The sequence below is a fragment of the Stomoxys calcitrans genome, chromosome 4 (genome assembly GCF_963082655.1).
Source record: "Stomoxys calcitrans chromosome 4, idStoCalc2.1, whole genome shotgun sequence".
NCBI lineage: Eukaryota > Metazoa > Arthropoda > Insecta > Diptera > Muscidae > Stomoxys > Stomoxys calcitrans.
Window position 1 is genome coordinate 16400555 of NC_081555.1, and position 72089 is coordinate 16472643.

Here is a 72089-nt window from a genome sequence, read left to right on the forward strand (position 1 = left end):
CCGTCTGTCTGTCCGTCTGTCTATATGTCCATCTGTCTATATGTCCGTCTGTCTATATGTCCGTCTGTCTATATGTCCACCTGTCCATATCTCCATCTGTCTATATGTCCATCTTTCGAGTTGTCTGTCCGTCTTTCGATACGTTTGTCCGCATGTCTATATGTCCGTCTTTCGATATGTCTGTCCATCTGTCTATATGTCCGTCTGTCCATTTGTTAGTTTGTCTATATGTCCGTCTGTCTATGTATCCGCCTGTCTATATGTCCGTCTGTCCGTATGTCCGCCTGTCCATATGTCCGTCTGTCTATATGTCCGTCTTTCGAGTTGTCTGTCCGTCTTTAGATATGTCTGTCCGCATGTCTATATGTCCGTCTTTCGATATGTCTGTCCATCTGTCTATATGTCCGTCTGTCCATTTGTTAGTCTGTCTATATGTCCGTCTTTCTATATGTCCGTTTGTCCATATCTCAGTCTATCTATATGTCCGTCTTTCGATATGTCTGTCCGCATGTCTATATGTCCGTCTTTCGATATGTCCGTCCATCTGTCTATATGTCCGTCTGTCCATTTGTTAGTCTGTCTATATGTCCGTCTGTCTATGTGTCCGCCTGTCTATATGTCCGTCTGTCTATATGTCCGTCTTTCTATATGTCCGTCTGTCTATATGACCGTCTGCGTATATGTCCACCTTTCGATATGTCTGTCTATATATCCACCTCTCGATATGTCTGTCTATATGTCCGTCTGTCTATATGTCCGTCTTTCGATATGTCTGTCCATTTGTCTATACGTCCGTCTGTCAATGTGTCCGTCTGTCTATATGTCCGTTTGTCCATATCTCAGTCTATCTATATGTCCGTCTTTCGATATGTCTGTCCCCCTATCTATATGTACGCCTTTCGATATGTCTGCCATCTGTCTATATGTCCGTCTGTCCGTCTGTCCATATGTCAGTCTGTCTATATGTCCGTCTTTCGATATGTCTGTCCGTCTTTCGATATATCTGTCCGCCTGTCTATATGTCGGTCTGTCTATATGTCCGTCTTGTTATATGTCCTTCTGTCCATAGGTCCGTCTGTCCATATGCCCTTCAGTCCATGTGTCCGTCTTTCAACATGTCCGACTGCCTTTATATCCGTCTTTCGGTATGCCTGTCCATCTGTCTATTTGTCCGTCTATCTATATGTCCGTCTGCCAATATGTCGGTCTATCTAAATGTCCATCTGCCAATATGTCCGTCTTTTAATATATCTGTCCGTCTGTCTATATGTCCGTCTGTCTACAAGTCCGTATTTCTATATGTCCATCTGTCTATATGTCCGTCTGTTTATATGTCCGTCAGTCTATATGACGGTATGTCTATGTGTCCGTCTGTCTATACGTCCGTCTGTCTATATGTCCGTCTGTCAATATGTCAGTCTAATGTTCGTCTTTCGATATGTTTGTCCGTCTGTCTCTATGTCAGTCTGTCTATATGTCCGTCTGTCTATATGTCCGTCCTTAGATATATCTGTCCGTCTGTCTTTATGTATGTATATCCGTCTATCTATATGTCCGTCTGTCCATATTTCCATCTGTCCATATTTCCGTCTGTCGATATGTCTGTCCATCTGTCTATACGTCCGTCTGTCTATATGTCCGCCTTTCGATATGTCTGTCCATCTGTCTATATGTCCGTCTTGTTATATGTCCTTCTGTCCATAGGTCCGTCTGTCCATATGCCCTTCAGTCTATGTGTCCGTCTGTCTATATGTCAGTCTGTCTATATATCCATCTGTCTATATGTCCGTCTGTTTATATGTCCGTCAGTCTATATGACGGTATGTCTATGTGTCCGTCTGTCTATACGTCCGTCTGTCTATATGTCCGTCTGTCAATATGTCCGTCTGTCAATATGTCAGTCTAATGTCCGCCTTTCGATATCTTTGTCCGTCTGTCTATATGTCAGTCTGTCTATATGTCCGTCTGTCTATATGTCCGTCTGTCTATATGTCCGTCTGTCTATATGTCCGTCTGTCTATATGTCCTTCCTTTGATATATCTGTCCGTCTGTCTTTATGTATGTATATCTGTCTTTCTATATGTCCGTCTGTCCATATGTCCGTCTTTCGATATGTCTGTCCATCTGTCTATACGTCCGTCTGTCTATATGTCCGTCTTTCGATATGTCAGTCCATCTGTCTATATGTCCGTCTTGTTATATGTCCTTCTGTCCATAGGTCCGTCTGTCCATATGCCCTTCAGTCCATGTGTCCGTCTGTGTATATGTCAGTCTGTCTATATGTCCGTCTGTATATATGTCCGTCTGTCCATATTTCCGTCTATCTATATGTCCGTCTGTCCATATGTCCGTCTTTCGATATGTCTGTCCGTCTGCCTAAATGTCCGTCTTTATATATGTCCGTCTGTCTGTTTGTCCGTCTTTCTATATGTCCGTCTGTCTGTTTGTCCGTCTGTCCATATGCCCGTCTGTCCATATGCCTGTCTGTCCATATGCCCGTCTGTCTATATGTCCGTCTCTCTATATGTCCGTCTTCCGATATGTCAGTCCCTCTGTCTATATCTCCGTCTGTCCCTATGTCCGTCTGCCTATATGTCTGTCCTTCTGTTTTTTGTATGTCTGTCCATATGTCCGTCTTTCGATATGTCTGTCCATCTGTCATATGTCCATTTGTCGTATGTCCGTCCGTCTACATGTCCGTCTGTCTGTATGTCCGTCTGTCTATATATCCGCCTGTCTATATGCCCATGTGTCTACGGGTCCTTCTGTCTTTATGTGCATCTGTTCCTTGTCTGACCATCTCTCTGTCGCTCTCTCTCTCTCTCTCACTCTCTATCTGTCTATCACTCTGTCTCCTAATCCTTTATTAAAGTTCTACCAATAGTCTGTCTCTTCATTTGTTTTTTCCTTTGTGTACCCGTCTGTTTGTGTAGAGGTATTTTCTTCTGGCAGTTATCCATTCCATCCATATTTTGTCCGTCTTTCCAACCCATCCTTTGAGCTATGTACTCAGTTATTTGTTCATCCATTTAATACTTCTGCAACCCCTAGAATACTCAACTAGTCCACAATTGGGCACTTAAAGTTCACTTAAGTCCTCTTTAACCCACACCAACTACATTCCAAGTAGCTACACATATGCATAGATATACCTAATAATTATTTATTGTCCATTTTGAGAGTGACACAATTAGTTGGAAATGTGATATTCCAAATATGTGCCACATTGTTTTCTATTAGCCTACATTGAGTGGCACCCTCCATTAGCGCATAACCATAGATTTACGAATACACAAATTCGGAACTCAATGTGTTCACATTATCATGATGATCACAGCATTGTTTTTCGTGAAAATGAGATATTTACGGTTGACTTTTCTTTTCTTTTGTTCGTCGTCACTGAGACCACAATAAACAAAGTGAAAAATGAGAACAGAGCAACCAGATGGTTCGGTTTTTGGGGAACTATCAAAGGGTGATTTCAAAATAATGGGGAAGTAAAGCAATGTTGAAATTTTGAAAAAAAAAAAAATAATTAAAAATTAATAAAAAAAAACTAAAAAAAAATCTATTCCATATTTTGCAAAAAAATTCTACGGAAAATTTTTCAAAATTTTATTTTCACAAAAATAATTGACAATTTTTTTTCTCATAAAATTAAATAAAAAGGAGTAAAAGCGTTCTAAGTTCGGCCCGCACGAATCTTGGAAACCCACAACCATGGGTTTAGCTAAAAAGATTAAAGATTAAAGCTTTTAGGAACCCAACAAGGATGATCGGGAGACCGGTTTACATGGGAGCTGCAAATGCAAATTTTGCCCATGAACATTCCACTAAGGAACGGGGGCAAACTTCTCACATATCAATGAGTGCAGTCCGATTCAAGTTTTTAAGCTCAATGATAAGGGGCCTCCTTTTTATAGCCGAGTCCGAACGGCGTGCCGCAGTGCGACACCTCTTTCGAGAGAAGTTTTACATGGCATAGTACCTCACAAATGTTGCCAGCATTAGGAGGGGAAAACCACCGTTGAAAATTTTTTCTGATGGTCTCGCCAGGATTCGAACCCAAGGCATTCAGCGTCATAGGCGGACATGTTAACCTCTGCGCTACGGTGGCCTACATGGGAGCTATATTAATTAATATACTGATTTGGACCGTACATTTCACAGTTGTTGAAAGTCATAAAAAAACACCGCATACAAAATTTAGGCAAAATGGAACAAAAATTGCGGCTTATAAGAGGAAGGAAGTCAAATCGGGAGATCGGTTTATATGGGAGCTAAATCAGGTCATAGACCTATTCGGAACGTACTTGGCACAGTTGTTAAAAGTCATCGCAGAACAATTTCAGCCAAATCGGACAAAAATTGCGGCTTCCAGGGGTTCAAGAAGTCAAATCGGGAGATAGGTTTATATGGGAGCTACATTAGGTTATAGACCGATTTGTACCGTACCAAGCACAGTTATTGGAAGTCATAATAGAACACATCGTGCAAAATTTCAGCCAAATCGGACAAAAACTGCGGCTTGTAAGGCCTCAAGAAGTCGAATCAGGAGATTGACTTATATGGGGGCAGGTTATTGACCGATTTGCACCGTACTACGCAGAGTCATTGGAAGTCATTGCAGAACACTACATGCAAAATTTCTGCCAAATCGAACAAAAATTGCGGGTTCCAGGGGCTCAAGAAGTCAAATCGGGAGATCGGTTTATATGGGAGCTATATCAGGTTACATACCGATTTGAACCGTAATTAACACAGGACAATATCTTGATATAGCCCCCATTTAGACCAATCCGCCGATTTAAGGTCATAAAAGCCACATTTATTATCCAATTTTGATGATATTTGGGACAGGGAGTTGTGTTAGGCCCTTCGACATCTATTTGCCATTTGGACCCGATCGGTTGAGATTGGGATATACCTGCCATATAGACCGATCCGCCGATTTAGGGTCTTAAGCCCATAAAATCGATTTTTATTATCCGATTTTGCTGAAATTTGGTACAGTGAGTTGCGTTAGGCCAGCCGACATCCTCCTTCAATTTGGCTCAGATCGGTTCAGAATTGAATATAGCTGCCATATAGACCGATCCTCTGATTTAAGGTTTTGGGCCCATAAAAGGCGAATTTTTTTGTCCCATGTCGCCAAAATATAGGACAGTTAAGTTAGGCCCCTCGACATATTTCTACAATTTGGCTCAGATCGGTCCAGGTTTGGATATAGCTGCCATATAGACCGATCCGTCGATTTAAGGTTTTGGGCCCATAAAAGGCGGATTTTTTGTCCCATGTCGCCAAAATATAGGACAGTGAGTTAAGTTAGACCCCTCGACATATTTCTACAATTTGGCTCAGATCGGTACAGATTTGGATATAACTGCCATGTAGACCGATCCGTCAATTTAAAGTTTTGGACCCATAAAAGGCGGATTTTTTTGTCCCATGTCGCCAAAATATGGGACAGTGAGTTAAGTTAGACCCCTCGACATCTTTCTGCAATTTGGCTCAAATCGGTTCAGATTTGGATATAGCTGCCATATAGACCGATCCGTCGATTTAAGGTTTTGGGCCCATAAAAGCCACATTTATTATCCGATTTCGTAGAAATTTGGGATACTGAGTTTTGTTAAGCTCATCGACAACTTTCTGCAATTTGGCCCAGATCGGTTTATATTTGGATATAGCTGCCACATAGACCGATCTCTCTATTTAAGGTTTTGGGCTCATAAAAGGCACATTTATACATTTATTTTCGTTTTTTAGTTGTACTTATTAGACCACTCTATATCCTTGTCAAATTTGGTCCAAATCGGAACATCTTTCGATATAGCTGCTATGCTAGGGCATACATTATGCATTTTTTAACGGATTATGACGACAGGTGGTTTATATATATACCCGAGGTGGTGGGTATCCAAAGTTTGGCCCGGCTGAACTTAATGCCTAAAAATATTTTTAATTGAATGTTTTCTATAGTTTTTTTTTTATTTTTAACTTAAGCAGTGCATGTTCCTCAAATTCGCTCTGGCCTTATGTTTCATAGTTCAACAGTTGGCTGACCTCTAATCAATAATATGTTGTTTTAAGTTTCAACACATATGTTGCACTATTACAAAATCAAGATATCGCAGATGTTAAGCATTTAAATTTTTTTTAGTTTTTTTTTACTACAACCAAACGTCTATTTATACGAGGTGTTTTTTTTTGATATGCAGTCCAATTTGAGATTATCCCTCAAATTCTTCTCCCCACCAATACGAAAAATGTAAACAAATATTTGTCCCACTTTTATTACAGAGCTGAATGAAGATCATCGATTCTTTATGCATGTGGCAACTCATTCGATTGCCCCGAAAAATTCAAATGAAAATGTTTCTTCAGTTTTCACTTAGCCATCAAGACAACGAGACCAAACGGCCATCGTAAGGCCTCAAACGCTACTATAAATAATTTTTTTTATAAACGACGATAACTAAAAAAAAAGAAACCAAATTTAAAAATTTTCTGTGAACATTAACAAGTGAAGTGTAAAAACGTTTTAAATTATGCCGAATAAGAAAAATGTAAATTAAACGTAAAAATATGAATGAAATGCAAAAGTGCCTTAGAAAATTTCTCATAAATTTCAATAACACTCAGTTTGTGGTTTGACCATATGACAAATTGAAAATGAATGGCCAGAGGAAATATTTTCAAAAAAAAAAAAAAAAAAAAAAAACTGTTAACAAAAATGGAACATTTTTTTATCTGTCTTGACCAAGATCGAGATCAACATGTCTAAGAATTACATTTTGAATGTTCATCATCTTTGTCGTTTTGAATTTTATGCGTGAATGCATTTTTGGTGTTCAAAATGCGTTTCTCGGTTTTTTGGGATGCGGGCAGGAAGTAGAGCGGTGTGATGTCTAGCCTCTCTGTTTATTATACATGGCTGTTTATTTATAAGTTTTATGCATTAAATAGCCAATGCTAGAGAACGAGTCTCTAGTGCTTTTCTTTGGGGGTCTTATTTAAAAACTTTCCCCTTTCCCTCTAAAGAAATAAGGAAAAATTTAAATACTTGTCCCTTGCCTTACAAAAAACAAAAATGAAAAATTATGGTTGCTCATATTGGCTTTTAAATGTCTATAAATGAGACTCATTCGATGCAATTGCATTCTTGAAATTTTATTTTAATGTTCTTTTTTTTGATTTTTCTATTCGTTGCCTTGTGAACACTGTGCCAACATTGTCTGGGACTTTCAGCTACAGCTGCCACATGTTGAATACGATTATTTGTTAGAAATTTCTTTTTGACAGTTTTCTTCAAATTTGACAGTTTTGAAGGTAGGAAATACTCAAAGACAATTTTTGTCATTTCAAATTAAAGAAGCCAATGAGTAAAGCAATTAGTGGTTTAATGGGGGGACGCCACTTGTATAAGCTAAAGTGGTAATGAAAAATTGAAAAAAAAAAAATAATTCATATAAGGAAATTAAAAAATAAATAAATTCAACATATAGCTGTTGTTTCCAAATCTTTTTCTAATGAACAAAAATTGTGTCAATTTCCGCCGTGTGCAAAAATTTCCATCAAAATGTGAACATATTTTCTCTATTATATGTCTGCTGTCCAAAACCGTGGGAGACAAACTATGATAGAGAGCTATCATGAGCAGAATATGTTGCAGGCTATGAAATCAAAAACTGGCGGCAGACTGCTACAAACTGCTGCACCCAACAAGAAAAAGCAGAAGAAGGGCGGAGCCGACTAAACAATACCCTACATTACCCAGTCTACGTACTACTTTCAATAAAGAACCCATGTTTATCAAGTAAACAGGCCTAACATAACTCATTGTCCCGAAATTTGGAAAAATCGGACAATAAATGCGTCTTTTATGGGCAGCTATAACCAAATCTGGACCGATCTGGACCAAATAAAAGAAGGATGTCGAAGGGCCTAACACAACACACTCTCCCAAATTTCGGCGACATCGGATAATAAATGCGCCTTTTATGGGCCCAAGACCTTAAATCGCGAGATCGGTCTATATGGCAGCTATAACCAAATCTGAACCGATCTGAACCAAATTGAAGAAGGATGTTGAATGGCCTAACACAACTCATCGTCCCAAATTTCGGCGAAATTGGACAATAAATGCGCCTTTTATGGGCCCAAAACCTTGTACCGAGAGATCGGTCTATATGGCAGCTATATTCAAATCTGAACCGATCTGGGCCAAATTAAAGAGGGCTGTCCAAGGGCCTAAGACAACTCAGTGTCCCGAATTTTGGAAAAATCGGAGGATAAATGCGTCTTTTATGGGCCCAAGATCTTAAATCGAGAGATCGGTCTCAATGGCAGCTATATTCAAATCTGGACCTATCTCTGCCAAATTGCAGAAATATGTCAAAGGGCCTAACTCAACACACTCTCCCAAATTTCGTCGAAATTGGACAATAAATGCGCCTTTTATGGGCCCAAAACCTTGTATCGAGAGATCGGTCTATATGACAGCTATATGCAAATCTCGACCGATCTAAACCAAATTGCAGAAAGATGTCCAGGGGCCTAACACAACACACTCTCCCAAATTTCGACGAAATTGGACAATAAATGCGCCTTTTATGGGCCCAAAACCTTGTAACGAGAGGTCGGTCTATATGGCAGCTATATTCAAATCTGGACCGATTTGAGCCATATTGCAGAAAGATGTCGAGGGGCCTAACACAACACACTCTCCCAAATTTCGACGAAATTGGACAATAAATGCGCCTTTTATGGGCCCAAAACCTTGTAACGAGAGATTGGTCTATATGGCAGCTATATCCAAATCTGAACCGATCTGAGCCATATTGCAGAAATATGTCGAGGGGTCTAACTTAACTCACTGTCCCAAATTTTGGCGACATTGGACAATAAATGCGCCTTTTATGGGCCCAAGGCTTTAAATCGAGAGATCGGTCTATATGGCAGCTATATCCAAATCTGGACCGATCTGGGCCAATTAGCAGACAACTGTCGAGGGGCCTAACATAACTCACTGTCCCAAATTTCAGTGACATCGGACAATAAATGCGCTTTTTTATCGACTCAAGACCTTAAATCTAGAAATCGGTCTATATGGCAGCTACATCCAAATCTGAACCGATCTGGACCTTATTACAGAGAGATGTCGAGGGGTCTAACTTAACTCACAGTCCCAAATTTCAGTGACATCGGACAATAAATGTGCCTTTTATGGGCCCAAGACCTTAAATAGAGAGATCGGTCTATATGGAAGCTATATCCAAATCTGGACCGATCTGGCCCAAATTGAACAAAAATGTTGAAAGGTCTGACACAACTCACTGTCCCAAATTTCTGCAAAATCGGATAATAAATGTTGCTTTTATGGGCCTAAGACCTTAAATCGGCGGATCGGTCTATATGGGAGCTATATTAAGATATGGTCCTATATAGCCCATTTTCGATCTAAACCTCCCTATGGACAAAAAAAGAATCTGTGCAAAGTTTGAGCCCAATATCTCTATTTTTAAAGACTGTAGCGTAGTGGTGGGAAACTATCGATAAACGAAACATTCGATATTTTCTATAGTTTTAACAATAAATATCGATAGTATCCATACTATCGTTAATTTGCGATCACCTTTATTTCAATCGAAAATGAGAAGTAAAAATCAGGAGATCGATCTCCTATCGATCTGATAGAGAAGCATTGTCAATATACAGACCAAATAAAACCAAGGTTAATAAAGTCAGTTGGAAGTCATGAGAGAAATCATTGCACAAGATGTCAGTATAATTGAATGAAAATTGCGCCCTCTATAGGCGCAATATATCTTAAAGGATACATTCAGTGTTGGATTGCTTATTTCTGTTTAGTTTGCGATAGCATCCATTGGAAAAATAACAATCGATATTCAGTCAAAAAATTAAATATCGATAGTATCGATAGTGTCATCAATATTTTGCCACCTCTACTGTAGCATGATTTCAACAGACAGACGGACGGACAGACCGACTTGCAGACGAACGGATGGACTGACGTACAGACGGAAGGACATAGCTAGATGGTCTTAGATTTTTACGACGATCAAGATTATATTTAATTTATAGGGTCGTAAATGGATATTTCGATGCGTTGCAAGTAAAGTAATTGCGGATTTTTCATATAGTCGGCGTTGACAAATTTTTTCACAGCTTGTGACTCTGTAATTGCATTCTTTCTTCTGTCAGTTATCAGCTGTGACTTTTAGTTTCTTTAGAAAAAAAGTGTAAAAAAAGTATATTTGATTAAAGTTCATTCTAAGTTTTGTTAAAAATGCATTTACTCTTTTTTAAAAAAATCCGCAATTACTTTTTGGGGAATAAGTCTAAATCTTAACCGATTTTGATGAAATTTTGCACACGTTTTGGGACCAGTGTTGCCACTCAAGAAAATTATTTACTTAAAGGCGGTATATGTTTTTATACCCACCACCATAGGATAGGTGTATACTAATCTAGTCATTCCGTTTGTAACACCTAGAAATATTGATCTAGGACCCCATAAATTACATATATTCCTGATCGTCTCGAAATTCTGATTCGAACTAGCCATGTCCGTCCACCTGTCGAAATCACGATAGCGGTCGAACTCGTTTGAAAGCCCATATTTCCATAGTCGGCAAACATGTTCGGTTTGGAGGCTGTTTTGGGGGATGGGGCGGCCAATGGGTGACTTGGTCCTGAAAATATTGGGTTGCCCAAAAAGTAATTGCGGATTTTTCATATAGTCGGCGTTGACAATTTTTTTCACAGCTTGTGACTCTGTAATTGCATTCTTTCTTCTGTCAGTTATCAGCTGCTACTTTTAGCTTGCTTTAGAAAAAAAAGTGTAAAAAAAGTATACTTGATGAAAGTTCATTCTAAGTTTTAAAAAATCCGCAATTACTTTTTGGGCAACCAAATATATATCAGTTTCGTGTTCTACTCTAAAATACCATTTATTTGAGCCCCATATTGTAATGGTCAGTAAATACGTCCTATTTGGTTAGTGTTATGGAGGTAGGGTGTTCCCATAGACACTTTTTCCCGAATATTGATATCAGATTCGTGCTTTACTCCCAAAGACCTTTCATATGAGACTCATATTGCTATGGTCGTAAATTTGTCCTCTTGGGGTAGTGTTTTTGGGGAGGGTCAGCCCGCCAAACACTTGGTCCCACATTTGGATATCAGATTCATATATTTGGTAGGGAGTGGGGCGGCCCTCCCATGTACAAGTACAAAATTTTGCTAAAATCGCACCACCCATCTCCGAGATTTGGCATTTCTGAAAATCAGGGTAGGGGGAGGGTCCGCTCCCCCTTCAGATATCAAAACATGAGGTAGCCTATTTTCACCACGGTCCCATAAAGCACCATTTGTGAAAATTTCAAGAAAATCAGTTCAGAACTAGCTGAGCCCGGCCCTCTCTGCTGCACCCGATTATGCTATGTTGGAGCGGAGTACTCTAAATTTTTCCAATTTTCCTATGGATTTTTCTACACTCAATAACCCCTTATTTAAACCCCACATTGCAATGGTCAGTAAAATACCTTTTTGAGGTGCAGTGGATCTTGGACTTGATCCCAAAAGTGAAGCCAATTTCGTGCTCTTTTCCGAAAGACATTTCATTTAAGATCCATATAGCCATGGTCGGTAAATATGTCCGTTTTGAGAGGTTTTATGGGGGTGGGGTGACCCACGAAACACTTAGTTCCGCAATTGGATATCAGATTCGCTCTCTACTCTCAAATATTTTTAATTTGCTTCTCATATTGTAGTGATTGGTCTTTAAATCCGTTTGCCGGGCTATGAGGATGGGCGGCCCTCCTAGGCATCCCACCCCAGAATTTGATACCAAATTTTTTGTTTTTAGGTCGCTGTAAATAAGTGTGCAAACAAAATTTTGCTTAAATCATCCTATCCATCTCCGAGTCAGTCATTAGGGTAAGGGGAAGGATAAGGATTAAATTTTGCCCCTTTCTGTCCTCTCTCTGTTCATGTTGGCTTCTCCAAATAAGCGCCATCTACTGACTGTTTTTAATATGATCAACTAAATCCAATTGGATCAAATAAACTCAATTGAAGACTGCCAGATGGCGCTAATTTAAATGTTAGTGCTACTCACTTAGGGTGGATCATCATGTGGTGGTTGTCTATGAATAGCCATTCCTAGACAACAACCACACCATATGACTACCTATTAAATAGACATCATTTAGTTTTTTTTTTTTTAATCAAATCAAATTGGAAAATTTTGTTAAAATTTTATTTTTATAGAAAATGTTTTCATTAATATTTTTAACAGAAAATTTTCTCACAATTCCTCAGGTTCATAAAAATATTTTTCTTAACTTTCTCTCATAGCCCACATGATTGCCTTGTGCCATAAGCGTTGACTAACTTCTCCACTTGTCAGACTCCTTTAAATGATAAAATAAATCTTAAATCAAAAACTTCTCTTTGCTGTTGTTTTGTTTCATGCCCTATTGCCATTGCATGCTGGCACCCTGCCACTCATTTTCACGCATTGCAATTAACCCGCTAATAAATCCATTTTGATTCGTGATGATAGCACCTAAGACTTTGGCAATTTTAGCAACATTGCCAATTTACATGCCTATAAATTTTCTTGTTGGCTTTCATCTTCCCTAAAGCCTCATGTTTACCCGACTCCAATGAAATCAATTTTCTGAGACATCAGCATAGACACGCACACACACACACACACACACGCAGGTTATTCACTGCAATCAAAACAACCTCAAAGAGTGCCAACAAACCAGCGAACGGGCGTTTCAAACGACAAAGGCAAGAAAACTATCCGAGATGCGCGTGCCAAACATTTATAAATATCCGCATTAGCTTCGACATTCGCTGGCATCGGTGCGTGCTCAGCAACCGCAATTTGTGAAAATAATTAGCGAGGCAAAGGAGCAACAGCCAGCCAGCCTGCCAGCCGGCAAGCCAAGTTAGACTCTTCCACAGCAGCAGTAGCAACATCAGCATTACCATCAACACCAAAAGGGCAAATTGGTTGTTGAACACGGCAGCATGACAAGATTTATCTATTGACGCGTCTTGTTTTGCTGCTGCCAGTCAGCAGCCAATAACATGTGTCTACCATTGTCAAGAGTCTGGCGATGCTGTTGCTGCTGCTGTTGTTTTTTGTTTTTATTTTTTTTTAAGAGTGGTAATAAGCCTTCATACAATACATGCCGAATTGGGACAATCCCCTTAGATTTCAACCACAACGCCGTGCCTTCATAGAACCATCACCACCGTATATGCTAAAAGACAGGAAGACACCTGTTGTTGAACTGATTCATGAAGGCATTGCCTTACTTGGGCAGGGTTGCCATTGTAGAGAAAAAAGTTGATAAACATTTTTTGAGTTATAAGATATTGAAAAAATTTTCAATGGAAAAAGTTTTAAAAAAATACAGATTTCACAAAAATAATATGAAGGTGAATTTGCTAAAGAAATAAAAATGACAAAATTTCTATAGAAATAAAATTTTGACAAAATTTTCTATAGAAATAAAATTTTGACAAAATTTTCTATAGAAATAAAATTTTGACAAAATTTTCTATAGAAATAAAATTTAGACAAAATTTTCTTAGAAATAAAATTTAGACAACATTTCTATAAAAATAAAATTTTGACAAAATTTTCTATAGAAATAAAATTTTGACAAAATTTTCTATAGAAATAAAATTTTGACAAAATTTTCTATAGAAATAAAATTTTGACAAAATTTTCTATAGAAATAAAATTTTGACAAAATTTTCTATAGAAATAAAATTTTGACAAAATTTTCTATAGAAATAAAATTTTGACAAAATTTTCTATAGAAATAAAAATTTTAAAAAATTTTCTATAGAAATAAAATTTTGACATAATTTTCTGTAGAAATAAAATTTTGACACAATTTTCTGTAGAAATAAAATTTTGACAAAATTTTCTATGGAAATAAAATTTTGACAAAATTTTCTATAGAAATAAAATTTTGACAAAATTTTCTATAGAAATAAAATTTTGACAAAATTTTCTATAGAAATAAAATTTTGACAAAATTTTCTATAGAAATAAAATTTTGACAAAATTTTCTGTAGAATTGAAGTTTTGACAAAAATTTTTATGAAAATAAAATTTTGACAAAATTTTCTATAAAAATAAAATTTTGACAAAATTTTCTTTAAAAACAAAATTTTTAAAAAAAATTCTGCAGAAATAAAATTTTGACAAGATTTTCTATTAAAACAAAATTTTTAAAAAAAATTCTACAGAAATAAAATTTTGACAAAATTTTCTATAGAAATAAAATTTTGACAAAATTTTCTATAGAAATAAAATTTTGACAACATTTTTATAGAAATAAAATTTTGACAAAATTTTCTATAGAAATAAAATTTTGACAAAATTTTCTATAGAAATAAAATTTTTAAAAAAATTTTCTAGGAAATAGATTTTTGAAGAAATTTTCTATAGAAGTAAAATTTTGACAAAATTTTCTGTAGAAATAAAATTTTGACACAATTTTCTGTAGAAATAAAATTTTGACAAAATTTTCTATAGAAATAAAATTTTGACAAAATTTTCTGTGGAATTGAAGTTTTGACAAAATTTTTTATGAAAATAAAATTTTGACAAAATTTTCTAAGAAATAAAATTTAGACAAAATTTTCTGTAGAATAAAAGATTTGACAAAATTTTCTATGGAAATAAAATTTTGACAAAATTTTCTATAGAAATAAAATTTTGACAAAATTTTCTATAGAAATAAAATTTTGACAAAATTTTCTATAGAAATAACATTTTGACAAAATTTTCTATAGAAATAAAATTTTGACAAAATTTTCTATAGAAATAAAATTTTGACAAAATTTTCTATAGAAATAAAATTTTGACAAAATTTTCTATAGAAATAAAATTTTGACAAAATTTTCAATAGAAATAAAATTTTGACAAAATTTTCTATTTTTTTTTTTTTTTTTTTTTTTTTTTTTTTTAGATTTTTTTTTTTTATTTTTATCATTTTCTTATTTTCTTACATTTTGGTTTTAAAAAATTAAGTTCCCACGAAACCATTCGGTTTGTCTGCAGGATGAGATCTTAGCCAAGCTGTAATATTTATAACAAAATAATAATAAATTTCAAGATTTTACTAATTACATTTTTCTCAAAAATTGTACTAATAACAATACTTTTTAACATTTTAATTCATTAATTTTTAATTTTTAGTATGATAGTAGGTATTTCTTGACCATATTCATTCTTATTGCATTATTGTTCGTATTTAATATGTCTAATGGTAATTTATTTAGCAGAGTTGGTAGAGTTGTGATGAGTGAGAGTTTGCCGTAGTCGTTGTTGTGTCTTGGTATATGATATTTTCCATTGAGCCTACTTCGGGTGTTTCTTGTGTGTTGTATGTGTTTTAAAAAATCAGAGTTGTAGAATTCACGACATATAGTCGCGTTGTATATGCCTTCAATGTTAAGGATGCCAAGTAATTTAAAGAGATTATGATCCATTGGCGCGTTTTGGTTGGTTTGTATGGTTTTGTTGTTTTTATACAGGAATTTTACAAGTCGGTTTTGGTACTTTTGAAGCAGCCTACATTGCTTTGACTTGCCCCAAGCCGTAATTCCATGTCGTAATTGTGATTCGACTAGAGAGAAATAGGCTTGCTTTAAGACATAGTATGGTGAGCAGTTGCTTAGATGGTATAGAGCAAACATGGACCTTCGTAGTTTTTTGGTAAGTTGTTCGATTTGTACTTTCCATTTGAAATTATGGTCTAGGTGCACTCCCAAATATTTATATGTAGGAACTAGTTCAATCTTTGTTGTACAATAATCGTCACTGCCGCTCAGTTGTGTTTGATGTAGACAGTTAAAATCGTGAAAGATTATCTCAATATCTGCATGCGGAATGTGTCGAGGTCTAATGTGCATTATTTTTGTTTTGCTGGAGTTTATTATAAGGCCATTGTCGTGGCACCATTTACATACTGCATTAAACTCAGATTGCATAACTTTTTCTGCCTCTTTTACGTCTTTGTGTGCAACGACTATTGCAGTGTCGTCCGCATATGAGAACATTTCGCTATTATTCAGTAATTTCACCATTTCGTTTGTATAGATAATATAGAGTATTGGACCCAATTTCGAACCCTGCGGTACTCCGTAGCTTGTTGTTATGTGACTGCTCATCGTATTATCTATTTTTACCCGATACTTTCTGCAGTTCAGATAACTTTTGAACCAGTTTAGGCAATTGCCTCTTACTCCAGATTTTTCTAATGTGTTCAGTAGCTGGGTATGTGACAGGGTGTCGAATGCTTTGCTAAAATCTATAAATAAAACAAGGCAATGGTTTTTATTATCAAGATTTCTATTAATGCAGTTAGAGAAATATCCGAGAAGCTGATTTATATTCTTTTCCTTTTGGAATCCATACTGGTTATCGCTTAATACTTTATATCTCTTCAGGAAGCTAGTTAGTCGTCTCACCATGATTTCTTCTAATACCTTTTCTATAACAGATAGAATAGAAATAGGTCTATAGTTGTTAAAGTCAGCTTTACTACCGTTCTTGTATATTGGCCGTACTATTGAAGTTTTTAAGAGATCGGGAACAATTGAGTTATTAAGGCTTCTGTTTATGAATTCGGTAATAATTGGTGTGAGATATCCCGCACCTGCTTTTAAATCCACAGCCCTCACGCTATCAATCCCTGCACTTTTCCTTTCGTTTAGTGTTTTCAATATATTATACACCTCTTCTTCGCTGGCTTCTTCAACGAATATGGTATTACTTAAGCTGGTACTTAGACTTGGGCTGGTTTTTATAGGGCAAATGTGAATTATTTTATTCACATTTTTTTCAAGTGTAGTGGCAAATTCTTCTGTTAGTTCTTTAGTATTTTCGGTTGAAAAATTTTTCTTAATAGTTTCATCTATATTTTGAATTTTTTTACCTGTTATTTTATTTATAATTTGCCATGTTCCGCGTATGTTGTTTTTATTTTGCAAAAATTGATTGTAATTGTATTGATTTTTTGAATAGATTATCATTTTATTTAGTTTATTATTGAAGGTTTTATATATATTTTCATTACTTTTGTTGTTTTTGTTCTTCAACCATTTTTTGTGTAATTTATCCCGTATTTCGCAACATTTAAGTATTTCGTTGTTTAACCACGGATGCGGATTTCGTTTTTTAATTTGGTTTTTTACAGTGTATTCGCACTTTTTATATATTTCTTCGAATTTCGTATAAATTTTGTTAAATAAGTCATTGGCGTTGTTTGTTTGGTCTATTATCATTTTCCAGTCTGTATCTTTAACCAATTGGTTAACTTTTCTATTATTTAGTTTAACTTTTGTATTACCCTGTGCATTGTCTCCTTTGCTTATTTTAATTTTTTCGTTTATATGATCCAAGCATCCCATTATTGCATAGTGATCGGCTATTGCTGTGTTTATTATGGCTGCATATGCCCTTTCTCTTTTTCTATTACATCTTATAAAGAGATGATCTATACATGTATTGGTTCTTTTATTTGTGTCTTCTCTTGTTGTCTCTTTGATCATACATTGCAGACCGTGCGAAGAGAGCAATCCAAGGTAGTTAATTGTCGTAGTGTTGTTTTTTTTAATATCGATGTTAATATCTCCCAAAACTATCAGCTCGTGTTTTTTGTTTACATTGTTAATGTGTTCATCCAATTCTTTTAGGAACTGTTTGATGCTAAGCTTTGGTGGTCGATAGATTGGTATGATGGTAATGTTTTTGTTTTGTGCAACAGTGATGTCTATTCTCAAAGACTCTGCTGTGTTCATATGAATTTGTACTTGTTGGTATTCTGTGTTCTCATTAATATAAACAGCAATCCCTCCTCCTCCTCTTCCCTCTCTATTTAAAAATATAGAGTCGAAGCCTTCGATTTCATAAAAAGTGTTTTCATCTCTTGTTATATTTATTTCTGTTAATATTATTAGTCGTGTTTTACTAAGAATATTTTTCGTTTGGGCCAATAAAGTGTTAAAGTTTTTTCGCAATGATCTTATATTTATATGAAGTATTGAAAAAGGATAATTCATAATTTCATTTTTAATTTCGCTGAAATTGCTTATAATTTCGCGTGTGTAATTCATTTTAATTTAAAAAAATAAGTTTTTCGACGCCAAAAGCAATGTTTTGTGTACTTTATTTTTTATGTATGTATGTTTAAAAAAAACGTTTAGAGCTCTAGCTCGCCAAGGGGAAAACAAAAACTGTTTTTTTTTTTATTATTATTTTTTTTTTTTTTAATTTCGATTTGTGTGTTTAATTGAATTTTTAAAATTTTGACAAAATTTTCTATACAAATAAAATTTTGACAAAATTTTTTATAGAAATAAAATTTTGACAAAATTTTCTATAGAAATAAAATTTTGACAAAATTTTCTATAGAAATAAAATTTTGACAAAATTTTCTATAGATATAAAATTTTGACAAAATTTTCTATAGAAATAAAATTTTGACAAAATTTTCTATAGAAATAAAATTTTGACAAAATTTTCTATAGAAGTAAAATTTTGAAAAAATTTTCTAATAAAATTTTGAAAAAATTTTCTAATAAAATTTTGAAAAAATTTTCTAAAAAAAATTTAGTAGAAATTTTTTTCTTTTTCTACAAAAAAAAATAATTTTTTAAATTTTTCTATTGAAATAGAATTTTGAGAATACTTTCTATGAAAATTAAATTTTTAGCAAAAATTTTCTAAAAAATTTTGAAAAAAATACTTAAAAAATTTTTGTAGAAAAAAAAAAATTTTGTACAGAAATAAAATGTTGACAAAATTTTCTAAGAAATAAATTTTTGAAAAAATTTTCTATAGAAGTAAAATTTTGAAAAAATTTTCTAAAAAAAAAATTAGAAAAAATTTTTTCTGTTTCTACAAAAAAAAAAAATCTATTGAAAAAGAATTTTGAGAAAACTTTCTATAAAAATGAAATTGTAGCAAAATTTTCTAAAAAATTTTTGTATAAAAAAAATTTAAAAAAATTTTCTTAAAAAATAACAATTTTTCAAAATTTTTCTATAGTACTTAAATTTTAACAAAATTGTTTAATAGATAAAGTTTTAACAAAAATTTTCAGAGATTGAATTTTTAAAATTTTTCTTTGAAAATCAAATTTTGGCAAAATTTCCTATAGAAATGGAATTTTGACTAAAAATTGAAAAATATTTCTTATGAAATAACAATTTAAAAAATATTTCTCATGAAAAAACAAATTTTAGAAACATTTTCTTGTTTGAAATTTTAGCAAGTTTTTTTTTATTTTTCTGATGGCAACCCTGTTCCTCATGTTTCTTTCGCCCCCACACATTTTTATCTGCCCGTGCACACTTTAAATGAGATTTTAATAGCATCGCATCTTTGGAAAGTGTACAGGCATAATAATTAAGCAAACTCTGTGAGAATCAGTGGAAAACTTTGGTGTCACCCAAAAAAAAAGTAGCGAACACAATTCAATTAAAGCGCAAGTTTTTATGAGTAAAAGGGAATGCGTGATGATGTCTTTATGCTACACCCGCAACATTGTATGCATACCATGCTGCCCTCCTAATGGCTAAGAACATCGAAGCCTGGACCCTCCCACATAAGAATATGGCAGTGATGAAATTTGGTCAAAATTTTCAAACGACAAAAAAGTCAAACCAACCGGACTATGAGAATTTCTTTGGTTTAACACAGATATTTGGAACTATGCCAAACATTCTACGGAAAAAGTTCACTAAAGGTTAGGAACAAAATTATGCCAAACACTTTCCTAAAAGAAAGTGGAAGTGATTTGTGACACAGCAGACCATCGAAGAATGCACTAAAAATTAGTTGGGGAAATTATAAGGAAAGCCATAAAGCCTTAAAAAAGTTTTTGCTATTATCCAAAAATTTTAAATTTAAGAAAATTGGTAGGGAGCGCATTTAGATCTACACCGCAGGAGGGTCTGAAGGCGATACCGAATATACAACCTGTTGAGGTATGTGCCGTCACCGTAGCGCAGAGGTAAGCATGTCCGCCTATAACGCTGTCGCATTGCGGCATGCTGTTGGGACTCGGCTATAAAAAGGAGGCAAGTTACTTCACTTCCAAAGGTAAAGAGACTGGCCTGCGTAGGGATCAGGGGGATGTGAAGATCCACACCGCAGATAGGTCTGAAGCGATGCCGAATTTACAACCCTTGAGGTATATATTTAAGGCTGAGCCGCCACCATAGCGCAGAGGTTAGCAAGTTCGACTATGAAGCTGAACGCCTGGGTACTCCCCAATGAGATGTCGCATTGCGGAACGCTGTTGGGACTCGGCTATAAAAAGGAGGCACGTTATCATTGAGAATGCAACTGATTGAAGTGTCTCAGACTATCTGTCGCCGAGATCGATATGGGAAAGTTGGTTCCGGATTTGCTTTCCCACAAAGGAGTATGGCGGCCCTCAAGGACGATGAGGTCGAAATGCGTGGGGGAGTATTTGAGGAGCCTGAACAGGTTCCTGGCTCATGACTATGTGTTGGCCTGGTTTCCCACGCATACCTGTGTTCTCGGAAATGGCAATGCAGACAAGTATGCTAGGAGCGGATCCTGCACGGCAGGCAGACCTGTGGCCAGTTGCTGTGTTCGAGTTAAATGAGATCTCGGACTTCACTGACGGCTTCAGGACGGAGTCAGGGACAGAACTGGGGATTTACTCGGAGGCACACGACTTCGGTAGGTCAGTTAGACTGGCGGACGAGTGCATAATCTTTCAGGCAGAGGTCTGTGCCATTGCGATGGCTGCAAAGGAGACTCGGATAGAAGAAGAATAGAAATGTCTCCAAGTGCGTAGGGGAGTATTTGAGGAGCCTGAACAGGTTCCTGGCTTAAACCGGTGTTCTGGGAAATTTCAATGCGGAGAAGTATGCTAGGACCTGTGGCCAGTTGCTGTGTTTGAGTTGAATGAGGCCTCGGACTTCACTGCATTGGCAACAAATGAGATTCGGAGGATGGACAGATTGCCAGGACACTCTGGCCAGGTATTTACCAGAAGAGAACGAGGGAGTTGTTGACCCTCGATAAAGGGTCATTGAGTACAATTAGAAGTCCAGGAGTCATAACTGGACACTGTGTGAAAGGTCTTATATGCGAAAGGCCATATGGCCTCATATCGGACTATAATTTCATATAGCCCCCATATAGACCGATCCGCCGATTTGGGGTCTTAGGCCTATAAAAGCCACATTTATTATCCGATTGTGCTGAATTGAGGGGACAGTGAGTTGTGTTAAGCCACGCGATAACCCTCTTCAATTTGGATCAGATCGGTTCAGATTTGGATATAGCTGCCACATAGACCGATCTGCCGATTTGGGGTCTTAGGCTTATAAAAGCCACATTTATTATCCGATTGTGCTGAAATTTGGGACAATAAATTGTGTTAAGCCACTCGACATCCTTCTTCAATTTGGATCAGATCGGTTCAGATTTGGATATAGCTACCATATAGACCGTTCCGCCGATTTGGGGTCTTAGGCCCATAAAAGGTCCATTTATTGCCCAATTTTGCCAAAATTTGGGACAGTGAGTTGTGTTAGGCCCTGTGACATCTTTCTTAAATTTGGCTCAGATCGGTCCAGATTTGAGTATAGCTGCCATATAGACCGATCTCTCGATTTAAGGTTTTGGGCCCATAAAAGGCGCATTTATTGTACGATTTCGCCGAAATTTGGGACAGTGAGTTGTGTTATCCTTCTTCAATTTGGATCAGATCGGTCCAGTTTTGGATACAGCTGACATATAGACCGATTCGCCGATTTAGGGTCTTAGGCCCATAAAAGGCCTATTTATTGTCCGATTTTGCCAAAATTTGGGACAGTGAGTTGTGTTAGGCCCTGTGATATCGTTCTTCAATTTGGCTCAGATCGGTCCAGATTTGAACATAGCTGCCATATAGACCGATCTCTCGGTTTAAGATTTTGGGCCCATAAAAGGCGCATTTATTGTACGATTTCGCCGAAATTTGGGACTCTTCGCAAATTTTCTGCAATTTGGCCCAAATCGCTCCAGATTTGGATATTGCTGCCATGTAGACCGATATCTCGATTTAAAGTCTTGGCCCCATAAAAGGCGCATTTATAATCCGATTTCGCTGAAATTTAACACAGTGACTTATGTTAGGCTTTTCGACATCCGTGTCGTATATGGTCAATATTTTTTTTTAATTCAACACCATCTTCTCGTACTTTTGAATTTTGGTCCATTGCACAGCTGTTTCCTTTTTTTCGAGTTTTTTCCCAAATTTTCCAACTTATCCTGTTATTATCCTTTATTTTCTTTAGAAAAACAAAAAGAAACATAACCACCATCATCATAATAACCAACACCAGCAGAAACCTCAACATTCCCAAAATGGAAGTCATGAAGACGAAGTGGAGGAACAGTTAAAAAATCTAAAACTGGATGATAAGAAGCCAGAACAAGCCTATCGAGTGGCTATGTCAGAGATCTATGGCAGATATTTGGTAGCCAACAGAGATATCAAACCAGGGGAGGTGTTAATAAGAGAGCCTGCATTGGCCATAGGACCTTGTGTCTCAGCAGATCCGGTGTGTTTGGGATGTTATATGCCGGTGTCATTAAAAATCACACAATATAGGTGAGTTACAGGACAACACCTCCCCTAAAACCATTTCTGAAACCCCCCTTGGTTTTCATTTCCAGATGTCCCTCCTGCCATTGGCCCATGTGTGGCCCCAATTGCCGCGGCAATAACCACCCAAAAGGTCATACCTCTGCCGAATGTGATTTATTCAAAAAAGAAAATGCCGCTGCCCCCCTTACCCCCACAGCCTCTCCGGAGCAAGTGAAAAATCTCTATGAATTAGTTTTAGTGGTACGCATACTTTTGCTAAAGAAACTGCATCCGGAGTTGTACGAACGCATCATGATCATGGAATCCCATTTGGAAATGCGCAAAAAGAACTCCGAACTATGGAGCCATTATGAAAGTAATGTTGTGACATATTTACGCGAAAAATGGCATTTGGCCGAACAGTTCTCAACGGAAGAAATCCATACTGTCTGTGGCATTTTGGATGTCAATTGTTTTGAAATTGGTCAAAATTTTGCCAAAGCTCGTACTTTATATCCCAGTGCTTTCCTATTGGCTCACGATTGTTGTCCCAATACAGCGCACACAGATGATCCCGAGACTTATGACATTATTTTAAGAACTTCCCGGAATGTGCGCAAGGATGAGACCATTACACTGAGCTATGCGTACACATTGCAGGTTTGATTTGTTGATTGGTTGATGTGAAGATGAAATTTTTAATTTTTGTTTCTATGAAACGCTTAGGGCACTTTGAAACGCCGCGAGTTCATGCAAGCTGGTAAATTATTTTGGTGCTGCTGCAAACGTTGCTCAGATCCCTATGAGTTGGGAACTGATTGTAGTGCTATTGTATGTGCAAAATGCAAGACGGGCTTGATAAGGTCCATTAATCCATTGGAGCAGGAAGGCGAATGGAAGTAGGTTGCATGAAAATGTTTGTCATTTGAGGTCATACTAATCAGACTCATGAAGCATAAGAACAAAAAAAAAACCATAAAGCATGCCATGACTAACTTAAACTAAAGACTAAAGCAACACAATGCTAGAATTCGTATGGCTTGTTGTATTGGCTACCTCCAGCTAAAGAGATTTCAGTGGAGCTTAACACTTTCATCATTCGACTTTGGGTAAGGAATGACCATAGAAGTTGGTTAAAATCCTTCAAAAAAAAATCAAAAAAATTTTTTCAAAATTTTCAGTTAGACATTTTGTCAAAATTTTAAATAAAAATAAATATAAATATAATTTCCAAATAGAGACCAGTAAGGAAAGACAAAAGTCGGGCGGAAACGACTTTATAATACCCTACACCTACCCTATAGGTCCCTATAGGACAGCAAGGCGGCGCTCAAGGCCTTGGGGTCGAGGACGAGGTGAGGTCGAGGACAAGGTAAGGTCGAGGACGAAATGAGGTCAAGGACGAGGTGAGGTCAACATGCGTGGCGGTATGTTTGGAATACCTGGATAGGCTCCGGACCCGAATGAAAGGGCGGACGAGTGCACCAGGCGGGGGGTTCGTCTGCGCCGGGCGGACCAGCCATCGGTGTTGCCTACGTGCCATTTGTCGAGCTACAGAACATAGTAGAGGGGATGGCCAGGGCGGCGTCGGTGGCGAGGTGGCACACGGTAGATGGTTGTCGGACTGCGAAGGTGCTATGGCCGGTCATGACCGACGGAGGAGGACGAAGGAATTGCTGGCGTTCGATAAGAGGTCGATGAGTACTTTGACATAACCGGACACTGTGCCATAGGCCCCATGGGGGCGCGCATGGGGATACCGCAATTTGTTAACCGATCGAATGAATATATATATATATATATATATATATATATATATATATATATATATATATATATATATATATATATATATATATATATATATATATATATATATATATGGAAGCTATATCTACATCAGAACCGATTTCTATGAAATTCACCAAAAATGTCGAGAGTCAAGAGAAAATCCTTCCTGTCGAACTTTGAAAGGATCAGTTGACAAATGACCATTTTATTGCAATATTACTGCAAATCGGACGAACATATATATGGGAGCTATATCTGAATCTGAAGCGATTTCGATCAAACTTTCCACATACTGTGACAGTCAACGAGAAAAGCGTTGTGCAAAATGTAGGCAAAATTGGTCAAAAAATGCGCTTGCAGTGGCTCTAGAAGTGAAAATCGGGCGATATACATATATGGAAGCTATATCTATATCTGAACCGATTTCTATAAAATTCACCAGAAATGTCCAGAGTCAAGAGAAAATCCTTCCTGTCGATCTTTGAAAGGATCAGTTGACAAATGACCATTTTATTGCAATATTTCTCAAAATCGGACGAACATATATATATCTAAATCTGATCCGATTTAGATATATATATATCTAAATCTGAACCGATTTCGGGTAAACTTCTCCGATATTGTGGTAGTTGTCGAGGAAAGCGTTATACAAAGTTTTGGGAAGATTGGTGAAAAAAATGCGCTTGCAGTGGCTCTAGAAGTGAAAATTGGGAGATATACATATATGACAGCTATATCTAAATCTGAACCGATTTCTATGAAATTCACCAGTAATGTTCAGAGTCATAAGAAAATCCCTCCTGCCAAATAACAAGAGAATCGGTTAACAAATGAGCGCTTAATTGCAATATTTCTCAAAATCGGACAACCATATATATGGGAGCTATATCTGAATCTGAAGCGATTTCGATCAAACTTCCCAAATACTGTTGCAGTCGTCGAAAAAAGCGTTGTGCAAAATTTTGGCAAGATTGGTCAATAAATGCGCTTGCAGTGGCTCTAGAAGTGAATATCGGGCAATATACATATATGACGTCTATATCTAAATCTGAACCGATTTCTATGAAATTCACCAGTAATGTCCAGAGTCTTAAGAAAATCCCTCCTGCCAAATAACGAGCGAATCGGTTAACAAATGAGCGCTTTATTGCAATATTTCTCAAAATCGGACGAACATATATATGGGAGCTATATCTGAATCTGAAGCGATTTCGGGTAAACTCCTCCGATATTGTGGTAGTTGTCGAGGAAAGAGTTTTGAAAAATTTTCGCAAGATTGGTCCAAAAATGCGCTTGCAGTGGCTCTAGAAGTGAAAATCGGGCGATATACATATATGGCAGCTATATCTAAATCTGAACCGATTTCTATGAAATTTACCAGTAATGTCCAGAGTCATAAGAAAATCCTTCCTACCAAATTTCGAACGAATCGGTAAACAAAGGACGTTTTTATTGCATTATTACTGCAAATCGGATGAACATATATATGGGAGCTATACCTTAATCTGAACCGATTTCTATGAAACTCACCAATAATGTGTAGAGTCAAGAAAAAATCTTTCCTGCCGAATTTCGAGACAATCGGTTAACAAATGACCATTTTATTGCATTATTACAGCAAATCTGACGAATATATATATGGAAGCTATATCCAAATCTGAACCGATTTTTTCCAAATTCAATAGACTTCGTCCATAAGCCAAAAAACATGCCTACACTAAATTTTAAGACGATCGGACTAAAACTGCGACTTGTAGTTTGTACACAAATTAACATGGCAGACAGACGGACAGACAGACAGACGTAGCTAAATCGAAGCAGAAAGTGATTCTGAGTCGATTGGTATACTCAACAATGGATCTATCCCTTTTCCTTCTGGGTGTTACAAACAAATGCCCTGAGTTATAATACCCTGTAACAAAGTAGTGGTGTAGGGTGTAAAGATCAATTTGTGTTTGTTTGCTTGTCTGCTCCGTATAGACTCCAAAAAGTCTAAACCCATCTTCTTGAAATTTTAACAGATGGCGCCTAATGATACCTTGGTGAAAATAGGGTACTACATTTCTTAATATCTGAAGGGGGCGGACCTTCCCCCTTAGCCTAGTTTTCAGAAACGCCAGTTCTCGTAGACGGGTGGTGCGAAATATGCAAAATATTGTGTGCTCTAATACAGTACCCGAAAAATAAAAATTTTGTATCCAAATTTCGGATGGAGTACCTAGGGGGGACGCCCCATCCCAAAACCTACCAAATTTATTTACATACCAATGACAACAATATGAGACTCAAATGAAAGGTATTTAAGATTAGAAAACGCATCTAATATCGAATTGTGGGACCAAGTTTCTAGGGGACTACCCCAACCCCCAAAACACCCCTAAATCGGACATATTTACCGACCATGGGATGGGGTACCTAGGGGGGACGCCCCATCCCAAAACCTACCAAATATATATATAGACCAATCACGACAATATGGGAGTCAAATGAAAGGTATTTGCAAGTAGAAACGCATCTAATATCGAATTGTGGGACCAAGTTTCTAGGGGACCACCCCTTTCCCAAAACACCCCTAAATTGGACATTTTTACCGACCATGACAATATGGTACTCAAATGAAAGGTATTTGCCAATAGAATACGAATCTGATATCCAATTGTGGGACCAAGTATTTGGGGGACCACCCCTTTCCCAAAACACCCCCCCAAACAGGACTTTTTTACTGACCATGGCAATATGGGGCTTATACAAAAGCTATTTGAAAGTAGAATACGAATCCGATATCCAAATGTGGGACCAAGTGTTTGGGGGGCCGCCCGCCCTTCCTAAAAACCATCCCCCAAAGAGGACAAATTTGCGGCCATGGCATGGCATGGTATTGGGATGGGGTGGCCTCATAGACTCTTTTTTCACATTCGGATATCAAATTCATGCTTTGCTCCCACAGACCTTTCATTTGAGTGTAGAATACGAATCCGATACACAAATGTGGAATCAAGTGTTTGGGGGGCCGCCCCTCCCCAAAACCATCCCCCAAAGAGGACAAATTTGCGACCATGGCAATATGTAGAATACGAATCCGATATCCAATGTGGGACCAAGTGTTTGGGGGGCCGCCCCTCCCCTAAACCATCCCCCAAAGAGGACAAATTTGCGACCATGGCATATGGATATCCGAATGTGAAAAAAGAGTCTATGGAGCCACCCCATCCCCATTACCCCATCCAAATAGGAAGTATATTTGCTGATCATTGCAATATGGGTCTCAAATGAAAGGTATCTGGGGCATTGGGGACCGACTGTCTAGGGGACGTCCCACCCCCATTACAACTCCCGAATAGGCCATATTTTCTCACCATGACAATTTAAAGCTCAAGAGAGTGGATTTCAATGTTGATAGTTTTTAGGGCCCACCTCCTCAAATCGGATATATATGCTGATTTTTGCAATAAGGGGTTTAACTTAATGGTATTTGAGATTTGAAAGCAAATTTGATATCCAATTTTGAGGCCAATGGCAATATGATGAAGTTGAAATATGATATTTGAGAGTAGAGCACGATGCTGATTTTCAGGGTTAAGATTTTGGGGGACAACCTCACTCTTTAAAATAGCCCTAAATCGGAAATATTTACCGATCATGTCAATGTGGAGCTCAAATGAAAGGTATTGGGGAGTAGAGCTCGAATTTGACTAATTTTTGTGGGATTCTACCAATTCCCCAAAACACATCACTTTATTGACCATCGCAATATGGGGCTCATATGAAGGTATTTGGGAGTTGAATACGAATCTGATATCCCACTGTAGGACCATGTATTTGAGGCACCTAGGGGGGGCTTTCCCAAAACAAAACTTTTTTAAATAAAACTTCACTCTTTTGAGATCTTAGGCTTCTAAAAGCATCATTTCTAAAGTTAGGTGTATGCAATTTTCATTCTGCCATAGCATAGCATTTTCCACCAATTTTTGTTTTGTTCTTTTTTATACCCTCCACCATAAGATGGGGGGTATACTAATTTCGTCATTCTGTTTGTAACTACTCGAAATATTCGTCTGAGACCCCATAAAGTTTATATATTCTTGATCGTCGTGAAATTTTGTGTCGATCTAGCCATGTCCGTCCGTCCGTCGGTCTGTCTGTCGAAAGCACGCTAACTTCCGAAGGAGTAAATCTAGCCGCATGAAATTTTGCACAAATACTTCTTATTAGTGTAGGTCGGTTGGTATTGTAAATGGGCCATATCGGTCCATGTTTTGATATAGCTGCCATATAAACCGATCTTGGGTCTTGACTTCTTGAGCCTCTAGAGTGCGCAATTCTTATCCGATTGGAATGAAATTTTGCACGACGTGTTTTGTTATGATATCCAACAACTGTGCCAAGTATAGTTCAAATCGGTTCATAACCTGATATAGCTGCCATATAAACTGATCTTGGGTCTGACTTTTGAGCCTCTAGCGTGCGCAATTCTTATCCGATCAGAATGAAATTTTGCACGACGTGTTTTGTTATGATATCCAACAACTGTGCCAAGTATGGTTCAAATCGGTCCATAACCTGATATAGCTGCCATATAAACCGATCTTGGGTCTTGACTTCTTGAGCCTCTAGAGTGCGCAATTCTTATCCGATCAGAATGAAATTTTGCACGACGTGTTTTGTTATGATATCCAACAACTGTGCCAAGTATGGTTCAAATCGGCCCATAACCTGATATAGCTGCCATATAAACCGATCTTGGGTCTTGACTTCTTGAGCTTCTAGAGGGCGCAATTCTTATCCGAATGGAATGGAATTTCGCACGACGTGTTTTATTATGATACCCAACAACTGTGCCAAGTACGGTTTAAATCGGTCCATAAACTGATATAGCTGCCATATAAACCGATCTTGGGTCTTGACTTCTTGAGCCTCTAGAGGGCACAATTCTTATCCGATTTGAACGAATTTTTGCACCAAGTATTTCGTTATGATATCCAACAACTGTGCCAAGTATGGTTGAAATCGGTCCATAACCTGATATAGCTGTCATATAAACAGATCTGGGGATTTGACTTCTTGAGCTTCTAGAGGGCGCAATTCCTATCCGATTTGGCTGAAATTTTGCATGACGTATTTTATTTTTTCTTTCAACAACTGTGTCAAATAAGGTTCAAATCGGTTCATAACCTGATATAGCTGCCATATAAACCGATCTGGGGTCTTGACTTCTTGACCCCTAGAAGTCGCAATTATTATCCGATATGCCTGAAATTTTGTACGACGGATTCTCTCATGACCATCAACATACGTGTTTATTATGGTCTGAATCGGTCTATAGCCCGATACAGATTCCATATAAATCGTTCTCTCTATTTTATTTCGTGAGCCCCAATGGGCTCAATTCTTATACGAATTGGCAGAAATTTTACACAGGTCTCCAACATATAATTTAATTGTGGTCCGAACCGGACCATATCTTGATATTGTTTTAATAGCAGAGCAAATCTTTTCTTATATCCTTTTTTGCCTAAGAAGAGATGCCGGGAAAAGAACTCGACAAATGCGATCCATGGTGGAGGGTATATAAGATTCGGCCCGGCCGAACTTAGCACGCTTTTACTTTTTTTTGCCTAAGAAGAGATGCCGGGAAAAGAACTCGACAAATGCGATCCATGGTGGAGGGTATATAAGATTCGGCCCGGCCGAACTTAGCACGCTTTTGCTTGTTTTCTCTCATTTAACCCCTCTTTCTTCGCCGCATGTCATTTTTCTAAAACTTCACCCCCCAGCCTCATCGCCTATTGTAAATATTTACCTCTGAAACCCCTCTACCAACCCCTTTTTTTTAGATGTGATAAATGTTCCTTTACTTTGACTTATAAGGAGGTTGTTAAACTCTTGGATAAGATCAATAATGATCTAGAGTCCATAGATCCCCATGATGTGCCAGGTTTAGAAAATTTCATAAAAAGGTAAGAAAAAATCACAAAAAACCCGAAAAAAAACCAAAAAAAATTCTTATATAACCTAAAACTTAAAATTCATAGATATTCCGGCAGTTTGGGACCCAATCACTATTTGCTGTTATCCGCTAAATATTCTCTTTGCCAGTTATATGGCAAAATTGAGGGCTATCTGCTGCCCAATTTGTCACTGGAGGATCTTAAGAGAAAGCAGACATATTGCAGAGATTTCCTAAAGGTGGTGGATATATTGGAGCCCAAGTTGACCAGGTTAAGAGGTAGTTTCTTTTTGGACAACATTTTTCTAGTCTGTGTTTTGTTGTTTATAAAACTTTTGTTTTTCTTTTCTTAGCCCTTATCATGTATGAATTGCATGCCCCCTTGCTGGTGTTGGCCCAACATTTAATGATGCAAAAGCTGATTTCATCTCGTGACTTTCAAAAGACCATCAAAGAGGTCATCTATTTGCTGAAGGAAAGTTCCATGATTTTAAAAATGGAGCCAGTGGGCTCCACCGAATACCAAATGGCCTTGGCGGCAGAGGAGGCACTGGAAAAAATGGGAGGCTGATGTTAGGAAATCAGTGTTTTTTTACAGAATTTTGTTAAATAAATGTGGAAAATAACAATTTTTTGCTTGTCAGGCATATACGGAAAAAAAGCTTCGGAAACAGTTCTCTCCAAAGGCAAATCTCCAAAAAATATACTTCTCAAAGCTCAAGTCATAAAATCGGGGAATATGTTTATATCGGAGCTTAAGCTATTTGTATACCTTTTTGGACTTCATTTAATGTTAGTTTTCGAAATAAGATTACGACCAAATGTGGATGATGTGAAGGATTCAAGGGTTCACCAACAGTTTTGGAGTGTGTGAAGGACATTAACGCCTTCTCTGAGGATGGCACAATCCACATCGTTTGGGTGCCGGGCCATAGCGGAGTAAAGGGGAATGATAAAGCAGACTTATTGGCATTGAAGGCCAGAGAACTGCCGCCAACAAACTTGGTTAACCCGAAGGCTTTCGGGTCGATGCAGTCCGAGTAAAGGGTGCGAGCTACGAACGTGCATTTATCACTGTGGAACAGCGAAACGATCGGTAAAAAAATGCAAAATTTGCCCATGAACATTCCGCTAAGGAACAGGGGCAAACTTCTCACATATCAATGAGTGCAGTCCGATTCAAGTTTAAGCTCAATGATAAGGGGCCTCCTTTTTTTATAGCCGAGTCCGAACGGCGTGCCGCAGTGCGACACCTCTTTGGCGAGAAGTTTTACATGGCAAAGTACCTCACAAATGTTGCCAGCATTGGGAGGGGGAAAACCACCCTAAAATTTTTTCTGAAGGTCTCGGCAGGATTCGAACCCAGGCGTTCAGCGTCATAGGCGGACATGCTAACCTCTGCGCTACGGTGGCCTCCCACCGTACGATTGGTAGGATGACGAAAATCCTGTGGAAGAATCTTTCCACAGGACTCTTGTGAGAAGGCGAGGCTATTACTGAAGAAAGAAGACAGGAGGTCAGTATAGCTTTCGGTATCATAACAGGACGCAAAGGACTACGAGCTCACTTATGCGTAGTGTAGGGCATGTGGGGAAGATGATGAGCCTTTGGAGCATTTCCTATGTCATTGTCCGGCTTTCGCGGCTAACAGACACCGGTACTTTGGTGGGGACACTATACCAGACATAAACCAACTTAGGGGCGTGATAGGGAAAACGATTAGGAATTTCTTATTAGTGTAGGTCGGTTGGGATTGTAAATGGGCCATATCGATCTATGTTTTCATATAGCTGCCATATATTGGGTTGCCCAAAAAGTAATTGCGGATTTTTTAAAAGAAAGTAAATACATTTTTAATAAAACTTAGAATGAACTTTAATCAAATATACTTTTTTTTACACTTTTTTCTAAAGCAAGCTAAAAGTAACAGCTGATCACTGACAGAAGAAAGAATGCCATTACAGAGTCACAAGCCGTTGAAAAAAATTTTCAACGCCGACTATATGAAAAATCCGCAATTACTTTTTGGGCAACCATTAGCGGACGCAATTTTTATCCGATTTGGCTGAAATTTAGCATGACGTGTTTCGTTATGACTTCCAGTAACTGTGCCACGTATGGTTTAAATCGGTCCATAACCTGATATAGCTGCCATATAAACCGATCTGGGGTCTTGACTTCTTGAGCCTCTAGAGTGCGTAATTATTATCCAATATGGCTGATATTTTGTACAACGGCTTCCGCGTCAAATATAAACCTTTCTCTTAATTTTACTTCTTGAGCCCCTAAAAGGCCCAATTCTTATTCGATTTGGCTGAAATTTTATGCATAGACTTCTACTGTGCTCTCCAACATTCAACTCAATAGGCACAGCAATTCTTTTCTTTTATCCTTTGCATGTCTAAAAAGAGATGCCGGGAAAGAACTCGACAAATCCGATCCATGGTGGAGGGTATATAAGATTCGGCCCGGCCGAAATTGGCACGCTTTTACTTGTTTCAAACTCACCTAAACTAACCTGAATGGTTCGGAGGAAGATTGGTTAACATAGGAGTTTTATAAAAATATGAACCAAATTCGACAGTATGACAGATGGACGAACTGACAGATGGACAGACTGATGGACAGACATATTGAACGAAAAACATTGGCAGAAGAACAGACAGGCGGATAAATAGACGAACACACAGATGGGCGGCAGACAGCCAGACATTCAAATTGGTGACAAGGCAGATGGACAGACAAACGGGCAAACAGACAGACAATAAACGGCAGACGGACGCCGGACGGACGCCGGACGGACGCCGGACGGACGCCGGACGGCGGGACAGGGACATAGAAAGACATACAGACATGCACACAGACGAACAGACATAGGGAACGAAAAAGATTGACAGAGAGACAGGCGAACAGAATGACACACAGACGGACTTGCAGACAGCCAGACAGACAAGTAGACGGAAATGAAGACAGACAGATAGAAAAACTTGGAGACGAACAGATGATCAAACGGACGGACAGACTGACAGGAAGACAACAGACATTCGGAACGAAAAAGACGGATGTACATACAGACGAACGGCCAGCAGACAGACGAACAGACCGATGGAAGGACAGGCAGATAGATGGACAGACAAACAGAAGAACAGACATAGGGAACGGAAATGACGGTCAGACGGACAAGTAGAGGGACATAAAGACAGACAGACGGAAAAATAGTCGCACACACGGACGGACGGGCAGAAAGCAAGACAAACAAACAGACGGAAAGACTGCCAGGTAGACAGACAAACGAACATACAGACAAAAGGTCAGACAGACAGATGGACGGACATACAACCAGACAGAAAGGTAGACAGATAGATAGATAGATAGAGAGAAAGAAAGAAAGACAATCAAACACACGATCAGGTATATGAACAGACGGACGGACAGCGTGATAGATGAACGGGCAATAAGACAGACAGAGTGCCAGGGGGACAGGTGGACAGACAAAAGAACAGACCAACAAACGGAGAGTGGGGTAGACAAACAAATAAATATACCGACGGACAACAAGACAAACGGACAGTCGGGTAGACAAACAAATAATTATACCGACGGACAACAAGACAAACGAACAAATATACGTAGAAACAGACGGACGGGAAGGTATATAGGCGAACAGACAGACGGAAGGACAAGTAGATAGACGGGCAGACGGATACACAGACGGATGGGCAAGCAGACCTTAGCAATTAGCATTTAGATTTCAATATGGATTCCATATACTGAAAGTACGTAGTCTCGGTGGAGTATGGTATTATATAGTGGGCTCCTTCCGACTTTTTCCTTTCTTTGCTAGTTTAGAATATTTTGTGCAAATTTGTTTCAAAATTTTGTAAAATATTTATATATTTATAAAATTTTGTAGAATGTAGTAAAATTTAGAAAAATTAAGTAAAATTTAGTAAAACGTAGTAAAATTTAGTAAAACGTAATAAAATTTAGTAAAACGTAATAAAATTTAGTAAAAATTTAAAGTTTAGTGAAATTTAGTAAATTTTAGAAAAATGTAGTGAATTTGTGTAAAATTCAGTAAATTTTAGTAAAATTCAGTAAATTTTAATAAAATTTAGTAGATATAAGTAAAATTTAAATTTTAATAAATTTTAGTGAAATTAGTAAATATCGTATATTTTAGTAAAAATTAGTAGATTTTTGTAGAATTAAGTAGATTTTAGTAAAATTTAGTAAATTTCAGTACAATTTAGTAAAATTTAGTAAATTTTTGTAAAATTTAGTAAATTTGAGTAAAATTCAGTAAATTTTAGTAAAATTCAGTAAATTTAAATTTAATAAATTTTAGTGAAATTAGTAAAATTCAGTATATTTTAGTAAAAATTAGTAGATTTTTGTAGAATTTAATAGATTTTAGTAGACAGGCAGATAGATGGACAGACAAACAGAAGAACAGACATAGGGAACGAAAATGACGGCCTGTCGGAGAGACAGATGGACAAATAGTCGTACACACGGATGGACGGGCAGGCCGCAAGACATACAAGACCAAAAAACGGACAGTCGGGTAGACAAACAAAAAATATACCGACGGACAACAAGACAAACGAACAAATATGCGTAGAAACAGACGGACGGACAGGTATATAGGTGAACAGATAGACGAAAGGACAGGTAGATAGACGGGCAGAGAAATACATAGACGGAGGGGCAAGCAGATCTTAGCAATTAGCAAATTTGCTCATTAACATTAAGGAACATGGGAAATTCTTACATATCAATGTGTGCTAACCGATTTCAGTTAAAGCTGACCTCCTTTTAAGCCGAGTATGAACGGCGTGTCGCAATGCGACATCTCTATGGGGATACATTTTTACATGATTTTTTTACATGGCATAGTACCTCACAGATGTCGCCAGCATTGACGGGGGATAACCAACACTTATAATTTTCCCATGATCTTGCCAGGATGTGAACACACGCGTTAAGCATTATTGGCGGAATTGCTTAGCTTTGTGTTTTGTGTGCTTATTGAAGCATTCGATATCCATATTCGGGGCGAATATGGATATCGATCGAACGCTAGCTCTACGCGTTCGACCGCTATCGTGATTTACCGACCACTTGAGATTTTGCACAGATACAAAATATTGATATAGGTCGTTGGGGATTGCAAATAAGCCATATCGGTTCAGATTTATATATGACTCCCATATATATCTTTCATCGGATATAAAGCTGTAGTAGGCACAATTTAGGCCCCTATCGTAAGAAAATCCTAAAAGGTTCTACACAATATTTCAATAAGGATGCAAAGTCTACTTAGATTTCAACATAGGTTCCTTGTATTGAAAGAAGTATGTAGGCTCGGTGATGTATGGTTTTATATAGTCGGCTCCTCCCGACTTTTGCCTTTCTTTGCTAGTTTAGAATATTTTGTGCAAATTTGTTTCAAAATTTTGTAAAATATTTATATATTTACAACATTTAGTAATATGTAGTAAAATTTAGAAAAATTAAGTAAAACTTAGTAAAATTTAATAAAATTTAGTTAAACTTTGAAGTTTAGTGAAATTCACTACATTTTAGAAAAATGTAGTGAATTTGTGTAAAATTCTGTAAATTTTAGTAAAATTTTAATAAAATTTAGTAGATTTAAGTAAAATTTAAATTTAATAAATTTTACTGAAATTAGTAAAATTCAGTATATTTTAGTAAAAATTAATAGTTTTTTATAGAATTTAGTAGATTTTAGTAAAATTTAGTAAATTTTAGTAAAATTTAGTAACATGTAGTAAATTTGAATAAAATTTAGTAAAATTCCGTATATTTTAAGAAAATTCAGTAAATTTTAATAAAATTTAGTAGATTTAAGTAAAATTTAAATTTAATAAATTTTAGTGAAATTAGTAAAATTCAGTATATTTTAGCAAAAATTAGTAGATTTTTGTAGAATTTAGTAGATTTCAGTAAAATTTAGTAAATTTTAGTACAATTTAGTAAATTTTAGTAAAAATTAGGAACATGTAGTAAATTGGAGTAAAATTCAGTAAATTTTAGTAAAATTCAGTAAATTTAAATAAATTTTAGAAGATTTAAGTAAGATTAAAATTTAATAAATTTTGGTGAAATTAGCAAAATTCAATATATTTTAATAAAAATTAGTAGATTTTTATAGAATTTAGTAGATTTTAATAAAATTTAGTAAATTTTAGTACAGTTTAGTAAAATGTCGTATATTTAAGTTAAATGTAGTAATATATAGTAAATTTGAGTAAAATTTAGTAAAATTCAGTAAATTTTAATAAAATTTAGTAAATTTTTATAAGATTAAATTTTGTAAAATTAAAATTTAATAAATTTTGGTGAAATTAGTAAAATTCGAAATATTTTAGTAAAAATTAGTAAATTTTTGTAGAATTTAGTAGATTTTAATAAAATTTAGTAAAATGTAGTATATTTTAGTTAAATTAAGCAACCTGTAGTAAATTTGAGTAAAATTCAGTAAATTTTAATAAAATTTTTTACATTTTTATAAGATAAAATTTTGTAAAATTTTGTAAAATTTTTTAAAAATTTTTAAAATTTTTTAAAATTTTAGTAAAACTTAGTAGAAATTAGAACAATTTAGAAGAAATTAGTAAAATGTAGTAACAATTTCTAAAAATACAATTTCTAAATAGTAAAAATTTAGTTTGGTTGCAAAAGTTTATGATATATATTTTTACTTTGAATATTTTGTACGTATTTTATTTTTCCGGAAACTTTTGATTTCAATAAAAAATTTTGTCAAATTTTATTTCTGTAGAAAATTTCGTAAAATTTAATTTCTATAGAAAATTTTGTCATAATTAAATTTTTTGGAATATGCGGTCATAATATTTTTTTGACCGCATTGGTATTATTGGAAAAGCTTGAAATTTTTTTTAGAGTTTTTAAGATTTTTTTTTGCATTATTTTTTGTAGAATTTTTATTTTTATAGAAAATATGGTTACAATTTTTTTTAAAAATGTTTGTTCTTTTAAAATTTGACTGTGTGTAAAAATGCAAAAAAAAAAATTATTTTTTTTTTATTAATTTTTGTTTTCACAGTAGCTTGTTTTAATTGAATTTTTATAATTTTTTTTTTTTTTATTTTATTTCACAAGAAATTGTTATCCTCTCCTTATATGCCTTAATATTTCTTTGAATTGTTGACTGTAATCCTTTTTTACTACCCACCATACTCACTTGAATAACTCTCCTGCTTCTTAGGCAGGCTTTGCAAATGTTTACCATTCTCTGGTAGTGCTTAAAAGCCTGACAACAAAATAAATTACTTACGGTGTATCCTTTTATGCTAAACTTCTTTAGCAGTTTTATTGCTTTCCATTTCATTGGCTTCTCATATCCTTTTTTTTGCTGATTACCAGCAATTTTTTCCCTTTATGCTGAAACGCCCACACAACCAAAAACAACACCACCATCAACCACCACGAGTATCCACGACCCTGGCGCCACCTGCACTTGATGACAAATTAGCACAAATCTCCTTTAGATGTTAATTAATTAATTTTATGGCATTAAGGATGCATTAATGTCCTTGTAGAGGTTCCCACCTAGGGGGGCTGGGGGGGGTTATCACATTGTAGGATATGCGATTAGCACCCTTATCGCGATGGTAAAGTTGGTGAGTGAGAGTAGTAGGAGTAGCTATGGACTTCCTTGTTGACTTTTTGCTGTGTAGTCAGGGATGCTGGAAGTTCATTCATTTATTTTGATTTTGTTTGGTGCTTTGCTTAATTTTGGTTACTTTGTCGCCCATCGTTCTGGTGTATTCGATGTTAATTTGTCTTTGGGCGGTGTGTTCGTTTTTTTTTATGGTTTATTGTCTACTGGCAGTCAAGGCTTTCTTTTCACTTCGTATTTGAGTCATTTCGGTTTTATTTGCTTTCCGTTTTTGCACGTTAATGATGTTTGGCATCATTACGTCAACAAATGTTAATGAGGTACTACTCCTCATTATTCCGGTCGTTAGAGCCATAAGGAGCACTAAGAACTTATTGTCTGCCAACGCGTCGTGACACACACACACACCCAGAGTCAAGATTTCATGACAAATGTGCAGATTACAGTTGAAGTTGTCATTTCGAACATAGACACCACTATCGCTTGTCTATTTCCCCTGCTTAATTTTTTTGAGGAAAATTCTTTTCGGATTTGGAATGTTTTGGTGTCATTTATTCTGAGTCCTTGCAAGCATTGGTTTTTTCCCTTCCATGAGGTAAAGATAAGGTAAGGGAATAGGTAGGATGGAATTTTAAAAAATTTAACCTATAATGAACAAAATTTAAAATTTTACTGTTTTGAGCATTAAATTGAATATTGAGTATCAATTAGCCCCTGTTCCTGGAATTTTCATGGGTAAATTTGCATTGCATTAAATACTTTTCCTAAAACTAATATTTTTTTAATAAAAAAACCCATCACTAAGACAAAGAGTTGACTTTGCGACATATCCTAAGTATTGTTTTAACCCAATTCCCTTTATACAGCAAATTTTCCTTGACAATTTCTCTAAGATTCTGTATGATGACTTATATCATAAAGCTTTTAGTCCCATGCGTCTGACATATTTGCACACATGGCCAAAAGCATGATTTTCAACTCATATCCTTATGGTCTGCATATTTCTTATAGCATGTTCGAGTGTGGGTCTGTGTTTGCTGTAGTGTTTGTTATAAATTGCACTATACAAATATGTTTACCTTGTTACCATACATAAAGCTGCAAAGAAAACATTGCACAAATAGAAAAAAACACAACCACACACACACACAAAAGAGAAAAATGAAACTGAAAATGAAATAAAAACCATAATGTTTTCAAACAATAGACGTGAAAGAAAGAAACTAACGAATAATTTTGTTTCCGCTCCAGATCATAAACAATAGGACTAACCTAACAATCCAACAAATGCTCATATAATCTGTAGTTTGAAGGTAGGTTTTTAGTGAATAGGTATGGGGGTAGAGTATGCAGTCACACACACACACACACACACATGTGACAAAAGGATTATGGGGCTCTAAACATTTTGTCAACATTTTATTTTAAAAGTACATTTTCTAAAATATTTATTTAAAAAGAAAATTTGGTCAAAAGTGTTTTTAAATTAAAAAAAACAAAAATTAAGAAAATTTAGTCATAATATTTAAAAAAAAAGATTGTCAACATTTTCATCAAATTTTGTCGAAATTTTCATAAAATTTTGTCAAAATTTTCATCAAATTTTATGGATAAGTTTTTCAAAGTTTTATATAAAAAGTTTTTTTTAATTTTTATTTCTACAGAAAATCTTATCGACATTTTTATAGCAAATTTTGTCAAAATTTTTTTTTTTAAAATTTTGTCAAAAAATTTTTTTTGAAAATTTTTTTTATTTTTTTTTAAATTTTGTAAAAGAATTCTTTTCTTGAAATTTTTTAAATTTTTTTTTTTTAATTTCTTCAAAAAAATTTTTTTTTAAATTTTTATCAAAAAAAAATTTTTGAAAATTTTGTTCTTTTATTTTACAGAAAATTTCTCACATTATTTTTGAAAATTTTTTTTTGAAAATTTTTAAAATTTTCATTTTTTTTAAATTTCTTCAAAAAAAATTTTTTTGAAATTTTTATCAAAAAAAAATTTTTGAAAATTTTGTCCTTTTATTTTACAGAAAATTTCTCAAACTTTTTTTTGAAAAATTTTTTATAGAAAATTGTGTAAAAAAAAATTTATAGAAATTTTTTAATATTGGATTGCCCAAAAAGTAATTGCGGATTTTTCATAAAGTCGGCGTTGACAAATTTTTTCACAGCTTGTGACTCTGTAATTGCATTCTTTCTTCTGTCAGTTATCAGCTGTTTCTTTTAGCTTGCTTTAGAAAAAAAGTGTATTTGATTAAAGTTCATTCTAAGTTTTATTAAAAATGCATTTACTTTTTTTTTAAAAATCCGCAATTACTTTTTGGGCAACCAAATATTTTATTTCCACAGAAAATTTTGTCAAAATTTTGTAATAGAAAATTTGGGAAAATGTTTTCAAAAGAAAATTTTTTATAAATTTTATTTCTATGGGAAATTTTTTAATAATTTTATTTGTATGGGAAATTTTTTGAAAAGTTTTTTTTTAGTGAAAATTGTTTAAACATTTTTTTCCTAGAAATTTTTTTTTTTAATTTTCTTCTTTAAAAATTTGAATCGGACAGCACTCATTGATGTGTGAGAAGTTTATCCCAGTTCCTTAATGGAATGCTGATGAGCAAATTTCCATTTGCAACGGCATAAAAATATAAGTCCCTTTATCTTAATCCCATATGATCTCTATTAGACTACGAATTCGCTCGAAGGGATTAATGTCATATAACTTTAAATGTTAAATGTAATCTATTCTAAAATGAATTTATTTCAGCCCGATATTCTCATGATGTCCCATTTAGGTGTGTTTTCAGGGGTGAGGTGATCCCCCAGACACTTGGTCTTAAAAAATATCAGCATCGTGGTCTTCTCTCAAATACCATTTATTTGAACCCCATATTGCCTTGTTTTAATGAGTGTTTTTGGGAAAAGGCATCCCCCAAACACTTGGCCCAAAATTGGTTATCAAATTAGTTATCCAATCTCAAATACCTTTCATTTGAGCCACATAATGACATGGGTGGTAAATTAATACGATTTAAGGTGTGTTTTGGGGAAGGGGCGATGCCCCAAATACATGATCCCACTTTTGGATATTCGTATTATACTCCCAAATACCTCTATTTTAGCCTCATATTGCGATAGTCAGTTCATAAATGCTGTATGTGGGGTACCTCCAAAAAAATGGTCCAAAAATTGGGTATCAATTTCGTGCTCTACTCCTCAAATGCCTTTCAATGGAGCCACATATTGCCATGGTCGAAAAATTTTTACCCTTTGGGGGGTTTTTTGGCGAAGGGGTGATGCCATAAATACATGGTCCTGCATTCGTATTCTACTCCCAAATTCCTTTATTGGAGCCCTCTATTGCGATGGTCACTAAAAAATTGCTGTTTGTGGGGTATTTTGGGAAAGGGGTAGACCCCCAGAAAATTGGTCCCGAAAATGGGTAGCAATTCTAGCTCTACACCCCAGTACCTTTCATTTAAGCCCCACATTGTCATGGTCGGTAAATATGCCCGATTTTGGTGTGTTTTGGGAATTGGTGGTCCCCCAAACACTAAGCCTGGAATATATATCAGCAACGTGCTCTATTCTCAAATATTTGAACCCCATATTGCCATTGGTCTCAAAATTGGATATCAAATTCGTTTTCTAATCTCAAATACCATTCACTAAAACCTCTTATTGAAAAGCCAGCAAATGTGTCCGGTTTGGGGTATGAGCCCTAAAAACTATCACTATCGAGCTCCACTCTTTTTAAGACCCAAATTGTCTTGGTGAGCAATTACGTCCTACTTGGGGGTTGTTAAGGTGGTGGGACGTCCCTTAGACAGTTGGTCCCTAATGTTGATATCAGTTACGTGGTCTACTTCCAAATACCTTTCATTTGAGCCCCATATTTCCATAGTCGGCAAACAAGACAGACTGGGGGGGTGTTTTGGAGGATGGGGCAGCAGCTCAGTGTCCTCGCCTTGAAAATGTATATCAGATTCGTGTTCTACTCTAAAATATCTCTTATTTGAGCCCCATATGGCAATGGTCAGCAAATACTTCCTTTTTGGGTATGGTTGTGGGGGTGGGGTGGCCCCGTAGACACTTTTCCCGAATATTGATATCAGTTTCCTGCTTTACTCCCAAAGACCTTTCATTTGAGCCCCATATTGCTATGGTCGTAAATTTGTCCTCTTTGGGGGATATTTTTGGGGAGGGACGGCCCCCCAAACACTTGGCCCCACATTTGGATATCAGATTCGTATTCTCAATAGCTCAAATAGCTTTTATTTAAGCCCCATATTGCCATGACTAGTAAATAAGTGCTGTTTGGGGGGTGTTTTGGGGGGTTGGAGTGGACCCCCAGAAATTAGGTCCCACATTTGGATATCAGATTCGTATTCTACTCGCAAATACCTTTCATTTGAGTCCCATATTGACATGGTCGGTAAATATGTCCGATTTAGGGGTATTTTAAAAACTTTTTATAGCTTCCACATCATAATATATATTTTCTTTATATTTTTAAAAAATTTGCAAAAAAAATTTTAAATAAATCGATATAGGTACCTACATAAGTCTGAAAAATCCAATATAAAATCATAGCAATAATAGTACTGACCTTATAGTTCATGCCATTCACTATGGTCTCACAACAAGGTTTCCACAACGCCTCATATATTTACAGCTAAATCTCTGTTGCCAAGACACTCAAATCCATAGCTAAGTCCATTCTAAACGAATAACACATTCTGCTATTTATTTTATACAGCACGAAATACAAATTGTTAGATCTCCTGTGCTGTTATTTGTCTTTACATATCGCTATGCACACATTCAAAGACAATTTCTTTTACATTCCAGACCATATCATGCCTCAACTGTTAACCAACCACTGTAACATATATTCGCTCAAACACTTTTATGTTATATACAAATGTTAGTCTCTCAACCACTGACATGCCTACCCTGCTAACAACATACATATTTCTTTTATGTGCTGCCACCCATGCGAACATAAAGATCTGTTCATCAAATCACTTCACAGCACCAGAACAGCTTTTGTTGTTTGTGTTATTGTTTTTTCCCTATCCTCATACACGCACTTGTTTTCTTTCACCAACGCTCACCTGTTGCCATGAATTGAACCATCAAAGACTTTGCTTTAGTCGGGGTGGTTTGTTTATACACTCGCGCAGCACGAAACACATAGCGATGCCAACAACGACGACGACGTCCGCAATTCTGCCGGCAGAACTATATGCACACGAAAGTACGAACACACGCGGACCCCAACAATGCTAATGAGCAGATGATTTTTTTAACAAATTCATATTTTGAGCCATACTGTACTGATTTTGTACATTTCATTTGGTTTTGTATTTGCAATTGGTAAGGGAACTTTGCTTTAACAAACGAATGACATGAATTTGACTTAAGTTACTTGGCAAATGCACAAACTAAAACAAAGAACAGGGCATAGGACTATTTTTAAGAGCTATCGATTATAACCATAAGTTTTAAATTTTTTTATGTTTTCTGTTTTCTTGATCTTTTCTTTGGATTTAGTCGCCCGCTAAATTTTTTCGATTGCTTGCTCCTTTTTTCCCCGAACTCTTCACTCAAAAGGTTTGCTACAACCTTTTCTTGTTTATTGCTTGCCTTCATTTACCGCGAAACCGAACACCAATTTTGCGGACCGTAATAGTTTTTCAAGTTTTTTTTTGGTTCTAACATGCACTCACGACACTAGTACCCACACGGCACACACGCAGTAACAAACGAACGAAAAGCAAAATGCATGGCAAACCTTTTTTGGGTATATTTTTAAGCAAAACATCTTTCAAATGGCTCATAACTATTTAGTTGTTCGGATTTTGTAGTTATTTTAACAATGCCTAGGTATTTTAATGTTTGACTTAACCGAAACCCGACCGCCGACCGTCCGTTTACCGTCTTTTCAATGTTCGCCCGCCGATCGATTATTAAGAACTAAAGAGTTTGCCAAAACTTCATTGATTTTATTGAACAGAATGTCTTGGAATTTTTCCAATACCCAAGATGCTCTTCTTTAAATTTGAGTTTTTAACACCCTTATGCTTGATGCCAAATCTAAAAGAGGGCATTTTGGCTTAAGCAATCTAAGCTCTTTACTTTTCCACTTAAGCATTGGAAACGGAAAAAGTGCCATTGAAGTTATGGGAGCTGCACTATCTCTCTCTGGCTTGCATTATTTTAGACTCTGCCTTGTACTCTAAAATTTTTAATCTTGATTAGTGGAAAAGCCAAAGAGAAGAAGAGAGAAAGAGAAGATTGTTGATGCTCACTAAATATTGGTAGGAGAAAAAGTGGAAACGAAAAGGGACTTAATGTTTTGTTCAGCCTTAGCCTTAGTAACAAAAGCATTCTATTGCTCTCAATGTTTACTGTAGGAAAAAGCTTTTTTCTCTTCTCTCATTTACAAAAAAAAAGAATGGTGCGAGAGCATTGAGTTAATTGTTGACGATTTTTTTCTTCGGATTTTGACTGGATAGAAGTTCTTTAGCATTCTAGAGTTGCCAACTTCAATTTTTATAGAATCTTTTGGTGATTGTTGCTAAGAGAAATTAGAAGAAGTATTTCGTTAAGAAGGTCAACAAAAAACGTTTAAAACTTATTTTTGTGAATATCATCGCTTTTCAACAGTTTCTAAAAAATAATTTTAAATACATTGAAATTTTTGGAAAAAACATCGATTTTGATAAACCAAAAAAAAAAAACGTCGCTGTACAGAAAAATTACGAAAACACTTAATTATGGGAACATTTTATAGTTCAGAATCTTTCAGTACTTTTTATAGCATAACAGATATTCGGTACAGTTTGAATTTTTATACCCACCACCATAGGAAGGGGGTATACTAATCTAGTCATTCCTTTTGCTGCACCTCTAAATATTCGCCCAAGACCCCATAAAGTATATATGTTCTTGATTGTCTCGACGTTCTGAGTCGATCCGTCCGTCTGTCGATAACACGATATCGGACGAACGCGTAAAACTAGCCGCTTGAAATTTTGCACAGATACTTAATATTGATGGTCGTTGGGGATTGCAAATGGGCCATATCGGTTTAGATTTGGATATAACTCCCACATAAACGAAAACTAAGTACCATGTAAAGAAACTCAAACTACAACAAGTAAACAGGCGTTAAGTTCGGCCGGGCCGAACTTTGGATACCACCTCGGGTATTTATGCAAACCACCTTTTCATCATAATTGGGTGAAAAATTCATAATTTATGCCCTCATAGCAGCTTTATCAAAATGTGGTCCGATTTGAACTTAATTCGACACGGATATTGAGTGGTCCAATAAGTACAAGTCATTGTTCAATTTTGTAGTACGAAAAAAATGGTCTTTTTAGTAGCCATATCCAAATATAGACCCATCTGAATTATAAACGACATTGATGTCTAAAAGCCTAAAATAAGTAAAAATGCAAATTGCAAATTTTGTCCATTAAAATTCACCTAAGGAACAGGGGCAAACTTCTCACATATCAATGAGTGCAGTGCGATTTAAGTTTCAGCTCAATGATAAGGGGCCTCCCTTGTATAGCCGAGTCCGAACGGCGTGCTGCAGTGCGACACCTTTTTGGAGAGAAGTTTTACATTGCATAGTACCTCACTAATGTTGCCTGCATTAGGAGGGGAAAACCACCGTTGAAAATTTTTTCTGATGGTCACGCCAGGATTCGAACCCAGGCGTTCAGCGTCATAGGCGGACATGCTAAACTCTGCGCCCCGGTGGCCTAACATAAGTCACTGTGGATTATAAATGTGTTTTTTTTATGGGGCAAAGACTTTAAATAGAGAGATCGGTCTATATGACAGCTATAACCAAATCTGGACCGATCTTGGCCAAATTGAAGAAGGATGTCGAAGGGCCTAACACAACTCACTGTCCCAAATTTCAGCAAAATCGAATAATAAATGTGGCTTTTATTGGCCTAAGAACCTAAATCGGCGGATCGCTCTATATGGCAGCTATATCCAAATCTGGACCGATCTTGGGCAAATTGAAGAAGGGTGTTGAAGGGCCAAACACAACTCATTGTCCTAAATTTCAGCAAAATCAGATAGTAAATGTGGCTTTTATGGGCCCAATGCCTTAAATCGAGATATCGGGCTATATGGCAGCTATATCCAAATCTGGACCGATCTTGGCCAAATTGAAGAAGGATGTCGAAGGGCCTAACACAACTCACTGTCCCAAATTTCAGCAAAATCGAATAATAAATGTGGCTTTTATTGGCCTAAGAACCTAAATCGGCGGATCGCTCTATATGGCAGCTACATCCAAATCTTTATCGATCTGGGCCAAATTGAAGAAGGATGTCGAAGGGCCTACACAACTCACTGTCCCAAATTTTAGCAAAATCAGATAATAAGTGTGGCTTTTATGGGTCTAAAACCCTAAACCGGCGGATTTGTCTATATGGGGGCTTTATTAAGATATAGTCCGATATACCCCCATCTTCGAACTTAACCTACTTATGGACAAAAAATCAATCTGTGCGAAAGTTCAGCTCAATATCTCTATTTTTAAAGACTGTAGCGTGATTTCAACAGACAGACGGACTGACATGGCTAGATCGTCTTAAATTTTTACGATGATCAAGAATATATATATTTTATAGGGTCGGAAGTAGATATTTCGATGTATTGCAAACAGAATGACAAAATGAATATACCCCCATCCTTCGGTGGTGGGTAAAAAAAATATCTGCAAATCCTAAAGAAGTACTGAAGGACTTTAATATATAAAATTTTGCCATAATTAAATTTTTGCGTGACTTGGCTGTACGGTGAATTAATGTTTTTTTTTAGTCAAAATCAACGTTTGTTTCCAAAAATTATAATGCATATACCATAAATTTTTAAAAGCTTCGACATGACTTTCAAAAAATATAAATTTAAAAGGTTTTTTGTTGACCTTCTTTATATTTACTGTTCCACACTTCTCAAAATACTTCATTCCATTTATCTTAGCATCAATCACCATAATATTGTATTAAAGTTAAGTTGGCAACTCTAAAATGTTAAAGAACTTCTATCCACACAAAATCTGCAAAAAAATCCTCTACAATCAACTCAATATTCCCCCACCATTCCTTTTTCAAAATTGAGAGAGAAGAGAAAAAAGCTCTTTTCAATATTCAACATTGGCAGCCTAGGCTGAACATAATATTAGGTCCCCTTTCGTTTCCTCTTCTCCTCCTTCCAATATTAAGTGAGCATCAACAATCTTCTCTTTCTCTCTTCTTCTCTTTGGCTTTTCCACGAATCAAGATTGAAAATTTTAGAGTACAAGGCAGAGTCTAAAATAATGCAAGCCAGAGAGAGATTGTGAATGTTCAGTTGAGGTGAGCAGGAGCTCCCATAACTTCAATGGCACTTTTTCCGTTTCCAATGCTTAAGTGGAAAAGGAAAGAGCTTAGATTGCGTAAGCCAAAATGCCCTCTTTTAGATTTCGCAGCAAGCCTAAGGGTGGTAAAAACTAAAATTTAAAGAAGAGCATCTTGACTATTGGAAAAATTCCAAGACATTCTGTTCAATTAAATCAATGAAGTTTTTGCAAACTATTTAGTTCTTAATAAGCGATCGGCGGGCGAACATTGAAAAGACGGTAATCGGACGGTCGGCGGTCGGGTTTCGGTTAAGTCAAACATTAGAATACCTAGGCATTGTTAAAATAACTACAAAATCAGAACAACTAAGCAGTTATGAGCTATTTGAAAGATGTTTTGTTTAAAAATATACACAAAAAAAAAGGTTTGCCATGCATTTTGCTTTTCGTTCGTTTGTTACTGCGTGTGTGCCGTGTGCGTACTAGTGTCGTGAGTGCATCTAAGAACAAACAAAACTCGAAAAAAAAACTATTACGGTCCGCTAAATTGGTGTTCGGTTTTCGCGATAAATGATGGCAAGCAATAAACAAGAAAAGGTTATATCAAACCTTTTGAGTGAAAAGTTAGGGGGAAAAAAATAGCAAGCAATCGAAAAAACTTAGCGGGCGACTTTATCAAAAGAAAAGTTCAAGAAAACAGGAAAAACAAAAAATTGTAAAGCTAATAGTTATAATCGTTGGCTGTAAAAATAATTCTATGCCTTATTCTTTGCTATAATTTTGTGTATTTGCCAAGTGACTTAAGTCAAATTCATGCCATTCGTTTGTTAAAGCAAAGTTCTTGTACCAACTGCCATACAAAAGCAATTGCAATGTGTAAAATCAGTACAGTATGGCTCAAAATATGAATTAAATAAAAAATCATCTTCTCATTACCATTGTTGGGGTCCGCGTGCGTTCGTTCTTTCGTGTGCATACAGTTCTGCCGGCAGAACTGTGGACGTCGTCGTCGTCGTTGTTGGCATCGCTATGTGTTTCGTGCTGCGCGAGTGTATAAACAAACCCCCTGACTAAAGCAAAGCTTTTGATTGTTCAACTCATGTCAACAGGTGAGTGTGGGCGAAAGTAAACAAGTGCGTATATGAGGATGGGGAAAAGCAAAAACACAAACAACAAAAGCTGCTCTGGTGGTATTGAAGTAATTTGATGAACAGATCTTTGTTTACGCAGGGGTGGCACATAACAGAAATATGAATGTTGTTAGCAGGGTAGGCATGTCAGTGGTTGGCAGAGTAACATTTATATATAACATAAAAGTGTTTGTGCGAATATATGTTACAGTGGTTGGTTAACAGTTGAGGCCTGATATGGTCTGCAGTGAAAAAGGAAATTGTCGTTGAATGTGCACAGCGATATGTAAAGCTAAAGACAAATAACAATAACAGAAGATCTAACAATTTGTATATTGTGGTGTATGAAATAAACAGCAGAATGTGTTATTCGTATAAAAAGGCTTAAATTTGGTTTTGTGAGTCTTGCCACAGGGATTTGGCTGTAAATACCTTTATGGGGCGTTGTGGAAACCTTGTTGTGAGATTATGGTGAATGAATGGCATGAACTTAGAGGTCAGTATTTTAATTGCTATGATTTTATATTGGATTTTACAGACTTATTAGGGTATACCGATTTATTTTGCATTTTTTTTTTTTATTTTCTAAATACAAATTAATTGTGATGTTTTTTTTGTTTTTATGCACCTTTACATTGGTCTCCAAATTTTTGAGAATTTCAAGAGAATTCTTTAGTTCAATAGTTAACTTTTTTAGAGTAATTAGTTGGGATTTAGGACTGCATATTGTAATGAGTTTCCTAAAAACTGTCATTTTCTACTAATATAGCCGTTTTCTTAGATCTTAAGATGTCTTAAGTGTAAAGTTTGTATAGGTACCAACCTTTCTTGTGCAAATTAACATTTTTAACCTTTGGTAAACATTAACAACTGCTTCGAACGTAACCTTAGAGAAAATATTTTTTTTTTAAAGAAAATTTTTGGAATGTTGATTTTAATAATCAGTTAACCGGTTTTTTTCTTTTCGAACTCTTGGGAAAATTATTTCTTTTTTTCAAAAATTGGTTTAAATTTTTTTGAATTATTAACAAACCTGTTTATACAGTTAGTTTTTCTGTAAAAGTAATAAGTAAAAGCTTGCTAAGTTCGGCCGGGCCGAATATTATATACCCTCCACCATGAATCGGATTTTTTTTTAATTCTTTGAATGACTTGTTAAGAATTGCGCCCTTCAAAAGCTCAAAAAGTCTAATCGGTAGATCGGTTTATATGGCAGATAAACCTGGTTATAAAAGAATTTGAACCATATATAGCACAATTGTTGGAAGTTATACCAAAAAACCACTTGCAAAATTTCAGTCAAATCGGACGATAATTGCGCCCTCTAAAGGCTTAAGAAGTCAAGAACCAAGATCGTTTCAAATCAAAACATGGACCGATTTGGCCAATTTACAATCCCAACCGACCTACACTAAAGAGAAGTATTTCCGCAAAATTCCAAGCACCTGGCTTTACTATTTTGAAAGCTAGCGTGCTATCGACTGCCAGACAGAGAGACGGACATGGCTAGATCGATATAGAATGTCATGACAAACAATAATATATATACTTTATGGGGTCATAGGCGCATATTTCTAGATGTTACAAACGGAATGACGAAATTGGTATACCCCCATCCTAGGGAGGGTATAAAAAGTCGAACAGTATATCCTTTTTTTCAGTTTCTGAGACAAAACGCATAAAGCGCGGTGACAGCATCTTAAAAGTGATTACAAAATTTTCTTAGTAATAATGAAAGAATTAATGAAATGTTCTGTGAAGACAAAAATTCAATGAAATTTTCTCTTACACAAAATTTCAATTAAAAATTTTCTTAACCCAAAATATGAATAAAATTTAATCAAAAAAATTTTTTTTTTATTTTCAAAGAAAAATGTTATTAAATGTTTTTAAAACAACTTTTTTCAAAAGGAAAAATTTTTAGAAATTCTAATCGGTTGAAGGAAAAGCATTTTGTTAAAACTTTTCCAATGAACAAACTCAATCAAATTTTCTTTAAAGACAAAAATTCGAAGCAATTTTTTTATAGAAAAACAAGTCAAAAAGGCAATAATAAGAAATTTGGATACCCACCACCTCGGGTATATATGTAAACTCCTTTTCGTCACAATTCGGTGAAAATTGGATTACTTAGGCACCCAAATTCGGCATGTTCATTGAGTGGTCTGCTATATAAAAGTGGCTTTTCAATTTCGTAGAACAAAATATTGGTCTTTTTGGCAGCTATATCCAAATATAAACCGATCTGTATCATATTAAGGTCGGACATCGAGAGGCTCAGAAAAACGCTTTGTTTCAAATTTTAGCGAAACCGGGTAATAAATATTGCTTTAAGGGTCTTCAGACCCTTTATCGGCAGATCGGTGTATATGACAGCTATATCTAAATATAGTCCGATCAGAACCATATTTAGGTCGGATATCGGGAGGCTCAGAAAAACTCACTGTTTCAAATTTTAGCGAAACTGATTAAGAAATAAATATTTTATGGTTTTCAGACCCTATATCGGGAGATCGGTCTATATGGCAGCTATATCTAATTATGGACCGATTTAATCCATATTGAGGTCAGATGTCGGGATGCTTAAAATAACTCACTGTTTCACATTTTTGCGAAATCGGTTAAAAAATAAAGCTTTTACGGTCTTCAGACCTTTTATCGGGAGATCGGTGTATCTGTCAGCTATATCTTAATATAGTCCGATCTGTACCATATTTTGATCAGATGTCGGGAGGCTTAAAATAACCCACTCTTGAAATTTTCGGCGAAATCGGATAATAAATAAATCTTTTATGGGCTTCAGACCCTTTATCGGGAGATCGGTCTTTATGACAGCTATAGCTAAATATACACCAATCAAATCCATATTTAGGTCAAATGTCGGGAGGCTTAAAATAACCCATTGTTGTAAATTTCAGCGAAATCGGGTAATAAATAATGCTTTTATGGGCTTCAGACCCTTAATCGGGACATCGGTCTATATGGTAACTATATCTAAATATGGACCGATCTTATCCATATTTAGGTCAGATGTCAGGAGGCTAAAAATAGCTCACTGTTTCAAATTTCAGCAAAATCGATTAAAAAATAAAGCTTTTATGGTCTTCAGACCCTTTATCTGGAGATCGGTCTATATAGCAGCTATATCCAAATATGGTCCTATTTGGCCCGTTCAAGAACTTAACCAGCTTGCATCAAAAAGACGCATATGTGCCAAATTTCAGCTCAATATCTCAACTTTAGAAGGCTCTAAAGTGATTACTACAGGCGGACGGGCAGACGGATAGACGTACAGACGGACAGATACACGGACATCTTTAAGTCGTCTTAGAATTTTACGACGATCCGAAACATATATACTTTTTAGGGTCGAAAATTGATATTTCAATGTGTTGCAAACGGAATGACTATTCATTTAGTCATTCCCCTATCCTATGGTGGTGGCTATGAAAAAGGTAGTTTTAAATTTTTGTTTTTTAAGTACAATTTTATCTGCAAAATTCCCAATTTTCGTTTACAATAAATTCAAAAATGTTACGCATATGCTGGGTAGCACCTCTGCTATAACCATTAAAAATTTTAAAGGGTTGTCTCTGTACGTTCTCAAACAACACATTTTTTACTTTTTCTTTCATTTTTTACTTTCTATCCCACAGTGTGTTTGCTTATTTTTTGCACTTAGGTCAAATAAAATCTAATTTTGGTCAGTTTCTCCATAACGAAGTTTCTGTATAACGAAGCATTTCGTTGGTCCCCAACTGCTACGCTTATAGAGAAGTTCGACAGTATATACCAAAAGTGTTTAAAAGCTGTTTAAAAGCTTTGACATGATATTCAAAAAAAATCATGTTAAAAGGTTTTTTGATGAACTTTTTTATATTTACCCTTTCAGATTTCTTAAAATACTTCATTTCATTTCTCTCAGAATCAATCACAAACAAATTCTATTAAATTTGAATTTGGCAACTCTTAAATGCTAAAGAACTTCTAACCAGTCAAAATCTGAAAAAAAAAATCCTCAACAATCAACTCAATGCTCCCCCACCATTATTTTTTTCAATAATGAGAGAAGAGAAAAAAGCTCTTTTCAATATTCAACATTGGGAGCTTAGGCTGAAAATAATATTAGATCCCCTTTCGTTTCCACTTTTACCCAAACCTATAATAAGTGAGCATCAACAATCTTCTCTTTCTCTCTTCTTCTCTTTGGCTTTTCCACACTAATCAAGATTGAAAATTTTAGAGTACAAGGCAGAGTCTAAAATAATGCAAGCCAGAGAGAGATAGTGAATGTTCAGTTGAGGTGAGCAACAGCTCTCTTAACTTCAATGGCACTTTTTCCGTTTCCAATGCTTAAGTGGAAAAGGAAGAGCTTAGATTGCGTAAGCCAAAAAAAAAAATTAGATTTGGCAGCAAGCATAAGGATTTTACAAACTAAAATTTAAAGAAGAGCATCTTGGCTCTTGGAAAATTCCAAGACATTCTGTTCACTAAAATCATTGAAGTTTTGGCAAACTCTTTAGTTCTTTATAAGCGATCGGCGGGCGAACATTGAATAGACGGTAAACGGACGGTTCGTCGGTCGGTTTTCGGTTAAGTCAAACATTAAAATACCTAGGCATTGTTAAAATAACTACAAAATCAGAACAACTAAGCAGTTATGAGCTATTTGAAAGATGTTTTGTTTAAAAATATACACAAAAAAAAAGGTTTGCCATGCATTTTGCTTTTCGTTCGTTTGTTACTGCGTGTGTGCCGTGTGCGTACTAGTGTCGTGAGTGCATCTAAGAACAAACAAAACTCGAAAAAAAACTATTACGGTCCGCTAAATTGGTGTTCGGTTTTCGCGATAAATGATGGCAAGCAATAAACAAGAAAAGGTTATATCAAACCTTTTGAGTGAAAAGTTAGGGGGAAAAAAATAGCAAGCAATCGAAAAAACTTAGCGGGCGACTTTATCAAAAGAAAAGTTCAAGAAAACAGGAAAAACAAAAAATTGTAAAGCTAATAGTTATAATCGTTGGCTGTAAAAATAATTCTATGCCTTATTCTTTGCTATAATTTTGTGTATTTGCCAAGTGACTTAAGTCAAATTCATGCCATTCGTTTGTTAAAGCAAAGTTCTTGTACCAACTGCCATACAAAAGCAATTGCAATGTGTAAAATCAGTACAGTATGGCTCAAAATATGAATTAAATAAAAAAAAATCATCTTCTCATTACCATTGTTGGGGTCCGCGTGCGTTCGTTCTTTCGTGTGCATATAGTTCTGCCGGCAGAACTGCGGACGTCGTCGTCGTCGTTGTTGGCATCGCTATGTGTTTCGTGCTGCGCGAGAGTATAAACAAACCCCCTGACTAAAACAAAGCTTTTGATTGTTCAACTCATGGCAACAGGTGAGTGTTGGCGAAAGAAAAAAAGTGCGTGTATGGGGATGGGGAAAAGCAAAAACACAAACAACAAAAACTGTTCTGGTGGTATTGAAGTGATTTGATGAACAGATCTTTGTTTACGCATGGGTGGCACATAACAGAAATATGAATGTTGTTAGCAGGGTAGGCATGTCAGTGGTTGGCAGAGTAACATTTATGTATAACATAAAAGTGTTTGTGCGAATATATGTTACAGTGGTTGGTTAACAGTTGAGGCCTGATATGGTCTGCAGTAAAAAAGGAAACTGTCGTTGAATGTGCATAGCGATATGTAAAGCTAAAGACAAATAACAGCACTGGAGATCTAAAAATTTGTATATTGTGCTGTATAAAATAAACAGCAGAGTGTGTTATTCGTATAAAAAGGCTTAAATTTAGTTTTGTGAGTCTTGCCACAAGGATTTGGCTGTAAATACCTTTATGGGGCGTTGTGGAAACCTTGTTGTGAGATTATGGTGAATGAATTGCATGAACTAAGAGGACAGTACTATTTTTGCTATGATTTTGTATTGGATTTTTCAGACTTATTTAGGTATACTGATTTATTTTGCATTTTTGCTTTTTGGAAATCTTCTAAATGGGTATATACAAATTTATTGTGATTTGATGTCTATATATATATATATTTCTTTTATTTTATATATGAATTATTATAAACTAAGGGTCATATTTACAAAACCTAATGTGGATTTGAAAAAGGTTTATTTGACATTTCTATTAAGTAAACCTGGAAATCTTTGACATTTCTATAAAGGAAATCTGGAGGCCAATGTAGTGCATCTTTTATCTTGACTTCTTGAGCCACTAGAGGTCGCAATTCTTATCCGATTTGGCTGAAATTTTGCATGAAGTGTTTTGTTATGTTTTCCAACAACTGTGCTAGGTATGGTACAAATCTGTTCATAACCTGATATAGCTGTCATATAAATCGATCTGGGTTCTTGACTTTATGAGCCTCTAGAAGGTGCAAATATTATTTGGTTTGGGAAAAATTTTGTATATCGACTTCTCCCATTATCATCAGCACTATCTAAGAAGTTTGCTCGAAATCGGTTAAGATTGAGATATAGCTTCCATATATATGTTTGTCCAATTTTGAGAAATATTGCAATAAATTGCTCATTTGTTAGCCGATTCTCTCTTAATTTAGCAGGAAGTATTTTCTTATGACTCTCTACATTACTGGTGAATTTCATAGAAATCGGCCCAGATTTAGATATAGCTGCGATATATGTATATCGCCTGTTTTTCACTCAAAAAGGCACTGCAAGCGCAATTGTTTACCAATCTTGCCAAAATTTTGCACAAAGCTTTCCTCGACGACTACCACAATATCTAAGAACTTTGATCGAAATCGGTTCAGAATTAGATATGGCTCTCATACATATGTTTGTCAGATTTTGGACCCGTATAAGGTCAACCGTTGTTATTACAATTTAAATGTAATTGCTCTAAATTTGATACGGATTGTATAATAAACCATCTGTAAACATCCGCCGAGGTCCATTGAAAAGTGGTTCAGAATTAGATATAGCTCCCACTTTGTATATAAAGGGTAGGTGTAGGGTATTATAAAGTGGCACCGCCCGAATTTTGCTTTTCCCTGGTTTACAATTTGTCTTAGGGCTTTGATGTATTACACACAGCTTTTATAGAAAAACTAAAGGAAAACTTAGCACCATTCAAAAGTTCAAACTACAAAAAAAATCTGTAATCCTTTAAAAAGAACTGAAAGAATCTAAAATAAAAAAATTTTGTCATAATTAAATGTTTGCGTAACTTGGCTATACGGTGAAGCTCTTTATCAAAATCTATGTTTCTTTCCAAAAATTTTAATGTATATGCAAAAATTGTTTAAAACCTTTGACATGATATTCAAAGAAATAACGTTTTTGTTGACCTTCTTTATGTTTACTGTTCTAGACTTCTAAAAATACTTCATTCCATTTCTCTTAGCATCAATCACCAAAATATTCTATTAAAGTTGAAGTTGGCAACTCTTAAATGCTAAAGAACTTCTAACCAGTTAAAATCTGAAAAAAAAAATCCTCAACATTTAACTCAATGCTCCCCCACTTTTATTCTTTTTGAATAATGAGAGAAGAGAAAAAAGCTCTTTTCAATATTCAACATTGGCAGCTTAGGCTGAACATAATATTAGGTCCCCTTTCGTTTCCACTTTTACTCCTACCAACAATTAGTGAGCATCAACAATCTTCTCTTTCTCTCTTCTTCTCTTTGGCTTTTCCTTGAATCAAGATTGAAAATTTTAGAGTACAAGGCAGAGTCTAAAATAATGCAAGCCAGAGAGAGATAGTGAATGTTCAGTTGAGGTGAGCAGCAGCTCCCTTAACTTCAATGGCACATTTTCCGTTTCCAATGCTTAAGTGGAAAAGGAAAGAGCTTAGATTGCGCAGACCAAAATGCCCTCTTTTAGATTTGGCAACAAGCCTAAGGGTTTTAGAAACTAAAATTTAAAGAAGAGCATCTTGGCTATTGGAAAATTCCAAGGCATTCAGTTCAATGAAATTTTGGCAAACTCTTTAGTTCTTAATAAGCGATCGGCGGGCGAACATTGAAAAGACGGTAAACGGACGGTTCGGCGGTCGGTTTTCGGTTAAGTCAAACATTAAAATACCTAGGCATTGTTAAAATAACTACAAAATCAGAGCAACTAAGTAGTTATGAGCTATTTGAAAGATGTTTTGCTTAAATATATACACAAAAAAAGGTTTGCCATGCATTTTGCTTTACGTTCGTTTGTTATTCCGTGTGTGCCGTGTGCGTACTAGTGTCGTGAGTGCATATATGTAAGAACAAAAAAAGAAAAACTCGAAAAAAACTATTACGGTCCGCTAAATTGGTGTTCGGTTTGCGCGATAAATGATGGCAAGCAATAAACAAGAAAAGGTTGTAACAAACCTTTTGAGTGAAAAGTTCGGCGGAAAAGTAGCAAGCAATCGAAAAAACTTAGCGGGCAACTTTATCAAAAGACAAGTTCAAGAAAACAGGAAAAACAAAAAATTGTAAAGCTAATAGTTATAATCGTTGGCTGTAAAAATAATCCTATGCCTTATTCTTTGCTATAATTTTGTGTATTTGCCAAGTGACTTAGGTCAAATTCATGTCATTCATTTGTTAAAGCAAAGTTCCCTTACCAACTGCAAACAAAACCAATTGAAATGTATAAAATCAGTACAGTATGGCTCAAAATATGAATTAAATAAAAAATCATCTGCTCATTACCATTGTTGGGGTCCGCGTGTGTTCGTTCTTTCGTGTGCATACAGTTCTGCCGGCAGAACTGCGGACGTCGTCGTCGTCGTTGTTGGCATCGCTAAGTGTTTCGTGCTGCGCGAGTGTATAAACAAACCCCCTAACATTTGTATATAACATAAATGTGTTTGAACGAATACATGATTACAGTGATTGGTTAACAGTTGAGGCCTGATATGGTCTGCAGTGAAAAACGAAATTGTCGTTGAATGTGCATAGGGATATGTAAAGCTAAAGACAAATAACAGCACTGGAGATCTAAAAATTTGTATATTGTGCTGTATAAAATAAACAGCAGAGTGTGTTATTCGTATAAAAAGGCTTAAATTTAGTTTTGTGAGTCTTGCCACAAGGATTTGGCTGTAAATACCTTTATGGGGCATTGGGGAAACCTTGTTGTGAGACTATGGTGAATGAATTGCATGAACTTAGAGGTCAGTACTATTTTTGCTCTGATTTTGTATTGGAATTTTCAGACTTATTTAGGTATACCGATATATTTTGAATTTTTTTTTTGAAATTTTCTAAATGGGTATATACAAATTTATTGTGATTTGAAGTCTATATATATATTTCTTTTATTTTATATATTAATTATTATAAACTAAGGGTCATATTTACAAAACCTAATGTTAATTTGAAAAAGGTTTATTTGACATATCTATTAAATCAATCTGGAAATCTTTGACATTTCTATAAAAGAAATCAGGAGGCCACCGTCAAACTTAAAATTTCATAAAATTTTGTTTTGTGCATCTTTCTTCATTGGTCTCCAAGTTTTTAGGGATTTCAGGCTGACTTTTAGGCCTTTTAGTTAACTTTTTTAAGGTCATTAATTGGGTTTGAGGACAGCATGTTGTAATGAGTTTCTTAAAAATTGCAATTTTTTACTAATATAGCCGTTTTTTAAGATGTAGAATCTCTAAGTGTGAGGGTTTTATAACATTTTTGTGCAAATTTACATTTTTAACCATTGGTAAACATTAACTTAAGACAACTGCTTTGAACATAACCTTTGAGAATTTTTTTTTTTAGAAATTTTTTGGATAGTTAGTTTTTAGTAGGGTGATCAGTAAATCGGATTTTTTCTAAAAACTATTTTCGATTTTTTTTATAAAAAATAGGTTTAAGATTTTGAGATTAAAAAAAAACCTTAAACCAGTTAGTTTTTTTATAAAAGTAAAGAGTCGACCAGCATATTGTTTTTTCAGTTTCTGAGACAAAATTCATTTAGAGCGGAGACAGCATCTAAGAAATTTTTACAAAATTTTCTCAGATGGCAAGATGTTCAATGAAATGTTCTCTAAAGCCAAAATTGCAACGAAATGTTCAATAAAGGCAAAATTTCAATGAAATCTCCTCTTAAGGCAAGATTTCAATGAGAATTCTTTTAACATAAAATATAAACCAAATTCGATAAAAAAAATTTAAAATTTAAAGAAATAAGTAAAAGCGTGTTAAGTTCGGCCGGACCGAATCTTATATACCCTCCACCATAAATCGCATTTGTCGAGCTCTCTTCCCGGTATCTCTTTTTAGGCAAACAAAAGGTAAAAGAAAACAATTTTCATGTTATTGTAACAATATCAAGTTATTGTTAATTTCGGACCATAATTCAATTGAATATTGGAGACAATAGTAGAACTCATTATGTAAAATTTCAGCCAAATCTAGTAAGAATTACGCCCTTTAGGGGCTGAAGAAGTAAAATAGGGAGATCGGTTTATAGGGGAGCTGTATTAGGCCTTAAACCGATTCAGACCATATTCGACACGTACGTTAAAGGTCATTAGAGAAGCCGCTGTACAAAATATCAGCCAAATCGGATAATAATTGCCCACTTTAGAGGCTCAAGAAGTCAATATCCCAGATCGGTTTATAAGGCAGCTATATCAGGTTATGGACCATTTTTAACACAGTTATTGAAAGTCAAAACAAAACACTTCATGCAAAATTTCAGCCAAATCGGATAAGAATTGCGCCTTCTAGTGGCTCAAGAAGTCAAGATCCAAGATCGGTTTATATGGCAGTTGTATTATGTCATATGTCATACAAAACACGTCATGCTAAGTTTGCTCGAAATCGGTTAAGATTGAGTTATAGCTTCCCTATATATGTTCGTCCGATTTTGAGAAATATTGCTATAAATTGCTCATTTGTTAACCGATTCTCTCTTAATTTTGCGGGAAGTATTTTCTTATGACTCTCGACATTACTGGTGAATTCCATAGAAATCGGCCCAGATTTAGATATAGCTGCCATATATGTATATCGCCTGTTTTTCACTTAAAAAGGCACTGCAAGCGCAATTGTTTACCAATCTTGCCAAAATTTTGCACAAAGCTTTCCTCGACGACTACCACAATATCTAAGAACTTTGATCGAAATCGGTTCAGAATTAGATATGGCTCTCATACATATGTTTGTCAGATTTTGGACCCGTATAAGGTCAACCGTTGTTATTACAATTTAAATGTAATTGCTCTAAATTTGATACGGATTGTATAATAAACCATCTGTAAACATCCGCCGAGGTCCATTGAAAAGTGGTTCAGAATTAGATATAGCTCCCACCATATATTTAAAGGGTAGGTGTAGGGTATTATAAAGTTGGCACCGCCCGAATATTGCTTTTCCCTGGTTTACAATCTGTCATAGGGCTTTGATGTATTACACACAGCTTTTATAGAAAAACTAAAGGAAAACTTAGCACCATTTAAAAGTTGAAACTACAAAAAATCTGTAATCCTTTAAAAAGTACTGAAAGAATCTTAAATAAAAAAATGTTGTCATAATAAAATGTTTGCGTAACTTGGCTATACGGTGAAGCTCTTTATCAAAATCTATGTTTCTTTCCAAAAATTTTAATGTATATGCAAAAATTGTTTAAAACCTTTGACATGATATTCAAAGAAATAACGTTTTTGTTGACCTTCTTTATGTTTACTGTTCTAGACTTCTAAAAATACTTCATTCCATTTCTCTTAGCATCAATCACCAAAATATGCTATTAAAGTTGAAGTTGGCAACTCTTAAATGCTAAAGAACTTCTAACCAGTCAAAATCTGAAAAAAAATCCTCAACATTTAACTCAATGCTCCCCCACCATTGTTTTTGAATAATGAGAGAAGAGAAAAAAGCTCTTGTCAATATTCAACATTGGGAGCTTAGGCTGAACATAATATTAGGTCCCCTTTCGTTTCCACTTTTACTACTACCACTATTAAGTGAGCATCAACAATCTTCTCTTTCTCTCTTCTTCTCTTTGGCTTTTCCTCGAGTGAAGATTAAAAATTTTAGAGTACAAGGCAGAGTCTAAAATAATGCAAGCAAGAGAGAGATAGTGAATGTTCAGTTGAGGTGAGCAGCAACTCCCTTAACATCAATGGCACATTTTCCGTTTCCAATGCTTAAGTGGAAAAGGAAAGAGCTTAGATTGCGTAAGCCAAAATGCCCTCTTTTAGATTTGCCAGCAATCATAAGGGTTTTAAAAAACTCAAATTTAAAGAAGAGCATTTTGACTATTGGAAAATTCCAAGACATTCTGTCTAATAAAATCAATGAAGTTTTGGCAACCTCTTTAGTTCTTAATAAGCGATCGGCGGGCGAACATTAAAAAGACGGTAATCGGACGGTCGGCGGTCGGTTTTCGGTTAAGTCAAACATTAAAATACCTATTCATTGTTAAAATAACTACAAAATCAGAACAACTAAATAGTTATGAGCTATTTGAAAGATGTTTTGTTTAAAAATATCCACAAAAAAAAAAGGTTTGCCATGCATTTTGCTTTTCGTTCGTTTGTTACTGCGTGTGTGCCGTTTGCGTACTAGTGTCGTGAGTGCATGTAAGAACAAAAAAAAAAAAAACTTGAAAGACTATTGCGGTCCGCTAAATTGGTGTTCGGTTTTCGCGATAAATGATGGCAAGCAATAAACAAGAAAAGGTTGTAACAAACCTTTTGAGTGAGAAGTTCGGGGAAAAAAGTAGATGGTGACTTTATCAAAAGAAAAGTTCAAAAAAAGAGGAAAAACAAATAAATGTAAAGCTAATAGTTATAATCGTTGGCTGTAAAAATAATCCTATGCCTTATTCTTTGCTATAATTTTGTGCATTTGCCAAGTGCCTTTAGTCAAATTCATGCCATTTGTTTGTTAAAGCAAAGTTCCTTTACCAACTGCCATACAAAACCAATTGAAATGTATAAAATCAGTACAGTATGGCTCAAAATATGAATTAAATAAAAAAAAAATCATCAGCTCATTACCAATGTTGGGGTCCGCGTGTGTTCGTTCTTTCGTGTGCATACAGTTCTGCCGGCAGAACTGCGGACGTCGTCATCGTTGTCGTTGTTGGCATCGCTATGTGTTTCGTGCTGCGCGAGTGTATAAACAAACCCCCTGACTAAAGCAAAGCTTTTGATTGTTCAACTCATGGCAACAGGTGAGTGTAGGTGAAAGTAAACAAATGCTTGTATGGGGATGGGGAAAAGCAAAAACATAAACAACAAAAGCTGCTCTGGTGGTATTGAAGTGTTTTGATGAACAGATCTTTATGTTCGCATGGGTGGCAGCACATAACAGAAATATGTATGCTGTTAGCAGGGTAGGCATGTTAGTGGTTGAGAGACTAACATTTGTATATAACATAAAAGTGTTTGAACGAATACATGGTTACAGTGGTTGGTTAACTGTTGAGGCATGATATGGTCTGGAATGTAAAAGAAGTAGTCTTTGAATGTGCACAGCGATATGTAAAGAAAATTTGGTCAATTTTTTCCTATTGAAACATTTAGTCCTTTTTAAGCCAAATATTATTTGGGGATGTTTAAAACTTTAGTTTTGCTGAATTTTTTTTTCAAAATTTTATTTTTATAGAAAATTTTTTCAATATACTGTCTTTTTTCTATTTGTCAAAATTTTATTTTTATAGAGAATTTAGTCAAAAATTTTTTTCAATGGTAAATTTTGTCAAAATTATTTTGCTCTGGAAAATGTCAGAATTTCTTTTTTAAAGAAAATTTCTCCAACATTTTTTCAAATTTTTTTTTTCTTTGGAAAATTTTCTAAAAATTTCGTTTCTATAGAAAATTGAGTCTTAATATTATTTTTAAAGAAAACTAATTCAAAATTATGTTTTTATGAAATTTTTTAAAATTTTATTAAAAAAAAAAATTTGGTCAAAATTTTATTAAAAAAAAAATTTGGTCAAAATTTTATTAAAAAAATTTTTTGTCAAAATTTTATTAAAAACATTTTTTGTCAAAATTTTATTAACAAAAATGTTTGTCAAAATTTTATTAACAAAAATGTTTGTCAAAATTTTATTAACAAAAAATTGGTTAAAATTTTATTTCTATTAAAACCTTTTGTGATTTTTCAAACATCTTCCAGCTCAGCGCGAGATCATATTCAATGCTTTCTATTCAAAGAATATCATGGCAAACAATTTATAAAAGTTGAGCAATTATTTTTGTATCAAAACTTTAGCACAATTTTTTTTGGAATTTTTCAAAAATTTGGAATTCAAAATTTTATTTTTGTTGAAAATTTTTTAAATTTTTTTTTTACAAGGAATTTTTAAAGAAATTTTTTTTTTAATAAAAAATTTTGAATTTGTTTTTTAATAAAAAAAAAATTTTGAAAAAATTTCCAAAGAAATAAAATTTTGCAAAAAATTTTTATAGAAAAAAATGTTGACAAAATATTCCGCAGATATAAAATTTTGCCAAAACTTTCTATAGAAATAGAATTTTGTCAAAATTTTCTGTTGGAAAAAATTTGAAAAAATTTTCATAGGAAAATTTTTAAAAAAATTTTGTATAGGAAAAAATTTTTTATAGAAAAAATTTTTAAGATTTTTATAGAAAAAAAAAAAAAATAATTTTGCCAACATTTTCTAACGAAATAAAATTTTGTCAATTTTTTTTTCTGTAGAATATTTACAGAAAAAAAATTGACAAAATTTTCAATATTTTCTATAGAAATAAAATTTTCTGTAGAAACATATTTGGCAAAATTTTTAATAAAATAAAATTTTGAAAAAAAATTCAATCGAAATAAATTTTGAAAAAAATTTCAATCAAAATAAATTTTTGAAAAAAATTTCAATAAAAATAAAATGTTGAAAAAATTTTTTAAAAATTTTCCTATAAAAAATTTTGACAAAATTCTATTTCTATAGAAAATTTTGGCAAAATTTTATATCAGCAGAATATTTTGTCAAAATTTTCAGTAGAAATAGAATTTTTTCAAAATTTTTAATAGGAACATTTTTAAAAAATTTTTTCAAAATATTATTTTTATTGAAAATTTTTTAAAAAATTTATTTTGATTGAAAATTTTTTTCAAAATTTATTTCGATTGAAAATGTTTTCAAAATTTTATTTTATTAAAAGTTTTGCCAAATATGTTTCTACAGAAAATTTTGTCAAAATTTTATTTTTATAGAAAATGTTACCAAAATTTTGTTTCCATAAAAAATTTTGTCACAATGTCACAAAATTTTGGTAACATTTTCTATAAAAATAAAATTTTGACAAAATTTTCTGTACAAACATATTTGGCAAAACTTTTAATAAAATAAAATTTTTTTTATTTCGTTAGAAAATGTTGGCAAAATTATTTATTTCTATAAAAAATCTTTTAAAATTTTTTTCTTTAAAAAATTTTTTCCTATACAAAATTTTTTTAAAAATTTTCTTAAGAAAAATTTTTTAAAAATTTTTTCCTATAGAAAATTTTGACAAAATTCTATTTCTATAGAAAGTTTTGGCAAAATTTTTTATCTGCGGAATATTTTGTCAAAATTTTTTTCTATAAAAATTTCTTGCAAAGTTTTATTTCTCTGGAAATGTTTTAAAAAATTTTTTTTATTAAAAAAATAAATTCAATATTTTTTTAATAAAAATTTTTTTTTTCTAAAATTTTTTCTTAAAAAAAAATTTTCAAAATTTTTTCTTAAAAAAAATTTTTCAAAATTTTTTTCTTAAAAAAAAATTTTCAATATATTCTTCAAAAACATTTTTTTTAATTGTTTTTTTTTTGTAAAATAAATTTTTTAAATTGTTTTTTTTTTTTATTTTTTAAATTTTTAAAATTGTTTTTTTTTTTTTTTGTATAGAAAATTTTGGCAAAATTCTGTTTCTATTGAAATTTTTTTTTCCAAAAATTTTTCTTTAAAATTTTGTTTTTTTTAAATTTTTTTTATAAAAAATTTTGTCAAAATTTTATTTGCATAAATTTTTGTTTCTATGAAAGATTTTGTCAAAATTAAATTTTTATTTAAATTTTTTTTCAAAATAGTACTTTTATGGATTCTCTAGAAAATTTTTTCAATTTTTTTTAAAAAAAATGTATCAAAATTTTATTACTATAGAAAATTTAAGTAAAATGTTAATTTTTATTGGATTTTTTTTCAAAATTCATTTATATTAAAAGTTTATTCAAAATTTAATTTTCTTGAAAAATTCTGTGAAAATTTCTTTAAATATAAAAAATGGTCTTAAAATTTTTTTCTATTGAAATTCTCTTTCCTTTATTTTTATTGAACTTTTTTCAAAATTTTGCAAATTTGCCCATGAACATTCCATTACGGAACTAGGGCAAACTTCTCACAAATCAATGAATGTCCGATTCTATTTTAAAGCTCAATGATAAGGGACCTCAGTATAATAGCCGAGTCCGAACGGACTCTGCTGCAGAGCGACACCTCTTTGGAGAGAAGCTTTTACATGGCAAAGTACCTCACAAATGTCGCCAGCATTCGGAAGGGATAACCACCGCTGAAAATTTTTCTGATATTCATGCCAGGATTCGAACCCAGGCGCTCAGCATCATAGGCGGACATGCTAACCTCTAGGCTACGGTGGCCTCCAAAATTTTACTTCTGTGAATTCTAAGATATTTTTATACCCTCCACCATAAGATGGGGGGTATACTAATTTCGTCATTCTGTTTGTAACTACTCGAAATATTCGTCTGAGACCCTATAAAGTATATATATTCTTGATCGTCGTAACATTTTATGTCGATCTAGCCATGTCCGTCCGTCTGTCCGTCCGTCCGTCCGTCCGTCCGTCCGTCCGTCCGTCCGTCCGTCCGTCCGTCCGTCTGTCTGTCGAAAGCACGCTAACTTCCGAAGGAGTAAAGCTAGCCGCTTGAAATTTTGCACAAATACTTCTTATTAGTGTAGGTCGGTTGGTATTGTAAATGGGCCATATCGGTCCATGTTTTGATATAGCTGCCATATAAACCGATCTTGGGTCTTGACTTCTTGAGCCTCTATAGTGCGCATTTCTTATCCGATTGGAATGAAATTTTGCACGACGTGTTTTGCTATGATATCCAACAACTGTGCCAAGTATGGTTCAAATCGGTCCATAACCTGATATAGCTGCCATATAAACCGATCTTGGGTCTTGACTTCTTGAGCCTCTAGCGTGCGCAATTCTTATCCGATCAGAATGAAATTTTGCACGACGTGTTTTGTTATGATATCCAACAACTGTGCCAAGTATGATTCAAATCGGTCCATAACCTGATATAGCTGCCATATTAACCGATCTTGGGTCTTGACTTCTTGAGCCTCTAGAGGGCACAATTCTTATCCGATTTGAATGAATTTTTGCACGGAGTATTTCGTTATGATATCCAACAACTGTGCCAAGTATGGTTCAAATCGGACTATAACCTGATATAGCTGTCATATAAACAGATCTGGGGATTTGACTTCTTGAGCTTCTAGACCCCTAGAGGTCGCAATTATTATCCGATATGCCTGAAATTTTGTACGATGGATCCTCTCATGACCATCAACAAACGTGTTTATTATGGTCTGAATCGGTCTATAGCCCGATACGGATCCCATATAAATCCTTCTCTCTATTTTACTTCGTGAGCCCCAATGGGCCCAAATTTATATGAATTGGCTGAAATTTTACACAGGTCTCCAACATATAATTTAATTGTGGTCCGAACCGGACCATATCTTGATATCGTTTTAATAGCAGAGCAACTCTTTTCTTATATCCTTTTTTGCCTAAGAAGAGATGCCGGGAAAAGAACTCGACAAATGCGATCCATGGTGGAGGGTATATAAGATTCGGCCCGGCCGAACTTAGCACGCTTTTACTTGTTTAATTTGTGTTTAAATTTTATTTTTCAGCAGAAAATTTTTCCTAACTTTATTTCAAAAGAAAATTTTTGAAATTTTTTTTTTCTGTTTTCATATGTTTAAAAATATTATGTCTCTAAGAAATTTTGTCTTCATTGTCTACATTTTACATTAAATTTGTTTTTTTTTTTATTTTTAATTTTTATATCTTTTGTGGAAACACCCACATTTTCCATTCGTTCCCTAAGCAGGCAAGGTTTTGTTTTTTGCCTCTACAGGGGTGCGGGTGTGCGACTTTGTAGCTGTATGTGTTTCCACTTGACTTCAAAGCTCATAATTTGTAAGCGGTGTCACTTTGTTTGCCTTTTTTTTTTGCTATAATGCCCAGAGCCTCCTCCCCTTCCGATAACATATTCGTTGCATGAATTTGCCTTCCCATGCACGTTTGTGCCACAGTTTCCATTGTTGTGTTATTTTCTACTTTTGGGTTGCTTTAGAGAGCAAAACAAAAAAAAAAAAAATGTCAAACACATTGGCTGCAAGTCTTTGTTTTCTGTTTTGTTTTGCAATCTTAATATTGGTGTGTGTGTGTGAGCAATACGTGTGATATCCTTTTGCTGCATATTTCCTACATATTTGAATTGTGCAGTTTACAACAAATGTCAGCAACAACAATGAAAAGCATGCAACCAAGCAAGCATCTGTACAATTTGACTTCTTTGGCTTTAGGCCTAATGCAATCCATTATCTAAGAAAATATGAGAATCATGTATTTCAATATTTGTAAAATTCCATGTGCACAAATGAGGACGATGGTATGCAAAAGTGTCTTGCGATAGAGGAATGAAATTGAAATAGAATAAAATGAGATGAATTGAAATGAAATGATTGAAATGAATGAAATGAATGAAATGAATGAAATGAATGAAATGAATGAAATGAATGAAATGAATGAAATGAATGAAATGAATGAAATGAATGAAATGAATGAAATGAATGAAATGAATGAAATGAATGAAATGAATGAAATGAATGAAATGAATGAAATGAATGAAATGAATGAAATGAATGAAATGAATGAAATTAATGAAATGAATGGAATGAATGAAATGAATGAAATGAATGAAATGAATGAAATGAATGAAATGAATGAAATGAATGAAATGAATGAAATGAATGAAATGAATGAAATGAATGAAATGAATGAAATGAATGAAATGAATGAAATGAATGAAATGAATGAAATGAATGAAATGATTGAAATGAATGAAAAGAATGAAATGAATGAAAAGAATGAAATGAATGAAAAGAATGAAATGAATGAAAAGAATGAAATGAATGAAAAGAATGAAATGAATGAAAAGAATGAAATGAATGAAATGAATGAAATTAATGAATTGAAATGAAATGAATGAAATGTATGAAATGAATGAAATAAATGAAATGAATGAAATGAATGAAATGAATGAAATGAATGAAATGAATTAAATGAATGAAATGAATGAAATGAATGAAATGAATGAAATGAATGAAATGAATGTTATGAATGAAATGAATGTAATGAATGAAATGAATGAAATGAATGAAATGAATGAAATGAATGAAATGAATGAAATGAAAGTAATGAATGAAATGGAATGAAATGAATGAAGTTAATGAAATGATTGAAATGAATAAAATGAATGAAATGAATGAAATGAATGAAATGAATGAAATGAATGAAATGAATGAAATGAATGAAATGAATGAAATGAATGAAATGAATGAAATGAATGAAATGAATGAAATGAATGAAATGAATGAAATGAATGAAATGAATGAAATGAATGAAATGAAATGAAATGAATGAAATGAATGAAATGAATGAAATGAATGAAATGAATGAAATGAATGAAATGAATGAAATGAAATGGATGATATTAATGAATTGAATGAAATGAATGAAATGATTGAAATGAATGGAATGAATGAAATGAATGAATTGAATGAAATGAATGAAATGAATGAAATGAATGAAATGAATGAAATGAATGAAATGAATGAAATGAATGAAATGAATGAAATGAATGAAATGAATGAAATGAATGAAATGAATGAAATGAATGAAATGAATGAAATGAAATGAAATGAATGAAATAAATGAAATGAATGAAATTAATGGTATCTTAATAGCAGAATTTCCCTATTTTTCTGCAATTTTTTGGAATAAGTGCTGAATTTTTGGTCTCCAATTAGTCCCTCACTTCCATCCCTGCACCTTTTTGAAAGGTTTTGTATATTACCAAAATTTCTTGAAATTTCATCACCCCCTTTGCTTTGACCCTTTTGGTTTTATTTTGCTGCATTATACTTAAAAGGTTAGTTTTAGTCCCCAGGTGTTATTCTAGTCATGCTATGGCAAACTTTAGACTGTAAATGATTCTTAGTTTTTGCTTCTTATGGAGAGTAGATACTAGTTTGTTAGGTTGTACTTTTTACCAACAACTTTCATTCCAAATGGTAGTAGAATGATAGTAAAGAAAGTTTTATGCCAATATGAGTGAGTCTTCGCATCTGGTTTCTCGGTGAAACTTATTGTTTGGTCGATTAGTCGCTTAGTATGTCGTGTAAGGGATTATTTATATATAAACATAACTAATTTAAAGAATGGGCAGCCTGTGGGAAAATGGGTAAGTAAATAATGGGACTTTATTCTGAATTTTAAGTGATGACTGGCTGGAAAGTTTCGATGAAAGGGTAAAATGAAAGAAATCTCAGTTTTAAGGTGGCAACAATTAAAAATAAAATGTTTCCATTGAAATTTTCTCTAAAAAAATTTTCTATGAAACTTTTTTCCAAAGAACAATTTTCTAAGAAACTTTCTTTAAAAAAATCCATAAACTTTTCTCTTAAGAAAAAATTTTTATGAAATTTTATTTAAAGAAAAAATTTTTATGAAATTTTCTTTAAAGAAAAAATTTTTATTGAAATTTTCCCTTAGGAAAAACGCTTTATGAAATTTTCTCCTAAGAATGATAGAGTTTGAGCCCCGGTGAAAATAGGGTACTACATTTTTTGATATCCGAAGGGGGGAGGACGCTCCCCCATAACCCAATTTTCAAAAACGCGAGATATCGGAGATACGTGGACCTATTAAAGCGAAATTGTCAATGCTGTCTTATGGTACCTCAATAACACGAAATTGGAGTTTGAGCCCCCGGTAAAAGAACAGTACTACATTATTTGATAAACGATTGGGGGGGCGGACCCTCCCCCATACCCCAATTTTCACAAAGTCCATATCTCGGAGATACGTGTACCTATTAAAGCGAAATTGTCAATGCTGCCTTATGGTACCTCAATAACTCGAAATTGGTATACAATTTTTGGGTCAAAAACCCATTCCAAAACCCTCCTGGACTGCCATGTTTAGCTGTATCTATGAAAGGTATCAAAAGAAAGGTATTTAAGAGTAGAGTACGAACTTGGTGCACAAATTTCGCCCAAAGTGTTCAGGGGGGTTCCCTACCACCAAAAAATCCCCCAACAGGACTCTTTTACCGCTTGGGCAATATTGGTTAAAAAATGAAAGATATTTAAGATTATTCCTTGACGTCTAAGGGAAGTTGAGTACTCATCTGTTATATGAATTTGGTCGAAGGTGTCAACGGGACCTCCACAACCTCAATAACCCCTTAATCGGGCATGAATGTCCAACGTCACAAAATGTGTATCAAATGAAAGGTCTTTGGGAGTTGACTACCAATCTGGTACACATTAGGGATAGAGTATGGTTTATCCAGTCTCTAAGGACCGGGTCCAGCCGGTTATGGTCTAAGAATTGGATCAGTGTGTCGATCCGTACATTGTTAACAGCCCCCTCGATGTCAATCGACCAAACCTCTGTGGCAAGATTGGTCCAAATTGGTCTATAATCTGATATAGCTCTTATATAAACCGAACTCCCGATTTGAGATCTGGATCCCCTGAATGCCGCGGTTGTTGACCGATTTGACTAAAATTTGTCACGTAGTGTTTTTTTTATGAATTTCAGCCTCTGTGGTAATTGTAGGTTAATTCGTATTATAACTCCTATATAAACCGATTTCCGATATATATTCTATGGCCCCAAGAAGCTTCAAATATGGACCTTTTGAAAAATATACCGATTGATCCAGTATCACTTTCTGATTCGATTTCGCTATGTCCGTCCGTCTATCTGTCCGTCGGTCCATGTTAATTTGTGTACAAGCTACAGGTGGCAATCTTCATACGATCGTCTTCAAATTTGGTACAGGCATGTTTTTCGGCCTGGAGACGAAGCCTATTGAAGTTGGAAAAATCGGATCAGATATGGATATAGCTCCCTTATATATGTTCGTCCGATTTGCAGTAATAATGCAATAAAATGGTCATTTGTTAATTGATTCTCTCGAAATTTGGTAGGAAGGTTTTTTTTATGACTATCAATATTATTGATGAATTTCATGGAAATCGGTTCAGATTTAGATATAGCTCTCATGTATATATATAGCCAGATTTTACTCTTAGAGCAATTGCAAGCGCATTTATTGACCAATCTTCCTAAAATTTTGTACAACACCTTCCTCGATGACTACCGCAATGTCTGAGAAGTTTGCTTGAAATCGGTTCAGATTTGGATATAACTCCCATATATATGTTCGTCCGATTTGCAGTAATAATGCAATAAAAAGGTCATTTGTTAGCCGATTCTCTCGCAATTTGGTAGGAAGGATTGTTTTATGACTCTCGACATTACTGGTGAATTTCATAGAAATCGGTTCAGATTTAGATATAGCTCTCATGTAGATATATAGCCAGATTTTCACTCCTAGAGCCATTGCAAGCGCATTTATTGACCAATCTTCCCAAAATGTTGTACAACACCTTCCTCGATGACTACCCCAATGTCTGAGAAGTTTGCTTGAAATCGGTTCAGATTTAGATATAGCTCCCATATATATATTCGTCCAATTTGCAGTAATAATGCAATAAAATGGTCATTTGTTAACCCATTCCCTCGAAATTTGGCGGGACGGATTTTCTTATGACTCTCGACATTACTGGTGAATTTCATAGAAATCAGTTCAGATTTAGATATAACACTCATGATATATATCGCCCGATTTTCACTCCCAGAACCATTGCAGTCGCATTTATTAACCAATTTTCCCAAAACTTTGTACAACGCCTTGCTCTACGACTTCCACATTATCTGAGAAGTTTGCTCGAAATTGGTTCCGATCCAGATATAGCTCCTATATATATGTTTGTCAGATTTTGGGCAATTTCTAATAATGTTGTCATTTGTCAACCGTAGTTATTACATTTTGAACATATTTTCTCGCCGATGTCAAAATTGGTTTAGAATTGGATATAGCTCCCACATTGTAGGGTATTGTATAGTCGGCACCGCCCGACTTTTGCCCTTCTTTACTGGTTTTTACATTGAAAATATCAATCAATCCATATATTGGGTTGCCCAAAAAGTAATTGCGGATTTTTTAAAAGAAAGTAAATGCATTTTTAATAAAACTTAGAATGAACTTTAATCATATATACTTTTTTTACACTTTTTTTCTAAAGCAAGCTAAAAGTAACAGCTGATAACTGACAGAAGGAAGAATGCAATTACAGAGTCACAAGCTGTGAAAAAAATTTGTCAACGCCGACTATAT

The 72089-nt window shown here is 34.7% G+C and overlaps 2 protein-coding genes across 4 annotated transcripts in view; both read left to right on the plus strand.

The window, feature by feature from the left end:
• The first annotated feature begins 6411 nt into the window (after positions 1 to 6411).
• On the plus strand, positions 6412 to 31009 carry LOC106086014 (SET domain-containing protein SmydA-8). Its single transcript, XM_013250515.2, has 7 exons — positions 6412 to 6570; positions 22391 to 22707; positions 22773 to 23343; positions 23410 to 23582; positions 30309 to 30431; positions 30507 to 30700; positions 30775 to 31009. Exons 1-7 carry the CDS (start codon positions 6553 to 6555, stop codon positions 30990 to 30992), a joined length of 1614 nt encoding a protein of 537 aa, XP_013105969.2. The 5' UTR covers positions 6412 to 6552; the 3' UTR covers positions 30993 to 31009.
• A 17426-nt stretch (positions 31010 to 48435) lies between these two features.
• The window catches only part of LOC106084131 (uncharacterized), a 700945-nt gene continuing 677291 nt past the window's right edge, over positions 48436 to 72089 (plus strand). The window contains exon 1 of one of the 3 annotated variants that reach the window (XM_059366369.1): positions 48436 to 48571. The gene's annotated coding sequence lies outside the window, so the exon portion shown is untranslated. Of the gene's footprint in view, positions 48572 to 53928; positions 53988 to 61654; positions 61741 to 72089 lie in introns of those variants that run through there. The other 2 variants (XM_059366371.1, XM_059366370.1) reach the window with 2 other exon arrangements.

Bases quoted from the DNA above. Each gene is read 5' to 3' on its own strand.
- LOC106086014 (XM_013250515.2), top strand. The intron at 23,583-30,308 runs GTAGGTTGCATG...CCTTTTTTTTAG, and splicing joins GAGCAGGAAGGCGAATGGAA to ATGTGATAAATGTTCCTTTA. The intron at 30,432-30,506 runs GTAAGAAAAAAT...TAAAATTCATAG, and splicing joins TTAGAAAATTTCATAAAAAG to ATATTCCGGCAGTTTGGGAC.